The sequence below is a fragment of the Martes martes genome (genome assembly GCF_963455335.1).
Source record: "Martes martes genome assembly, chromosome: 9".
NCBI classification, from domain to species: domain Eukaryota; kingdom Metazoa; phylum Chordata; class Mammalia; order Carnivora; family Mustelidae; genus Martes; species Martes martes.
The window spans coordinates 78,898,971-78,959,918 of record NC_137896.1 but is presented as its reverse complement, the minus strand read 5'-3'; the positions used below and the strand labels follow the sequence as shown (position 1 = coordinate 78,959,918).

Here is a 60,948-nt window from a genome sequence, read left to right as displayed (position 1 = left end):
AAGTAGAGATGTCAAATAAGTAGTTTTACATACACATGTAAGCTCCAAGTATGGAGGTCAGAGGATAGGTCTAAGGTAAGGATAAAATTGATGAACAGAGAGCATGAAATTGGATGAGATCACAGTGAGTGAGGAAACACAAGAAAGAAGAGAGGTCTAAGAAAACCTTTTCACCTTAAAGACATGGTTATAAACCTAAAATCATAAGCAATTTTAAAGGTAGGGATTTAAACCATTCAAAATGGAGAGGACTTCCCCTACCTTGAAAGCTCATTTCAACTCTCTTCTGTCCAAGTTAGAATTTTTTTTAAAGACGTCATTTATTTAAGAGAAAGAGAGTGTGCACGCACAAGAGCGAGGGTGGGCAACGGAGAGGGAGAGGCAGACTCCTCACTGGGCAGGGAGCCTGCTGCAGAGCTGTATCCCAGGGTCCCTGGGATCATGACCCAAGCCAAAGGCAGACGCTTCACCCACTGAGCCACCCAGGTGCCCCCTGCCAAGTTAGATTCTTAAAGATTTAAAAATTCTTGACTTACATATAACTCTAAGAAACTCCAAGAAGCCTCAGAAAACCCCTTAGGGGTCACCTTGGCCTATGGGTCTCAAAAATAATAATGAAATCATTTTTCTAATGACACAGTCATTACAGGTTTTACCTTAAATTTGCTTAAAAGCAAATATCAGTTAATTCATTTAACTAAGAACACATTAACACCATATAAAAGAAGTATAAAAAGGTGTATTTGGAAGAATTGGAGCCTTGCTCTCATTTTCGCCTCAAAGACAGAATTCCCACTGCACACAGTATCAGGTCACATGTTTCAAAAAGAAGAAACAGTTAAGCCCTCTTAAATTTCTATTTCAGAATTTCCCTATATGAAACTTTCCAGCTTTGAATTCAATATACCCAAACAACCATTTAAGTTTTACAAATTACCTTGAAAAAAATCAAATGCAAATGAGTCACTTAATTGCTCATTCTGCATAGTGCCAATACTAGAATACTGACTATGAACAAAACCATGACTGTTTGGATTAGTACCATTTGATGGTCCTGACTCATTTATCATACTGTTATCTGTACAGTTGAAGTCAGATCTCTCAAATGCCTCTGGCTGTGGAACAAAAGCAGCCGTACTGGAACCAGCGCCGGCTGGCATACTGGGAGAGGACATCTGATGGAGCTGTCTCAAGTCTCTTGGGTCTAACACTGAATTACATGAGGGGTTTTCGAGATTCATGCTCACAAGTCTCGGATTATCATTCTCCCTCATGCTGTCACTACTAGGTGTCATCATATTCATAGGGCAATTCGGCAGCAGGTTGCCATCAGAAATACCATATAAATCAGCTGGTGACATGGATGGTGCTTCCATTCTGCCTATGTCATTCGCATTGTTATAAATACAAGCATTAGAGGGATTCAGATCACTCTCAAGAGGCATTTCCAGATATTGTGAGATACCTTGTGGATGAGAGGAAAGTGTCCCTGTTGAAAAACCACTCAGTGGATTCGTACTAACTGTGCGCGTGGTGGGGTGGGCCCCAGCTGACCAGCTTGAAGAAGGTGGAGACACCATTGAAGATATGGGTGGAGTATGCTGTGACAGTGCATTTGAGATGGACACAGGTGAGGAATAGTAGGAATCTCCTTGACTTGAAATGCCGGAAGTCCTGGGCATTTCTGTCAAAACTGCACCATGAGAAAAGTTTGATTCTGTGGGGAGGAAATGTATTTTTACAAACTGAAATGAAAGTATAAAAAACATTATATCTAAATTAAACTTGCATAAACATACTGATAAAGAAAATCTCCAAGCAAACTGATGTAACATTTTAGATAAAAATATTAAATAGCACTAAATTATTGTAAGAGCCCAAAGCTGAATTCTGTAACACTTACTATTTTACAAATACCTATAAAATAATTCTGGTAAGTTATCTTGTCAGAGATAGCTTCATTAAATAATGAAAATTTAGCTTCTGAGGTCCTATAAAGTGAAAAATAAATCAGAATTTCAGGGATGCCTGGCTGGCTCAGTTGGTAGAGCATGCAAATCCTGATCTCGGGGTCGTGAGTCTGAGCTCCAAGCTGGGCATAGAGATTACTTAAAAAAATAAAGCATTTAGAAAAAATCAGAATTTCAGTTAATGGGAATCTAAATAGTCAAAATAATTTCATATTCACTACTTTTAGGAGAAAATAGATGGATGGAGGAAATGCTCATTAGGGATGATTGAAAAATACACATAACTTGCTAAGATATATTAAGATATAACTCTAGGGGCACCTGGGTGCCTCAGTTGGTTAATTGTTTAACTCTTGATTTCAGCTCAGGTCATGAGCTCTGGGTTGTGAGACTGGGCCTGGAGTCAGGTTCCCTGCTGGGCATGGAACCTACTTAAGATTCTTTCTCTCCCTCTGCCCCCTCCCCTTTCTCTGTCACTCTCTCCTCACATCTCTAAAAAGAAAAAATATATATATATGTAATTCTAAGGTACTATAAAATTCCCAGTCAGGAAAAAATTAAAGATTCTGTATTTATTTATATAGTAAATAACTGCTATACATACTAAACCAGGAAAAAGCACAGGTTTAAGAATGTAAAGGGAAGAAAAGACTTCCAGTTAAATAACCCTGGTTCAATTATTTAAACCAGAGGTTCACAACTTTTTTTTTTTTCTGTAAAGGGCTGAATATTTTATGGTCTGTGGGCCATACAGCCTCTGTTGGAACTACACAATTCTACCACTATCATGCAAAAAAGTAGCCATAGGCAAAATTTAATCAAATGAGCATGGCTGTGTTCCAGTGAAGCTTTATTTTTAAAGATAGGCAACTCGCCAGATCCAAACCATTTCTTCCATGACACACTGTAATTAAATAAAATTACCACCATATGAACAAATGTAATTTCTCAAACAATAAATCCCAAAAACATAATCATAGTTTCCAAGAGGACCTTAAGAAGTGGAGGAGATCAATTCATTTAATATTCAAAGCATGAAAAAAGTTGTGGGAATGGAAAATAGCAAAGAAGCAGTTTTTATTCCTAAGAATGGAATTCCACTATATTGGGCAAAGCACTGGTCTTTTGACCATAAGGAATACTCTATAGGATAAAAATACCTTTTTTGATGAATCTTCCTTCTCCAGTTGATCCTAGGGTAACAGGTCTAGGTCTTTCAGGAAAATTAACTGCTGTGATAAAGTTTTTCCATTATTAAGCAATTTAAAAAGAACATCAGTTAAAATTTGGAAAACTGAATAAAGCAAAAAACCCAAAATCTATCTAAATACAAATCAATCCAAAATACTCTTACCACAATCTTGCCACAGTTTCTGGAAAAGTAGAGTTGTTTTTTGTTTCTTTGCTTTATTGCCATAAGTATCTAGTTAAAAAGAAACCAGGAAAGCATGTGAATCATCATAGGTTTATGCTGCTTCTCCTTTAACAAATAAATAGGTATTGTATTCCCATAAGGAATCCATAATATGGATTTAGTAAGTGTTGCAGAATGTGTCCCAAGTCTATAGTAAAGGGTATAATACTCATCTTGTTTTCTTATAACACCTATATGTCAACAATATCAACTAATGCAATAAAGGCAGATAAGGACAAAACCAAAATGGAGACCACTCTGAATGGCAAGCTTTCCATCTATAAAAAGGGCACATTAAGGACAAAAACAGAACTTCAAATATACAGTAAATTTTGATAAACAGTTCAGATACTCTGAAATTATTCTAGATTCCTTTCCAAAGAAAAAGAGGCAAAGAGCAGAAAAATCAATCGATTGAAAAAAAAATCAACTGAAAACTTTCAGGAATAAAATGTAAATTATGAATAAACCTAACTGTATCCAAAGGTATCTTACAAGAGAACTAACTTTAAGAAACATGACCATCTATCTCTCAATAGTTACCCTGAATGTTAATGGGCTAAATGCCCCAATCAAAAGACACAGGGTATCAGAATGGATAAAAAAACAAAACCCATCAATATGCTGCCTACAAGAAACTCATTTTAGACCCGAAGACACCTCCAGATTTAAAGTGAGGGGGTGGAAAACAATGTACCATGCTAATGGACATCAGAAGAAAGCTGGGGTGGCAATCCTTATATCAGATCAATTAGATTTTAAGCCAAAGACTATAATAAGAGATGAGGAAGGACACTATATCCTACTCAAAGGGTCTGTCCAACAAGAAGATCTAACAATCTTAAATATCTATGCCCCTAACATGGGAGCAGCCAACTATATAAACCAATTAATAACAAAATCAAAGAAATACATCGACAGTAATACAATAATAGCAGGGGACTTTAACACTCCCCTCACTGAAATGGACAGATCATCTAAGCAAAAGATCAACAAGGAAATAAAGGCCCTAAATGACACACTGGACCAGATGGACATCACAGATATATTCAGAACATTCCATCCCAAAGCAACAGAATATACATTCTTCTCTAGTGCACATGGAACATTCTCCAGAATAGACCACATCCTGGGTCATAAATCAGGTCTCAATCGGTACCAAAAGATCGAGATCATTCCCTGCATATTTTCAGACCACAATGCTCTGAAGCTCGAACTCAATCACAAGAGGAAATTTGGAAAGAACGCAAATACATGGAGACTAAACAGCATCCTTCTAAAAAATGAATGGGTCAACCAGGAAATTAAAGAAGAATTGAAAAAATTCATGGAAACAAATGATAATGAAAACACAACAGTTCAAAATCTGTGGGATACAACAAAGGCAGTCCTGAGAGGAAAATATATAGCACTGCAAGCCTTTCTCAAGAAACAAGAAAGGTCTCAAATACACAACCTAACCCTACACCTAAAGGAGCTGGAGAGAGAACAACAAAGAAAGCCTAAACCCAGCAGGAGAAGAGAAATCATAAAGATCAGAGCAGAAATCAATGAAATAGAAACTAAAAAAACAATAGAACAAATCAACAAAACTAGGAGCTGGTTCTTTGAAAGAATTAATAAGATTGATAAGCCCCTGGCCAGACTTATCAAAAAGAAAAGAGAAAGGACGCAAATAAATAAAATCATGAATGAAAGAGGAGAGATCACAACCAACACCAAAGAAATACAAACAATTATAAGAACATACTACGAGCAACTCTATGGCAACAAATTTGACAACCTGGAAGAAATGGATACATTTCTAGAGATGTATAAACTACCACAACTGAACCAGGAAGAAATAGATAACCTGAACAGACCCATAACCAGTAAGGAGATTGAAACAGTCATCAAAAATCTTCAAACAAACAAAAGTCCAGGACCAGACGGCTTCCCAGGGGAATTCTACCAAACATTTAAAGAAGAATTAATTCCTATTCTCCTGAAACTGTTCCAAAAAATAGAAATGGAAGGAAAACTTCCAAACTCATTCTATGAGGCCAGCATCACCTTGATCCCAAAACCAGACAAGGATCCCACCAAAAAAGAGAATTACAGACCAATATCCTTGATGAACACAGATGCGAAAATTCTCACCAAAATACTGGCCAATAGGATCCAACAGTACATTAAAAGGATTATTCACCACGACCAAGTGGGATTTATTCCAGGGCTGCAAGGTTGGTTCAACATCCGCAAATCCATCAATGTGATACAATACATTAATAAAAGAAAGAGTAAGAACCATATGATACTCTCAATAGATGCTGAAAAAGCGTTTGACAAAGTGCAGCATCCCTTCCTGATTAAAACTCTTCAAAGTGTAGGGATAGAAGGCACATACCTCAATATTATCAAAGCCATCTATGAAAAACCCACCGCAAATATCATTCTCAATGGAGAAAAACTGAAAGCTTTTCCGCTAAGGTCAGGAACACGGCAGGGATGTCCGTTATCACCACTGCTGTTCAACATAGTACTAGAAGTCCTAGCCTCAGCAATCAGACAACAAAAAGAAATTAAAGGCATCCAAATCGGCAAAGAAGAAGTCAAACTATCACTCTTTGCAGATGATATGATACTATATGTGGAAAACCCAAAAGGCTCCACTCCAAAACTGCTAGAACTTATACAGGAATTCAGTAAAGTGTCAGGATATAAAGTCAATGCACAGAAATCAGTCGCATTTCTTTACACTAACAACAAGACAGAAGAAAGAGAAATTGAGGAGTCAGTCCCATTTACAATCGTACCCAAAACCATAAGATACCTAGGAATAAATCTAACCAAAGAGGCAAAGAATCTATACTCAGAAAACTATAAAGTACTCATGAAAGAAATTGAGGAAGACACAAAGAAATGGAAAAATATTCCATGCTCATGGATTGGAAGAACAAATATTGTGAAAATGTCTATTCTACCTAAAGCAATCTACACATTTAATGCAATCCCTATCAAAATCCCATCCATTTTTTTTAAAGAAATAGAACAAATAATCCTAAAATTTATATGGAACCAGAAAAGACCTCGAATAGCCAAAGGAATATTGAAAAAGAAAGCCAAAGTCGGTGGCATCACAATTCCAGACTTCAAGCTCTATTACAAAGCTGTCATCATCAAGACAGTATGGTACTGGCACAAAAACAGACATATAGATCAATGGAACAGAATAGAGAGCCCAGAAATAGACCCTCAACTCTATGGTCAACTAATCTTCGACAAAGCAGGAAAGAATATCCAATGGAAAAAAGACAGCCTCTTCAACAAATGGTGCTGGGAAAATTGGACAGCCACATGCAGAAAAATGAAATTGGATTATTTCCTTACACCACACACAAAAATAGACTCAAAGTGGATGAAGGACCTCAATGTGCGAAAGGAATCTATCAAAATCCTTGAGGACAATGCAGGCAGCAACCTCTTTGACCTCAACCGCAGCAACTTCTTCCTAGGAACATCGCCAAAGGCAACAGAAGCAAGGGCAAAAATGAACTATTGGGATTTCATCAAGATCAAAAGCTTTTGCACAGCAAAGGAAACAGTAAATAAAACCAAAAGACAACTGACAGAATGGGAGAAGATATTTGCAAACGACATATCAGATAAAGGGCTCGTATCCAAAATCTATAAAGAGCTTATCAAACTCAATACCCAAAGAACAAATAATCCAGTCAAGAAATGGGCAGAGGACATGAACAGACATTTCTGCAAGGAAGACATCCAGATGGCCAACAGACACATGAAAAAATGCTCCACATCACTCGGCATCAGGGAAATACAAATCAAAACCACAATGAGATACCACCTCACACCAGTCAGAATGGCTAAAATTAACAAGTCAAGAAATGACAGATGCTGGCGAGGATGCGGAGAGAGGGGAACCCTCCTACACTGTTGGTGGGAATGCAAGCTGGTGCAACCACTCTGGAAAACAGTGTGGAGGTTCCTCAAAAAACTGAAAATAGAGCTACCCTACGACCCAGCAATTGCACTACTGGGTATATATCCTAAAGATACAAACGTGGTGCTCCGAAGGGGCACGTGCACCCAAATGTTTATAGCAGCAATGTCCACAATAGCCAAACTGTGGAAAGCGCCTAGATGTCCATCAACAGATGAATGGATAAAGAAGATGTGGTATATATACACAATGGAATACTATGCAGCCATCAAAAGACATGAAATCTTGCCATTTGCGACGACGTGGATGGAACTAGAGGGTATCATGCTTAGCGAAATAAGTCAATCGGAGAAATATAACTATCATATGATCTCTTTGATATGAGGAAGGGGAGATGCAAGGTGGGGGGGTTTGGGGGGAGGTAGGAAAAGAAAAAATGAAAAGATGGGATTGGGAGGGAGACAAACCATAAAAGACTCAATCTCAAGAAACAGACTGAGGGTTGCGGGGGGGAAGGGGGACGGGAGAGGGTGGTGGGGAAATGGACATTGGGGAGGGTATGAGCTATGATGAGTGCTGTGAAATGTGTAAACCAGATGATTCACAGACCTGTACCCCTGGGGATAAAAATACATTATATGTTTATTAAAATAAAAAAAAAAATTAAAAAAAAAATAAAAAAAAAATAAAAAAAAATTTAAAAAAAAAAAAAAAAAGAAAAAAAGAAACATGACCATCAAGAAGTCATACCTTTTTCATCTGGCAGATATCTAAAATCCATAGATTCGCTAACTTCCTGGTCAGAAGGTCTCCGCAATTGCATTTTTACTGTCACTGGTTCTGTTATCGCTCTGCAATATGGTGGAGTCTTAAAAACAATGGCTACTTGACGGTGTACATCAGCTTGTGAAAAGATACCTTTTGCTTCCCAGTCGTTCAACACAAACCGAACTTCTATGTCATCTAGTGAATACGAAAGCAAAGGATTAGCAATGGAAAACAAAATCCATCTATTAATCTAAAATATAGACGGTCCCTAACTGGTGATGGTTCAACTTCACAATTTTTTGACTTGATGATGGTGTGACAGTGATATGCATTCAGTAGAAAGTGTATTTCAGATTTTGATAAAGATCAAAATCAAAATCCAGGCTAGTGATAGGCTGTATGACACTCTGAAGATGCTGGGCAGTGGCAGCAAGCCCCATCAGCAACATGACCAGGAGGGTAAACAACAGATACACTCACAACTGTTCTGATTTTCACTTTCAGTACTTTCAGTTTTCAATAAATTATGTAAGTTATTCAACACTTTATTATAAGTAGACTTTGTGTTAGGTCATTTTACTCAATTGCAGGCTAATGTAAGGCTAATATAAGGGCATGCTGAAGGTACACTAAGCTAAACTATGGTGTTTGGTACGTTAGATGTATTAACTGCACTTTCAATTTAAGATTATTTTCAATTTACAGTGAATTTATCATGGTATAACCCAAGAAAGATCTATATATTCTAAATTCAATGAGACAAATAAGTACCTTTCTGAACTTTATCACATAGTAGAAATATTTCATCGCCGCCTCTGACACTTCCACAGTTCTTGTTTACACGACAAATCCTTAATTCTGCAGTATTAGGAGCACCTAAATATAAAGGATTGTTTTAATGGGTTTCTGCATTAGTAATATTTTTTATTCCTTTTTCATGGTGAGAATTCTAGGGAAACAATTTACAAGACAGATAAAAGCTTTAGTGTATACATAAATTAAGGACACTACATTAATCCTTTACACCTGTACTTTTCCTTTCTAACTACACTCCCAACCTGGTTTACAGCCTTGTGACTTCATTTCTCAGCAATAATAGATCCTCCAGTTAAATCTGATTCTTTCAATCCATTCATACACTGTCACCAGATTAATCTCTTAATTCTTAACTATAAGCCTATAGCAATGCAGTTTTGTGCTATTAGGAATATAATTTCAGTAACTCTCCCTGGCAATTCAAAGTTCTCCATGATGAGGATACTCTGATCCACCTTTATAGACCTATGTCCCACTATGCTACTATATGCAAAACAGGCAGTAATATACCATGAATAGATGCATACATAAGAGCAAATACACACACATGTGCACACAAAAACTTTGAAGGCAATTTCATAATCTTTTAAAACTACAAATATCCAGGGCGCCTGGGTGGCTCAGTGGGTTAAGCCTCTGCCTTCAGCTCAGGTCATGATCTCAGGGTCTTGGGATCGAGCCCCACATCGGGCTCTGGGAGCCTGCTTCCCCCTCCTCTCTCTCTGCCTGCTTCTCTGCCTACTTGTGATCTCTGTCTGTCAAATAAATAAATAAAAAAATCTTAAAAAAAAAAAAAAAAAAACTACAAATATCCATATCCTTTGATCTAGCATTTGCCAACATTTCTACCTCTGTAAAATTATGCTAGAGACATATTTGCACAAAATATGCACATATAGGTTATTTACTGAAGCACAATTTGTTAGAGGAAAAAAATTAAGAAGGAAACAAACCAAATGTCTTATAATAGGGTAATGAGTTAATAAAATTGTGATAGAGCCATATAAGTAAATACACAGCTACTGAAGAGAACAAGGCACCTAAAAGGGAAAAGGCTCAAGATACATTGCTAAGAGAAAAAAATTTTTTAAAAAGGATCTATGATGATTTTTTTTATGTCGCCAAAAGTATATTGTATGAATGACAGTGATGATGTATTTTTATATATAAAGAAACTGGTGAAATATGTACCTAGGGATAGTGATTGTCTTTGGAGGAGGAGATCAAAGAAGATGTCTTCTTCTTGCTATTTCAGTAATGCTTTAATTTTTCTTATAATGAACATACTCTTTCTCTAACTGCCAAAATACTTAATAAAATTAAACTAAAAAAACATAAGCTAATGCTACAAATAGAAGAAAATAAAGTACTTACGGTTGTCATAAATTGGGTTAGAGACAACAGGAGGTAGAGCCATTGTCAAATTACCATGTTCATCAGGGAGGAAAACTTGAAAACATAATCTCACCACATTGAGGTCGCAATCTTCAGTATCAAACACCTGCTGTTCGGGGACTAAACAGTACATTTTTTTTAAGGATGTAAAATAGTCACATAGAACTAAAATGCTGCTAGGTCCTCCTCCGTGCCCAACATACTCAATAACCCTAAGTAGCATGCAGTCTATACTAACAAAACAGAACAGTATAAAATCTCAAAAGTGCCTTTTATCATTATAATATGTAGTCACTAACACTATTCACTAAGTTATGTGCATGGTCAGGAAGTAACTATTCTAAATCATCTGAAATTTAGAACAGAACACCTAACTTATGTAATAAACAACCAAATTTTTCCAAATTGCAGGTTATATAAAACAGAAAAGGGAGAATATAAATCTGTATGAGAGAATATAAATGTGTATAAAAATTACCACCATCCCCATTTTATAGATGAGAAACAGATTTTATTTTTTTTTTTAAAGATTTTATTTATTTATTTGACAGACAGAGATCACAAGTAGGCAGAGAGAGAAGGGGAAGCAGGCTCCCTTCTGAGCAGAGAGCCCGATGCGGGGCTTGATCCCAGGATCCTGGGATCATGACCTGAGCAGAAGGCAGAGGCTTCAACCCACTGAGCCACCCAGGTGCCCCGAGAAACAGATTTTAAAGAGATGAAATTACTTCTCCAAAGTTCCACACATAGGAAGAGGCAGAGAAGGAATTCATACTAAGAAGTCAGTGAATCCTGAACCTGTGCTCTTGAAAACTGAACTCTAATTAGAAAACTTTACACATGTTTACACATGTTTTGTATAAAGGTGACATATACAGAAATATCTACTAAATTTCAGAACAGTATCTTAGGGATTAAATATTAAGAAGATAATAGATGATATAAGGTAGCCAGCTAGTTTCCATAAAAAAATTTTATGTCCAAATTAGGTTTGCTTTAAACAAACAAACAAACAAACAAACAAAAAATGCTATAGCAGGAAAAATTTGCAGTTCTGAAAAAAAATAAAAACCTTTATGACAGATATAATGTGATGACAGTTTGTTAAATTGATATCTGAAAAGAAATCTAGTTCTAAAAGAAAACGTTGGGGCGCCTGGGTGGCTCGGTGGGTTAAAGCCTCTGCCTTCGGCTCGGGTCGTGATCCCAGGGTCCTGGGATGGAGCCCTGCATCGGGCTCTCTGCTCAGCAGGGAGCCTGCTTCCTCCTCTCTGTCTGCCTCTCTGCCTACTTGTGATCTCTGTCTCTGTCGAATAAATAAATAAAATCTTTAAAAAAAAAAAAAAGAAAACGTTAACCACATTTTCAAATAATATAAGCCGTAGGAATAAATCATAACAGTCATATTTTTTAAAAGCATAAGATACACAATTATGTGAAAACTTTCATTTTTCAGAAAATATTAAAATTTGAAATACTAAATTTGAAACACTGTTAAAACCCAAATTCTTTAGTCTTACAGGCAGTAACAAAATGACAATACAATTTTGATTTTGACTTTTTATTTAAACTATGCTCACAGTCTCAGCAGCTACCACAACATTTAAAATATTCCCATTAGTATTCTTAAACCAAGCATTTTAAGGCATCTACAAGAAATTACCTGTTCAACTAGAAGGTCAAAATACACACCTGCAATGTAGGTGTTCATATCATATCATAATATGACATAACAGGTGTGGCAGAAAGGGGCTTACTACAAATAACAAAAGACACTCCTTTCAGGTTTTTTGCTGTTATCACTTAGCAAGAGTTTTAGGAGTTCTTTGCCAGGAATGGGGGGGAAGAACAAACATATATTTATTATAAATCCCAATATCACAAAAACCCAGAGACGTAAGTTCGTAAGAGACCTCTTTTTTTCTAGATAAAGCCTGCCAATTTTGTAGGATGTCATTAACAAAATGTAAAGTTGAGATAAACTCTCAATAGCCTATAGAGGAAAAATAAAGGTGTTCAGGTTTTACTGAAGAGGAAAGATCTGGTAAATGCCCAATACTCTGGTTGGGCCCTGAAGGAGTTATACCTTAGGAGTTAAGAATGAACTGAAAGATACCAGATCTCACAGAGATGAAGTCCAGCTTCAAATAATCTAACTCATTCACTGATCTGAGGCAATCTGAGACTGCTACCGACTAGCCACCTACCACAAGAAAACCTTCTGAAAAAAAAATAAGAAAAGAAAATCTTCTGAAGACAAGTAACAATATCCTAGGCCAGAAGCTTTATAAGTTTTCATATACAATGACTGGTATTCTATTTTAAATAGCCAGGCAAATGAAGAGACAAAATAAAGGAGTTTTTGTTTGTTTGTTTTAAAAGAAAAGAAGAACAACAATCTACAGAAATAGACCAGGGGCGTCTGGGTGGCCCGGTTGTTAAGTGACTGACTCTTGATTTTAGCTTAGGTCATGACCTCAGGGTTGTTGAGATCAGGCCCTGCATCATGCTCTGGTGCTGCGTATGAAGCCTGCTTAAGATTCTCTCTCCCTCTCCTTTTGTCCAATCCCTCAAAAAGAAAGAGACCACAAAGGATTCAAATAAGTACAGACAGGTGATTTAAAATATGTATTCAAGGAGTTAAGAGACAAGATGGAGTTTTGTAGAGAACTTGAAACTATTAGGAAAGGAACCAAATTCCACAACTGAAAAATATAGTAAACTGAAATTAAGAATATCATCAAATTTATCAACTGTTTTTATGAAACTTTATTTTATATTTTGTGTTTCTATATGCCAAGGGCTAAAATCTGTTTATCAATATTTCCTACCAAGAGTCTTTGAAAATGTAGATATACATTTAAATCTTTAATTCATTTTCAGCTGATTTTTGTATATAACAAGAGGTAGAAAAATCCAACTTAAGTCTCATATTTTCTTAAGTGTCTTTCTGGGCTCACAATTCTACTCCACTGGGCAATCTATCTATTGTTACCCCAATACTACACTGCCTTAATTAATACTTCTTCATAATAAACCCTAGTATCTGATAAAGTCAGTTTCTCATTGTTGTTTCTCTTCTATAACATATCCTCCTTCTCCTGTTCAGAATAATTTTATCATATTTAATGAAAAATCTCAAGAGTTTGGATTTGCATGTAGTCTGTATATCAATTTGGGGGAAAATGTGATTTTTTATAATATTGATATTAGTAAACATTACATGTATTTCCTTCAGTATAGGTGTCTCTATCATCTCATAATGAAATTTTATAATTTTCCCCAAAGAAATCTTGATCATCATTTCTAAGACTTGTTGACATGGACTTTATATTTTCTGACAATATTTTAATTATTTTCTGCTGATATATAGAAATGCAACTGATGTTTGCATATTAATTTTACATCCATTTACCCATGTAAAGTTATTATTTTAATAATCTATTTGTATGTCCTTTTGAGTTTTCACCATAAATAATAGCTTCCAATAATTACAGTTTTACTTCTGCATTTTCAATCAGGTCTCACTGTACTGGCTACACTCTCCACTACAACGTTGAACAGAAGTAGAAGGAGTACACATCATTTCTTATAATAATTTCAAAGTGAATGCTTTTGATGTTTCCTTCATTTAGGATAATGCTTCCTGTAGGCTTTTCAACATATACAGATCATTCTATAACACAAAATGCAGTATTTTATTCTGCAATATGACAAATGCTACTCAGCTTTTAAAAATATGCAAAATCTAAAGTATGAGAACAAATTGTCTTAAGTTCCTCTTAAACTAGTTTAAAATTTCCCTTAATATTTGATCAAAAGGAAACAAGGTAACAATCATTCTTAATCTATCTTTAGAAAGAAATATTACTCCTTAGTCCTAAGAGCAGTATTATAAGAATTTCATTTTTATCAAAAATATATTACCATGATTTATTTCCCTTAGAAGCAGGGACTCAAATGTTTAAAGTCAATTATAACCTCTATTAGGTCTAGAGGTGTGACATTTCCAAAATTCTAATACAGTTAAATATTACTGAAAACACAAGTAAACAACATGATAAAAATATAGAGTTTATAGACTAATAATTTTATTTTTTTAAAGATTTTATTTATTTGACAGTAAGAGAGACAGAGAGAGGGAGAGCACAAGGAGGAGGAGGGTCAAAGGGAGAAGTAGACTCCCCACTGAGCAGGGAGCCTGACCTACGGCTCAATCCCAGGACCCTAGGATCATGACCTGAGCCGAAGGCAGACACTTAATCACATGAGCCACCCAGACACTCTGATCACTTGTCTTTTTATTTTTAATTTTTAAAAAAATTTTTTTTAAAAGATTTTATTTATTTGACAGACAGAGAGCACAAGTAGGCAGAGAGGCAGGCAGAGAGAGGAGGAAGCAGGCTCCATGCTGAGCAGAGAGCCCAATGTGGGGCTCGATCCCAGAACCCTGGAATCATGACCTGAGCCGAAGGCAGAGGCTTTAACCCACTGAGCCACCCAGGCGCCCCAATCACTTGTTTTTTTTTTTTTTTTTTTTTTTTTTTTTAAAGATTTTATTTTATCTATTTGACAGAGAGAGACACAGCGAGAGAGGGAACACAGCAGAGGGAGTGGGAGATGGAGAAGCTGGCTCCCTGCGGAGCAGGGAGCCGGATGTGGGGCTCGATCCCAGGACCCCGGGATCATGACCTGAGCTGAAGGCAGACGCTTAACGACTGAGCCACCCAGGCGCCCCCCAATCACTTGTCTTTTTAAACTGTGTTCTTAAAAAACTTAGGAAAAAATTAATAAAATAAACTGTTCTTTTACAGACTACCAATATAAAATAATTCCCCCAAACTCAACTGTAAAACAGTTTTTGTAACAACTCAATGTCCTCTGTATGTGGAAAAACAGTAAAATACCTAATAAAACTGAATTGCAAATTCTTTATTATCAAAATCCTATAGATTTTAATTACTGAATCTTAGAATTCCTTATATGTCATTAAATAGAAAATGATAATTTTTTTCAGCTTTCATGGTTAAGAGTCCTCTATGAAGTCCAAGTGTTTTTCTTTTATTCCAGCTAAATGGACACTATTAAAACTTGATAGTGAAGCCTTCATTAAATTCCTTAGATTTTAGCATATCTTAGACAATTGAACAATATTTTTATATGAAGCCTCAAGTTTAATACTAGATTGCTATATATCCCCATTTGCAAAGTTAGTTCCTGTTTTAAAGAACTAATAGCAAGAAAGATAAAGAATGGCCTTACAACATATTAATTGATGTAGTACACAAACCAATTCTATGCAAAGTAAGAATCATTTTGTTTTTGTTTTTTTTTTAAGATTTTATTTATTTGACAGAGATCACAAGTAGGCAGAGAGCCAGGCAGAGAGAGGTGGAAGCAGGCTCCCTGAGAGCCTGATGCAGGGCTCGATCTCAGGACCCCGAAATCATGACCTGAGCTGAAGGCAGAGTGTTAACCCACTGAGCCACCCAGGTGCCCCAAAGTAAGAATCATTTTTAATAGTCTTTGTATTTTCACATGATACTTGATCTCTAGAAAACAGACTGTCACAACGTGATAGCATCAGTCTATGGACCAGAATTTGTAGATCCTATTCTGCTAAGCATTTCCAATTCCATTGGCTTTGTTTTGTTTTTTTTTTTTAAAACCCAGGAGAACTGAGAAACTCCTTTGTTTCTATATATCATAAATATATATCACAAAAACCAAGTCAGCTGGTTTCTCACAGTACAGCAGAAATCTCCTACATGAAGTGATATAGCCATGAAAAAGTATCAATTTAGCTCTGATAAATTTCTATGCAAGTGGTAGAATTTGAACTTGCAGATCCCAAAAATAAAATAAACAATCAAAGAAAGGATAATTCTACCTCTGAGTTCGGGTTATTTAAATCAGTTTTTAGTGTTCTGAGTTTTTTTAGAGGGATTAGATTTTGTTTTGCTTAGTATTAGAGATGTACATTTTAGGTTTTATTTCAACATTCTAGGAAAACAATAACATATAATAATCTATTTCTATTATGGAAACTACATAAGAATAGAGAATGAGGCCTACTCTAACCATCTATTTCTATTTATAACCTGTTGCCCCCAACTATGGATTCCCAAGCTCCTTACATTGCTGATACTCCCCCTTCGCACTTTTCATTATCTAACAAATTATATAATACACTTATCTAGTAAATTTGTTAATTGTTGGTCTTTCTTCACAGAACTATAAGCTCCTCAAAGGCAGGAATTTCTGTCTGTTTTATAAACTAACTTTAACTTATAAACTACCAAAAGCACCTAGAACAAGCTAGGACTATAATGACTGAATGAGATAAAAACCTGTTGAAGGAATGAATGCACATAATTAGTTAAGATGTGTAACCTCCTGCATAGAAGTAGAAGACTTTTATCTCAAGACACTTAGTCGTGAAGATATTTAATATAAATATACTATTTAGGTACCAAAGTGAAATATAACTCAGTTTCATCATAGATCCTGTCCACAATGAGCATGAAATTCATCTCAGAAGACAACCAATGCATTAAATGATGCAACAGATGTCACAAACTTTTCATGACCAATTGCTGAGTGAACGGTGTAATTAGGAGGATATCACCTTGGGCTCAAGAGAGCTGAAAAGGCTTTCAGGGCACTTTAGGTAAGGAAAACAACTTGAATATTTTTGGTAGACAAGTACAAACAAGGCATGTTCACTCATTCATTTGTTTATTTACCCTTTCAACAAATTTTAATTAAGCATCTACCATGTGCCAGATACTAGGCTATGTGTTAAACATACACAGAAGACAGTCCTTCAGAACTCAGGACTCAGTGAAGGAGAAACATGCAAACAAAATTAAAGCAAATCATTTTAGAAATATGTACAACATTTTGGGAAAACAGGATACTCTGCTCTATCTGGAAAGGTCACAGAAAGCTTCAAAGAGATGACCATAAACTTGAAGGCTGAGCAGGAAGAACTCACCAGGTAGATCAGAATATTCCATGTGGGAGAGCTGCATATATATAGGCTGAGTAGTAAGAATGTGGCTCTTCTAACATGGCAAAACGGTTCAGATGGCAAAAACAAAGCACATACATGTGAAACTCAGTATTCGGAGAAGGAGGAACAAGAAATTGAGGCAGAGGATGCAAGCCAGAGATGACAGACACTTGGCGGCCTCCACATCTTGGCTAGTGTAAATAATGCTGCTATAAATAGAGGTGCATGTGGATAAGCATTTTCTTAAAAAGAAAAAGAGAGAGAGAAAGAAATGTAATAGAAAGGGATGGAAGAATGGAATAGCATAGAGAACATATTCCATGTAGTAAGAATTTGGGACCCACTGGTCAGTCAGAAACCTAATTTGGTGAGTTGGATAAGCATTTTCTTTAAATAAGGTAGGGGGAGAAATGGAATGCAAAGGCATAGAGTATATTGCATGTAGTAAAGGATAGTATGGTATGTATTGAGTGGAGAAATAAGATCTGTTTTTTCTGTGAGTCACAGTCAAATAAGTTAAGAAGCATGGAGCTAGAGGTTTCATAAAACACAGTCCCAGGGTTGCCTGGGTGACTCAGTCAGTTAAGCATCTGCTTTTGGCTCAGGTCCCAGTCCTGGGGTGCTGGGACTGAGCCCCGAGTCGGGCTCCCTGCTCAGCAGGGAGCCTGCTTCTCCCTCTCCCTCTCACCTCTGCTCTTGTGTGCAATCTCTCTCTCTCAAATAAATCAATCTTAAAAAAACACACAGACACACAAACAAAAAACCATGCACACAAAATACAGTACCAGATCCTTTGCCAGACTTAATAAATTAGTCAGAATATGACCTGGAATCTACCTTTTTAGCAAGTAAGAAGGGATTCTTAATGCACATTTAAATGGCTAGATGGCTAGTTTCAAATGTGCTGAAAATTATTCAGAGCCACTGAAGGATGGTAAGTAGAGCTCTGAAGTGATTCCTACTGGGTTTAGAAGGATATTTTTGTATGTGTATAAAGTGTTTGGAAGATGATAAAAAAACAGAGGCAGGACCACAGGTTTAGGGGCTAACAATAGTCCAGGTTTCAGGCTACAAATGATGTAAGCTTACATTCCTCTGGAAAATGGAAATGGACTGAGAGATGGTCAGGGTAGGATGAACAATAGAGATTTGCAGGAATAGAGAGGGGTTTATGAAGAGGACCAGTGGAAAAGAAGGTAGGAAAGATATGTTGGAGTTACATGTGTAAGACTTTCAATTTAGGGCCATTTCGTTTTTAAACTTTTAAAGGAGCCATCCCAAATTCTTAATCAGAATAATATGCTAAAAGCACTGTTCTAAGACTACTCTAACAGGGTGGGGGTGGGGTAGATTCCACAACTCAAATTGTGAGATAGTCCTTCAACCAGAGAGACCAAAAGGTTATGGGGAAGAAATGGATGTTACAAAAAACAACACAACAACCAAAACCACAAATACTGTGAAGGCCCAACTGGCAGGACTACTCCCTTCCCCAAATCTAAATCCACCTAGGCAGCTCAGTAGAGAGATCATAAGCCTGGTAGCTAGGTTACCTGTGTTCAAATCCCAGCACCACCACTTACCAGTTCTATGATTGAGAAAATTACTTAACTTTTCTGTGCCTTCACTTCCTTATTTTCAAAATGGAGATAACAATAGACCCTACCTCATAGGTTGCTGTAAGAATTAAATGAAATAAGGGACGCCTGGCTGGCTCAGTTGGAAGAGCATGCGACTCTTGATCTCAGGGTTGTGAGTTTGAGCCCCATACTGGGGGTAGAGATTACTTAAATAAAGAAAGAAATAAACTTAAAAAAATTTTTTAAGTAAAATAAAATATGCAAAGCACCTATTTTGTACTAAGAACTATTCTAAGTGCTATATGATTATTACTAACATCATGCCTGGTTCTGGATTGGTAAAAAACAAAAAACCTAAAAATCTTCTAGAGGGCCCATCTGCTTCTTGACTCCTGCACCTTTCTTTCTGAATGCCTTTTCCACTGGAGTCAGGAGACCGAGACTTGAACTCTAGCTCTGCCACCTGTACTTGCTACATAACTTAGGAAAATTACATAACCAAAGCTTTGGGATTCTCTTCTATAAAGCAGTGTTGCTGTAATGACTAAATATATAGCATACATAAAGCACTTAACATTTACTCCTTGACAAAGAAAAAATACTTAATACATGGTAGCTGTTATTTATGATCTTCTTGTTTTATACTACATGATCCCTTATTTATACTGCATCTGGACTTAGACGGACTCTTTATAAGTTTGGGGTTTTACTTTAGCAATGAAAATGGGCATATTCCTAACACAGAAATTTTCCACTTTTGAATATTTATCCTAGGGGTGCCTGGCTGACTCAGTCTGAAGAGCAAGCAATCCTAGATCTCGGGGCCATGAGTTTGATTCCCATGTAGAGAGGACTTAAATAAAAAACAACAACAACAACAAAAAACACAAAAAAACCCCCAACATTTATCCTAAGGAAATAATCACACAAGAACTCCATGTATATATGTTCAGTGGAGTTTTTTTTTTTAATAAAATGAAAATAACCTAAACATTCATTAACAGATGGCTAGATAAATAAACTGGTCTATCCAAACAGTAGAGCACTCTGTTAAAAAGTAAAAAAGATTTATAAGTACTAACATGGCAAAATATTTAAGATCTATTCCTACGTGAAAAGAAAAAAGCAGCAGCAGTGTAGCATGGTTCTATTTATATAAAAAAAATACATGCATATAGTTGTGTATACAGCTGGATATTTACTGTTTCGTAGATTTTGCTGGATAACAACTGTAAGCACTCTGTATTGTTGGAACAAATGAATGACTACACCAAGCTAAATGCTGGCATCCTATACTACAGTAGTCTCCACTGTAAAAACTATGAGATGCTAAGTTCCTAAACTAGGGAGACAGATATACATGTATAAAGGAAATTCTAGAAAAATACACACCAAAATTAACAGTCATCTGCTCTGATGAGGAAAACTGAAGGGGAAGAAGGGGACTCTGTTTAGAGCATTATACTAAGCAATATAAAAGATAAAGACCTAGGGAGAAGAGATGCAGACATTATGGTTCATAAAAACACAGTACTTGGTTATGAACATATTCCTTAAATTATCTTCATAACCCTTATGTTATTTTTATATATCCAGGAAAAACACAAACCAACGATATGAGGATATCTTAAATTTATTTAAGAGATCTGTTCTTTGAAAATGTTATAGTTGTTCAGTTCCTGCATTATGCCTATTGAAGTAGCTGCAGAAGACTTTACAGTGGACACTACCCTAGTGTGGGTGCCAGCATTTAGCCTGGTGTAATTATTCATCTCCTCAAACAACACAGAGTGCTTACAATTGCCAGGCGCTACACCAGATCACACTATCCTCGACAAAACCCACTAACCAGTAAATAATTTAAATTTCGCTGTTGAGTATGACCTTGATTTAAATAACCGCATGCAGAGAAGGTAATGTATGCTGGAGTGGCAAATGGAAAGCCACATTCAAAAAGAAATCAGAACATTTGTGAGGTTTTCTTATAGAATACAATGGCCCTCTCCATGGATACCAGAAAGCCTTGTTTGTCAGAGAATTTTTTTCCCCAACACTATGAAAGGTTTTAAATTTTCTTCATTCCTCAGATACAGGTATCTGTCAGCAAGCAGAAGAGTGATCACAAAACTTAAGACAGCTTCTAAAGCACAGGTTCAAGATACAAACAGAATTAACTTGCACAAATAGGTCAATGAGTAAATAACAGAAATAATTCTCTCAAATATTACTTACCATTGAAAGGATTGATTCCTGCCCTTATTCTTGAAGTAATAGCTTCTTTTACTTCTTTTTTCTTCACACAACGAATACCCAAATTTTGAAAACTAGAAGGAAAACAGAACTTTCAAACTGCATTATAGTTAAACACAAGGACATATAAATGAAGTTTTACCAAAAAATACTGCAAAAATCAAGGGTACATTCTATGCCTATGTCAAATACACCAAAACAGATGAACATTAACAGGAAAGTAAAATTGACCTCCCAAACAAAAAAGTTGTAAAAGGAGGCCCACAGGTATGTTTTGCTGAGCCCATAAAAGTGTCACCTGTATTTAAAAAAAAAAAACAAAAAACACACACACACTCTACTATCATTTAACAACCCAGTAATTGCATATGAACATCTGGATTTCTGGCTTCTCTTGAACATTCGAAAGGTCTGGCCACAGCAGCCTAGTACAGGAGCCCCTCAATGGAGCCGATCACCTGCGGCCCCGTTTATACAAGGCTCTCCAATTTACTACAGTGCCTGCTAGTCCTCTTACACCCGATCTATTCCATGGACATTTGATTTTTGAGCCCTGAATACACTACCAGTAGCAGTAGAATGTATTTTATGCTATATTACATGAAGTTATAATAATCATTCATAAGAAAGCACTGAAATGTTTTCTTTTAAATTAGAAATATGTTTAATATGAACGATAATATTTAGCAAAAGTTTTAAAATGTCATTTATGGAAAACTTCTCAAAAGCTACAAATATTACTAATTTGCATATCTGTAGCACAGATGATGGTGGGGGGAACTCCCCTACCACCACCAGTCATACTTGTTCCCACATGGAAAAACCATGACATCATTAAAGCTGGGTGGGTGTGAATAAGGAAGCAAAACTTGGTTATAATAACATTACTATTAGTTCAAACTTCACATGGCACTTAGGCAGCAGGAGGCTGCCTGCCTCGTTTGCTCCTCTCCATGCTCACGGGGACTTATGTTTATGCTCTGCACCTTCACCATACTTGTCATTTTGTTAGCACCTAAAGTATCTTTGGCATTTCTTTCCTTTGCCTCCAATAATTAAAAAATAAATCTTGAATTCATAATCCTTTCTTGAAACCGTGAAACCCATAATCCTCTTCCTCAAAAGTATTCCACTTCTTTGAAAGATTCACACCTTGGTTCTCACTTTTTCTTTGATGAAAAATTTTAAAGAATTATTTATTTTAATATATTTATACACTACTTAATTTGTTTCATCTGAAAAATTGTATTTGACTGCTATTCATAGAATATTAGAAATGAGAGATTTTTGAAATTCTGACACGAGGAAACCAAGGATCATGAAGATTATTTGAAACTATTATTCATTCATTTATTCATGATTCAGTCATTCAACAAATTTTGGGATTCCTTCTCTGTACCAAAAACTCTAGAAAATAATGGGCATTACAATCCCTCTCCTCATGGAGCTTAGTCTGGTGCAGAGGTTTGCAAACTGTGGCCCATGGACCATACTCGGCCCACCACCTGTTTTTCTAAATAAAGATTTTTTGGAACACAAACAAGCTGATTTGTTTACACATTGTCTATGTGTGCTTTAACGCTACAACAGAAATGAGCAGATGCAACAGAGACCATATGGCCTGCAAAGCCTAAAATATTTATTATCTGGCTCTTAACAGAGAAAGTTTGCTGACCTCTAGTCTAGTGAAGCAGACAGATCAATATTAAATAATCACATGCAAAAAATGCTAAACTGAAACCATGACAAGTTTTATTAAAGGAGACATACACTATGTCATAGAAGCCTATGACAGGAGAGAGTTGATCAGTTCAGGGAGGACAGAGAAGCTTACTGTACAAAGTGGTACTTAACATAAACAGAGATGAACTAGGGGAAGAGAAGAGTAAAGACTTCAGGCAGAAGGAAAAGAACAAGCAAAGGCCCCTACAGAAGAGTCTTGTGAGCACAGAAAACTAGAGGAAGGCCTCTGGGACTGGAGTATGGACTTCAAGGGGAGCATAGGATGAAGGTTGCAAATACAAGCAGACCCTGTGAACCTTGTGGGCCAATAAGGAATACTGCCCTTATTCCAAGAGCCATATAAAGCCATTAAAATGTTTTAAATGGGAATATGACAATCAGATTTGTATTTGAAAAGATCACTCCAAATAAATTAATTTTTAAGAAAGTCACCTTGGCTAAAGTGGAGGACAGATCTGGGGGGAAGAGGTACAAAGAGAGTTGATGTAAGAAGACCAGTCAGGGGGTTATTGTGGCAGCCTACATTTGGACTATGGGTAGTGTGGTGATGATGGAGATCACTGAGAGCAGTGTACAGATTCAAGAACTATTTAGGAAGTACCTGTTAATGAATTCAATGTGTGTGCCTGTGTGAGGGGTGCAAGGATGATACTCATGTCTGGGGGCTTTTACAGCAACCACTGAGATAAGGCACATTGGAAGACCCACTGAGAAGAAAGAAGTACTATCATGGAAAAGTCAGGGTTTGGGGCATATTCTAGGTGAGGTGCTTTTGATATATTTAAGAGAATATGTCAAAAAGACAATGAGACCAAATACCATTCTCCACTGAAAGGAACCAGGGCTCCTTAGAAAAAACTGATTTCAGAGCTGGGGCAAGAAAAGTACAAGTAAGTCCTGAACACTTTGCTGTGTCAGAAAGTAAAGAAGTGCCCAAAGAAAGATAGAAGCATATCAAAAGGACATAGGAAACAGGCAGAAAGGGCCTGCATTGGTCAAATCTGGGTCAATCTGAACATCAAAATAATAATGCCAGTAATGGACTAGATAGACTACACTGAATAGAGTACATGGGCCTACAGTGGTATTTTTTTTTTTTAATGGGGAAGGGAAAAAAGGGAAAATTTTTCTTTATAATAGAATGCCAATTAATATCACCAATGGAAAACTCTGCTATCCCATGTCTCCTGAAGGGATATTCTGAAAACAACATAGCACCCCCTCTGTAGATTTCTCATCCAAAATGTTTCATGTTAACATGAGAATATTATTCATGTTACTCAGATTAACATGAATATAAACAAGCAACCATTCAGACTAATCCACATTCAACAATCTTCAAAACAAGTAGCCTAGACTCTTAAAAAAAAAAAAAATGGTAATGTTAGAAAAGACCAAAAAAGGCTGAGAAACTATTCTAAATTAAAGGAGACTTTAATAATCAGGACAACGATTATTTAAATAATCATGTTTTCAAAAAACATGACAAGTAAATACAGTGTGTGATCTTTAACAGGATCCTGAACTGGCCAGAGAAGCAGGAGAGCCATAAAGGGCAATATTGGACATAACTAAGAATTTAACTGTCTGTAATTAAGATTGAGAAGGAACAGCCAGAGAAGTAGGAAATAAAACAGGAGAGTCTGTTCTCAGAGAAATCAAGAAATGAGAATGTTCCAAGAAGGGAGTGGTCCACAATGTAAAATAGTGTTGGGAGGTCAAACGATATAAATAGGAAATATTTCTTGCCATATGTGTATTACTAGATATTTTTTGTTTTGTGTTGTTATTTTAAGAGGAATATTTTTAAAGTATATTTTCTAGATAGTTACTGTTAATATATAAGGAGGTTACTAACATTTTCCTCGTTGTAATAAGGTTCATTTTTCCAAAGGTAATGCATGTTTATTATAAAAGATGAATCACAGAATAAACACAAGTTAAAAGAAAAACATAAAACCCCAGTCTTACCCACCAAGAAACAACTACTATTAATACCTTAGTGTATATACTACCAAGTGTATGTACACATATGCTTTTTAAGATTTTTTTTTATCACATATTGTTTTAAAACCTACTTATCTAACATAATGTGAATATCTGTTTATACAAAGAGATATTTGCAATGTTATTTTTAAGGCTACATAGGAGTACACTGCATGGTTGTACCAGATTGTCTAACGGATCCCTCCTTGTTTATTATTTTGATTGCTTCTAACTTTTTGCCATTACAAAATAAGCTGCAATAAACATCACTACAGCTAAATGTCTGAACATGCTTAATTTTTTCCTGAGGATAAATTCCTAGAAGTAGAATTGCTGGTTCAAGAGACATTCATATTTTTCAGGCTTTTCCTATGTAGTTGTTTAAGTGCCTACCAGAAGGATTTTATTAATTTATACTATCACCAACATGATGAATGGACCCGTTTTCTGGCAGCCTCACCAACACCAAGGTGTTACATCATTTTTCTTATCTTAGAACTACCGTCATTTACTTTTATACCTGTCCTTTTCTAAGTAATAACTCCAGGTTTCCAGCTGGTTTTCCCATATCTGATAATTTTTAACTACCAATGAAAGGACAGTAAAAATATATGCAAGAAAATTTTTCAGAGATTGTTCACACTAAGAAAGAAAATCACAACGTAAAATAAGTTTAGGTTTACCTTTAGTAGTAATAATTAAGTATTCTTGCTACCCTGATGGGCTGTGTCTACTAATAAAGAATAAAAGGGAGGTTCTAATATAAGAGTTAAGAAAATTTAAATGTCTACTACAGAAAATAGAAGAATGAGAAATCACTTTATCCTGCTAAGAAATAACAGATGTACATGTCCAGGAAACAGAGAATCCTCTGCTTATCCTATTCCTAAAGATGTCTGTGGCTGTGTACTTACAACAAGGGTCTGCGTTCTTGTCCAAATTCTGCTTCATAGTAGCCATCTCTGCAGTCTTTTCCTACTAAATCATGAGGATGAGGTTTATATGGGTCGTTCTTTGTTACTAATGTAATTCTCACTTTTCCTTTTCCGTAATAGTTCATAATCTGAAAAAAGGGGGAAATTAAATATATGATCCATAAATTGATCCCATTCAGAACTGACCTACTAAAAGAGAGTTCAGTTTATATAATGTAGTTAGCACTAGATAAATAAAGTCCAACTGACTGACAAATACAGTTTGGATGGAACTTTCCAGGGAATACCAGAAGGGAAGAATTTACCTCTCCATTCCTTGGCATATTATTTTCTGCACTGATTTCAACTGGTTATATCATCTGATTCTGTTTGTTTTCTTTTAAAAACAAGTTATACCAAAATATTATCAGGGAGCAAGAGAAAATAATTGGATGTTGGGTCACTGAATGCCATGCTGTTATATTCACAGTCATGTCATAAATATCCCTTGAATATTTAGGCCACAGTGGAAATGAGAGCACACTGTGAAGAAACTGGTCCTTTCATGTGATTGCTATAGATAAAATATGGAGCAATTAAAAGTTAGATACACACAAGAGAAGGGTCTATTACCTGGATAGATGGGTATGTCCGGTTGTTGTCTGTGCTGTGCTCCCCTGGAATGCTGCCTGCTGATCGCCCTTCACATTTGTATCTAAAACGCATGCCCCTCTGCCTGGGCTGTTCAATGATCTCTATACATGGGTTATAGCCACCTGAAAATTTAAAAAAGGAAGAGGGTAAGATTAAAACAATAGTAATAATGGATTTGACCATTTTGTTTTTTTCAAAATAGCAGACTAAAAAATTTTCCCTCCCAATATTAAATAATAGGTTGAAATGTAATTACCCAAGATTGGATGGTAAAGGTGCCTCTTCTCCCATTCATACTGAGCTCCTATACAGTGTTAACACAAGATTACTCAAATCATATTCATTGGTTAGCACTTTATCATTTAATATCAAGAGTTAATGCCAATGTGAAGTTCTGAGATCCCCACTTCAGAGATATTCACTTCACACGTAAGACCGAGTACAAGGATATCCCTCAAGATTCCCCCAGAAGGGTCAAGAAGATAGTCTTCAAAAGTACAATATCATACTCCAAAATGAGTTGAACTGCTTGATTTTACATTAGACCCCTAACAGTGGACTAAAAGACTGCTACTTGAAAATGAAAATGCATTTATTTAAATCCTTACAGAAAGGATATGTAAGTTTTTTTTTTTAAATATCCCCTGGAATCTTAAAGGATTGATACATAGAACATCTAAATAAGTTCCAGAAGTGTTCATTTTAAACTCAACAGAATTTTCAATCAGTTCGATCTAAATCTCTTTACTGAACAGAGGAAAAAAATTACTCACTTTCTATAACAAATGTAATTCAAAATATGAACTTTAGAATGAACTGATCTATACAACATGGATGAATTCTATATGTTATACACCTGAAACTAATGTATGTGTCAACTATACTCCAATTTAAAAAAAGTTGAGCTAACTGAAAGAAGCGAGACCAAAAGAGCACATCCTGTAAGATTCCATTTATATAAAACTCTAGAATATATAAACTAATCTATAATCAAAAAAAGCAGATCACTGACTGCCTAAGAAAAAGGGTGTGGAATGGATGGGGAAACTTGGGGGATGGTGGATATGTTAATTATCTTGATTGTGATGATGATTTTAAGGTTGTATTCATATGTCAAAAGCTATCAAATTGCAAACTTTAAGCATGTGCAATATATCATACATTAACTATATGTCAGTAAAGTTGTCTAAAACATATGCATCTTTACCCTTCTTATTATCCATATTATAGAAATGAAAAGTTCAATGAAGACACTCAAGTATGCTTACAAGTAGGGTACCTGGCAATGTGTCTATTTCAGGGGTACAAAGATGTCTTCCATTAAAAAAAAAACCATTTTCCTTCCATCAGTTAAGTGATTTTTAAATTCCTACAATTAGATAATCCATTTCTCTGATTAAAGACTTACCCTCTGTTAGAATGCAAACAAATCTTTAGAAAGGGTAATACAATGGGTCTTACTGGTACAGTGTGAGGAAGGAGCCTTTTGAGTCCTACTTCGCCACATCTTAATAGCAAGGATCCTGGAAATGTATCTTCTAAGTCTCCTAATCTATAAAATGGGAATAATAGTAATAGCACCTACCTTATAGGGGTTTTGTGAGGATTCAAGGTAGTGTGTTTTCAGTTCTTAACAAGCATCATGCCTATGACAAATACTCAATAAATGTTGTCTACTATTGTTTCAGATCCTTTCTCGAAAACAATGATTTATAGTAGTATCATGATGGTATAACAACCGGTACTTTCAAGAATTTTATAGAACAATGAGGCAAAACCACCAATTATTAGACTACAGAAGAGTCCAACAAAACAAAATTTTGTTTATGCTAACAAGATTGTGCATAAAATGATAGTAAGAGCAAAAGAGTCAGGCATGCCTATGTCAAAAACAAAGGAAAAAGAGTTAATGAAGCAAAAAGGTAGGGAGAGGAGAGAGGAAGGTCTTCTAGTAAAAGGGAACAATGTGTCCAAAGCTGGGGCAGCACAAAAGAAGAGTTTAAAAATGACCAATGAAGCCACAGTGGAAGTGGATTACATTTCTACCTTTAGAACCAAAAGCCAAAGGACATTTGTAATCTGTACAAATGGGTTCAAAGTACAGAGGACATTAGGGATTTGGATTTTAGCTCATGAGTGACAATGAATCAATGAATGGCTTTCTGCAGGGGAATCATATCACTGGGCTGACATTTTATTTTTTTAAAGATTTTATTTATTTATTTGACAGAGAGATAGTGAGAGAGAGAGCACACGAAGGGAGAGTGGCAGAGGGAGAAGCAGGCCCCCAGCTGAGCAGAGAGCTGATGTGGAGCTTGATCCCACTGTCCTGGGATCATGACCTGAGACGAAGGCAGTCGCCCAACCAACTTAGCAACCCGGGAGCCTCTGGACTGACATTTTAGAGTGAGGATTCTGATGGCAGTGGACAGGTTGAAAAGAAAGGAGACAGTATGATGATCGGTTTAGAGGCTGTGACAGTACTGTGGGCAACGGTGAGGGCAGGTCTGACATCTAGCAGTGATAACAGGAGTGAAGGATTATTTCAATAAAATTGACAGTTACTAGCGACTGACTGAACATTAGGGTTAAGAGCAAGTAAAGAATCATTGAGGCTCCACAGTTTCTACTTTGGGTTACTGAGTAAAGATACTATTAGAGCCAGGGAAAACTGACTTTAACCTAATCACATTCCTAACACTTATTTTATTGAAAAATGTAAGGCATGCAGGTGGGTATTTCAATGTCACATACTTATATATCCTCGTATATTATGAATAACTCAAATTCACATTTCGCTTCAAATATTTTACATCCTCATATGTCATTGCAGGAGAATTTGAAAGAAAGTACATTTTCCTCTCAATAGCTCAAAATACTCAACAGAATTTTTTAAGTGATATCTTAAATAATGTATGTGGTTTAACTAAAGGTCAAATAAATCCCTGCCCACTACTTATTTAAAGGTGTCTTGGTGGGAAGTTGATACAGAATTACATCATTAATGGTAAGTGGCTAACTTTTGGGGGAGGAGTGAATAAAAGTGCTAGGCTCATAGTGATTTTTCAAATATTTCATTGGTTACACAATGCTTCTTTAAGCTAGAAAATGTTTGTGAAAAAAGTCTCTAGACAAGAGAAAAGCAGCTGTTGAAAGAGAAAATGAAATGATTTTTATAGGTTTAAAGTTATAATAATGACAAATATTAATGATCATATAAAATCAAGTACTTAAAAAAAAACCTTTGAAATCTAGTCTTCCTATTGTACAAGCTCTTTATTTGTAAAAAGTCTCATGATCAACCAGGTAATATTTTATTGTAATATTTGACATTTCCCCAGCTGGAAATAATCTCCCCCTCCTCTAAATTATCAGAGTATTTTGTTTATGACAATTATTCCAAATAACTATAATTTAGGGAAGACTCACTGTTTTATTTCTTCTTGAAAAAAAGCTACTTGTTCTATTTCTTTTTAAGCTACTTGAAGGCAGGAATTGTGACTTACTCATCAGTGCCTTGCACATAGATATTCAGTAAATATCTGGGGAGTGAATAACTGAAAATCTAAAAATCTTTTTGTTTGTGTAAGTTATACAAACAGCAAAGGATAGTAATCGTGATTAATCATATTTTCCCTATTAGGTTCCACTACTATGGAAAAAAATAGTGCTTTGTAGGTATTAGAACTGCTACACTTTTTACTCTTCATACCTATTCACAGTCTAATTATCTGTATTTATGATTGTAAAATACTTCCCAGCTATTAATTATTTATATCATGCATCAGTATAATGTACCAGTCACTTCCTCCCTCAGCACTGTTTTAAAGTGCCTTTCTTCCTAAAGATAGAATGCTGAACTGTAGTCTTGCACGGAGTGGAAGAAGGTAAAATGTAAATCAGAGAACTGTAGGGAAAATAAGTACTCCTAACTAAGATTATCTCAAATCACTACAGTTCTGAAAAGTACTGAAATTTCTCCAAAGTGGTTCTAAGCAAGCTGATTACTGTACTTTTTTTAAACCAATACTGCAAAGTTGGGATTGACCCCTACCTTTTAAACAATACTGTAAAATGCTAATACTGACCCAAATAATATTTCAAATATAGCCAAAATGTTTGCAAGATATACCTATGTTTTTATTTTCACTTAAGCAAAAAAGAGTGCTATTTCAGTTTTTAAGGTTAAAAAATTATATTGAAATACAAGTTAAAAATGGAGCCTCAATTGTCAGAAATAAACACATTAATTAAAACCTTATGGCTAGCACCGGGAACCAGCATTAATTGTTCAGGAAAAAATTAATTACAGTAATTGTAATACTGTTTTAAAGTACTTTTACATATATTCTCATTTGATCCTCTCAACTTTAATCTTCATAAAAACAGAACAGGAATTATTCTCCCATTTTATAGGTGATAAATTTAAATTATTGTTATAAAAAAAGAAATTATGAATGACATTAGCAAATATGATAGCTAGAATCCCAATGGATCAAATTAGAAAAAAAAAAAAAAAGCATAAAAACAGCCGGGGATAAAGTCACAATAACATTATAGCAAATAACCTAAAATAAATACAACTTAGTTTAAGAAGATAATGCATCTTGCCACAGGCAAGTGAGTATTTAGATCCAATGAAATTCCTGGAAGAGTTCATAGTGGGGTGTATACCAGAATCATTTTGGAAGCTTTTTCAAAAAACACACATGCCCTGATCCCACCTGTGATCTGCTGAATAGAAATAGAAATCTATAAAGCCCCGACATATTTCTGAAAAAGCCTTCCAAGCAATTCTAACACACTCCTGATTAAGAACCATTGCCCTAAAACATAAAGAAGCTTAAAGAATCACAAATCCAGAGAAGCAATCCAAAAATTCATGTGCAAGTATGGGCTGAATGACAGACAAACCAGGCAGAGGAAATCTGACGACTTTTTAAAAAAATTCTGACAGCTTTAACTCTTCTTTCTCTCCCACTCTAAAAAGCTTAGCCAAATATAAGCAAGGGAAAAAAGCATTATGATAGGGATCACCTTTAATCACACTGATCTATTTAAAAGGTAAATTGTTTACAAAATTAATATTGTGATTATCACCAGTAACGTTTCTTACAATACGGCAAGCAAATGATCACACACTAACGTGTCAACACCACAGCTGAGAATAACTGACTGTAGACTGCATCTCGCTCGCAGAAGTACTGGATAATAGAGTACCCGAAAGCCAAAGGAGCAGATGGAGCTAACAATATACACTTTTCTAAGTACCACTTTCACTCACTCTAGAGAAAAAGAAAATGAGATCTATTCATTATTCCTCAAACCTGGGAACCCAACTGAATCATGGTGGTAAGCTTCCTTACCTTAAGACACACTTTTTCCATTTCTTCCTAATTATGATCAAAATTAAAAGTAACCATTTCTCACATATATAGAATGGCATTCAATTAACAAAAGGGCAATGAAAACTTAAGCCTATTCCCACATGCTAGAAAAAGACTAACACAGAAGGTACAAAAGAAGTCAAATGAAAGATAAGTTATAACAATCAATTATCAAGACATTTTTGATTTACTTTCTTTTCAGAATGTTTACTATCATTGAAGTGGACAAAGGAGAAAAGGTACGCTGCCTCCAAACATCACTGTCAAATTCTTCTCCACTAGTTTAAAAATACAGAAAACCATTTCAAACTGTTTAAAAGTAAATGGACATTCTTATATATTCTTATTTTTTCATTCTCATATATTCTTGAAAGACTTTCTATCTAGCATCTGTTCTAGTTTATTATTACAATTTTTCAAGGTTTCACAGAATTCTAGAATGTCAGGATACTCAAATAGTGAGTGCCAATTACTTCTAGTAGCTCCTGTTTCCTAGATGTCTAAGTCTCCAAACAGCTCCACTACATAAGAAAACTAACATTTATGGGCATGAATTGTCTCTGTTGTTCCTCAAAACAAGATGCTGTAGTAGTTATTCTCATTTTTGTATCACAGAGTGGCAAAACTGGAATAAAACCAGGTTCATTATGGGCTAAAGTCCAGATTTATTCCAGTATCTGAGGCTGCCTCTCAAATAAGTCTTAAGCATCCATGTAAGGGAATTTTCACAGGAGTATTTGGCTGATGTACGCACCAGAAGGTAAATAAAAGATGCAAGAGTTGCACAATAGAGATTCCACTGCGGTGGGGAGAGAGAATCTTGAAAAAAAATGTTAACTTCCAGAATGAAAAAGTAGAGAAATATTTAAAATCTGTTCCAGATTACTCAGGTATTTAATCAACTTAAAAGTAAAAGGCAGTACCAACTCATCTGTCTTGATTAAGACTTCCAGATTCAAAAATAAAAATTACAAGATGCCTACTTAAAAATGAATTAAACAAAGAAATTTTTTTAGTGTAAGTATGTCCCATGCAAGTATCCGGGTCACGTGCCTACAAACCCAATCACATGCAGAGAACACAGATGAGAGAACGACGGAACAAAAGGAAATTCTGAGCCTCTTACATTGTATTTGGGAAAGATACTACACACAACCCAGATATTCCTAATATCATTTCATCACAATTCCTCCCTAGCCATTTCACTCATTCATTCCCTTTACCCTGTCACGTATCACCTTAATTCTTTTATATAGCTGTTGTCTCTACATTTCACATGGGGCATTTCAGATACAGCATTCATGTTTATAGTGTGTAGGCTTCTACCTAAAAAAAGTATTTTGCTTTAGTTGTCAATTCCAGCTTCTAGCTCTATCATTAATGATTAAGTTGCATCATACCTACACTGATCTTTTTTCCCCTTACTCAAGAGAAATACTTATAGTTCTCTTGAAACTTACACCAGAGTTGGAAGTAGTGTGGTTTACAAAAAGTTTCTTCATGTACTTCCTATTATATGACAGAACAGAACTATATTAAAGAAAACTGTGAATAAAAATCAATTATCAAATTTTAAAACATATTTTACCATACTTACTAGTAAACAGAGCTACCTACGTGTGCATAAGCATATTTTGCACTTTCTACAGGAACAATGAGAAGCTTTAAATTCAGACAAAATAGCTAATTTTGGTTACATTAAACGAAACAGAATCATATATAGAGAGTAATGACTGCCTGTCATTACAAATACAGGGAACATTTTTCTTAACAATACCTGTTCTAATCAATTGTGTTAAAAGGCAGTAAAAAAAAAAAAAAGCAATAATGACAGCTTAATAGAACCCAATCTGTGAAATCCTAAATAATTTATTTGGTAATTTACCTGAACAAAATTTAGAATCATATAAAATCATTCATATATATATATATATATACACATACACACACACACACACATATACACACACACATACATATATATGATTTTTATATATCTATAAATTAAATTCCCTGTTACTCATGGTACTTAAATCATTTTGCTAATGAGATTATGATCTGTTACTTTTACATTCTATGTTTGTTATTTTACAGGTAACAAATCCGGCTACACATACCTATTTACATATGACATCCGGTGAGAAAAGAAGAAATGGTCTTAAGTGCCTGGTAATCAATAAAAATACTTTTTGAGGTTTTAATACTACCTTACTACAAATAATCTAAACTAGACAGTGATAACTAATTAAGCAAAATTTTTTTCCTATTACTCTTTCGGTTCAATTACTGTTTCAAAACAGAATTAGAATTTATAATTTACTGAATCTTCTTCTCTCCCAGATTCCTTTTTAAAAATTTCTTTGGCAATTTTCAAACAACTAAATTACAATTTAAATAACTTGTCATATTTTAAATAGTCTCATTTTAATGTAACTCCAGAAAAGGCAAAAAAAAAAAAAAGATAATTACCCTACAACTTTTCATTCCTTTAATTTTTTTCCCCCTTCAATTTAGGGAATCAGTCCTCACAACAGCACAAACTATAGTGCCATTAAACAAATTTAAATTGTATCACATTTTTGAATGGTTTAGGTCTTACGTTATCCTCTGTGTGAATGGTTCTTTTCTCTTTTAAAAGAATTAGAAGTATTACACTCATGCCACAAATTAATGAAGTTTGGTTAAATTGGCAGCAGTCTGACCTTTTTTTATAACGCTTACCATTCTTTACTACTTTCATACAAAATCTCTGTCAACCAATAAATTAGCCAATAAATTAGCCAAATATTTCAGATCATCTTTGGACTTTTCTAAATGTGCTTTTAAATTATAAATTTACAAAATTATCTAAAAGCTTGGGGTCACTGAAGTGGGTAAAGAGAAAGTTGAAATATTTTAAACTACACTTGTATTCGCACATAAAAAACCACAGAAAAACTGAAATCAAATGTCATGTGAACCACCCCAATTTCCTTTTCGGCCTACAGCAGTAGCTATGGCATTGTTCTGCTCAACCCCTTAAAAAAAAAAAAATCCTTTAATGCTTTCTACTTCCTCTTCTCAGCTAGACATCAGCCTCTGAGGGTCACTGAACCAGGGTCTTGGGAGGACGCGGGTCAACCAGAAACAAGTCCCCCCAAACCTTCAGCCTCCTAGTACAGCGCTAATTTACCCTACCAGGCCTCCCTGCCTCTGCTCCGTCTGCCGGGAAAGGGCCCCGTGAACCTTGCCAGAATCCTGTAAAGGTCCAACTCAAACACAGTCTACTTGATTTACTTCCCTTTAGGTTACAGGCAGATCTAAACCACGGCTATATATATGAGACTCCCTCCCTTGTCCTCTAACCTGTTCCTTGGTAAACTCGTCGCCATCTCCCCACCCCGCAGCAAGAGATTTACGCATCTATTAACTGAAAATGAATTGTTACATTAGTGATGTAAAGTTTTCATTTCCACTCCTATTTTAAATTAAGCGCGGATATTCTAATACTCCTTCCCCCTTTCTTACAACAAAGAAAAAAAAAAATGACTTCTCCGTAAAGTAGAAAGTACCCGCTTTATAGTAGAAATCATCCACTTTGTTGAAGCAACATTTCCACTTAAGACCTGTTAAGATAGCACAGGTGACTTCTAAAGCCGCACCTCATTTTGTACAACTGTCAACACATCAGCGGTCACCTCCTGGCGTTTGATGAAATTAAACTAAAAAAAGGAGAGCACTCCTGAGGTCTGAAGGTTCTTCATTCCTGTTCTAAAACATAAAACCACCATTTCAATATAAATCAATTTTTAAATATGAGAACTCTCCGTCCTCGTTTAGATTCGTGTTACTTCCTTAATCCTAAAAATCTAGTCGCTGGGAATTTCTAAGGTTCCGGCTATTATAATGGCATCAAATTAGAGAGCATGACTTTGATTTCGCACGCAACCCCCCGAACCAGGTAACTTTTTAAAGGCTGACAATCTGCCAGATGAGACGATTTTAAAGACAGAACACGCACAACCGAAACCGAGACCCCGACACTCTGAGCTGCAAAGACCCCCGGACGAGATCCTACCCGCGGTCGGGTCCCGCGTCTGAGACACTCACCCGAGGCCATGGCTCCGCTCACCGCGCCGCCCCTCCAAGAGTCCTGACCCGAGGCCGCCACAATCAGCTCGCGTCGGTCCGGCGGCGGAGGGACTCTGCCGGCGGGACCCCCAGTCCCCCTGACCACCCCCGGGGCCTCCTCCTCCTTCCCGCCCTCCTCGGGGTTTGCGGCTCACACCTTCCCACCCCCTTAATGCTAGCGTTCCGGATCACCCGGCTTCGCCCGTCGGAGGTGCGGGAGCCAGGGGCAGGGGGCGGAGCGCCGCGAGGACCAAGCGCCTGCGGGGCCTAGAGGCAGGCAGCCTGGCGGGAGGGGGATTTCCCGCGGCTGACGTAGGCCCCGCACCACCGCCTTCCCCCGGGTCTGCGCTCCGCCCAGTCCGTGCCCTGCGCCCCGCCCCCCGCCCTGACCGTCCGGGGCTTTGAGACTGGGTCGCGGCTGCGAGAGGCGGGATCTTCGGGAGCGCAGGGAACGCTGGGAGCCGGGCGGTGACAGTCCCGAGCGTGCGAAAGCCGCCGACTCCGTAGAAATCCCCCTCCTCCAGGTTGTTCTTAGGCGCGTGGTTTAAAGTTCAGGAGCGGGTGGGAGGGCGCGGTGACGTCTAGGGGGCCGGCCGCCTGGGAGCACTTGGGGGCGGGCCGGGCAGCGAAGTGGGGCTCGCTCTCCCGGGCCCCGGGGGGACGGCGGCCCGGGGTTTTCGATGGGTGGTTCCCCCTCTTCCCAATTTCGTATATGCAAATCGTCGCCCCCGCGCCGGCCGGCGGCGCAGCGCGGACGTCCCGGTGCGCCCCGGAGGGGAAGTGCGGAAGCCGCCGGCGCCTGTGTTCGTTTGTAATTCACGTATTTGCATTTGGGGACCCCCGCAAGTCTGATTTTCCCCCGTTCTGTCTGAACTGCGACGGCTCTGTCAGCCTTACGTACTTTACCTCCTAAAACTTTTCAAACTCTTTTAAGATCGGCACTTCAGGTTCTTTACCTCATAACGCTGTGTGGTCAGGATTAGTGAAGGAAACGCTGTAAGGAAACAGCTGAGGATTTGACAGATACCCACGAGGAAAGGGGGGAGTGGATCGAAAGTTTAGTGTGTTGAGGACATCTAGTATAACTTTGCTACTTTCACGGGCTAAGAATCTCCTGTGTGTCAGTTTATTTACCTCATTTATAACATATTATTCTAATTTTATAGATGATGTAATAGGGGTTCAGAGAAGTTAAGTAGTACTTCAGAGGAAAAAATAAAAGGTAATACTTCAGAGAAGTTAAGTTCTGGTAACGAGAAGAGCACAGTTGAAATCCAGGGTTGTCTAAAGGCATGCTCTTTCCACTATATCTTACTGCCTAAAACAAGTGCAGAGAGGGAATGGGGATTATCAACCAGCTGTACAAGTGCGGAAACTGGAGGATCCAGTTCTAGGGAAATAATTAAAAATAAAATCTCATAATAGAAAAACCCTCCACAAAAAGTAGAAAACAATGTAACGATTTTATTACTGAATAAGCATTAAAGCATGCACTGAAAAGATTATAAAGACAAAAAAAAAATCTCATTTCTTTATGTAGCCAGGTAGATAGAATCCATGACAGACCTGTTGTCTTTACCCAAAGGAAAAAATGATACGAAGTTACATCTGGAAGCCAAAAGCTGAGGTTTAAACACCCACAAAGACAGGGAGGTGGAGGTGGAGTACCGTCCTCTCCGATACTTGCATTTCAAAGAGGTAACTTCAAGGCTCCCAAGAAAGACCTTAGCGGGATTCAGAACTGGCAAGAGGCTTACTTAGCTTTTTCAAAGGTGTATATACATCTCAAAGAGAGAAATCGTTTACAATTTTGATTTTTTCTAAAGGAATTGCCGATTGAAAAGAAAGGAGGTGAAGTTTCTTGTCCTTCGGGGGACTAGGGCATTTTTTTAAAAAAGATTTTATTTATTTATTTGAGAGAGACACACACAGTAAGAAAGGGAATACAAGCAGGGGGAGTGGGAGATGCAGGAGCAGGCTTCCCGCTGAGCAGGGGTGATCTGGAGACTTGATCTCAGGACTTTGGGATCATGACCTGAGCCCAGGGCAGACACTTTATGACTGAGCCGCCCAGGAACCAGGGAAACTTTTTCATTTAATGTTTTAGACTTGTATTTACCCTTACAACCCTAATGTCAGAGCTGTATGGGAGAACTGAGCGGAGGTGTTTAAGAATCCATTAGGAAGGTGACTGACAAATAGGAATGGAGAATATTTTGCATGTATTTGTTTATATTCCACCTCCAGAAACTGATTGGTTTTATGTACCTCTTGAACTTAATAGGGGATAATAATGTTTGTTTACTGAAGAGTTCTAGGCGAAACAAGAGTCTATCCCAATTGCAGACTTCAGACCAGTTCTAAAACTACTCCAATCTATAAAATCATAAGTTGCAACTAAAGAGATTTATTAAAACTACAGAATTTTGAACTAATTAAGTTTTATCTTTTATTTTTCAAAGACTCTGACTTATTTAAATCTCACTAATAGGACAGCATGTTTATATTTACTTCCAGGGCTATTTTTATTGTCACATGACTAAGCTATGGGTTTTATTATCTCCCCTTTTTATTTATTTTTTAAGATTGTATTTATTTATTTGAGGGAGAAAAGGAGAGAGCGAGTGAAAGAGCATAAGCAAGGGGAATGGCAGAGGAAAGGAAGAAGCAGGTTCCCCTTTGAGCAGGGATCATGACCTGAGCCAAAGGCAGACACTTAAGCTTAACTGCTTAAGATGCTGAGCCACCCAGTTGCCCCTATCTCACCTCTTTAAAGGTTTTTTTTTTTTTAACCTTTCACTATTTATTTTTTAAATATCTTAAAACTTATTTTTAAGATTTTACTTATTTTTTTTAAGATTTTATGTATTTATTTGACAGACAGAGATCACAAGTAGGCAGAGAAGCAGGCAGAGAGGAAGAGGGGAAAGCAGGCACCCCGCTGAGCAGACAGCCTGAAGAAGGGCTCTATCCTAGGACCCTGGGATCATGACCTGAGCTGAAGGCAGAGGCTTTAACCCACTGAGCCACCCAGGCACCCCAAGATTTTGTTTACTTATTGAGAGAGAATGTGTACCTGCATGCATGAGAGCTGGGCGTAGGGGGGCACACAGAGGAAGAAGGAGAGAGAGAACCCCAAGTACACTCGGTGCTAAGCCTGGAGCCTGACACAGGGCTCGATCCCATATGTATATATTTTATATATATACACACACACAGACACACACACATTTTTTTTTCAAAGATTTATTTATTTTAGAGAGAAAACACAAGTTGGGGTCAGGGCAGAGAAAGAGAAGCAGACTCCTTGCTGAGCACTTGTAGCTCCATCTCACCATCCTGAGATTATGACCTGAGCCAAAACCAAGAGTCAGACACTTAACTGACTGAGTCAACCAGGCACTCCCACTCCCCCACCTTTACACTATTTTCTAAAGTAGCTGAACCCCCTCTTGAAAGATTCAGTCCACATACGAAAAATGAAAATATTTTAGTTGTATAGGAAATGCTTAATTTTTTGGATGGACTAAAACAACAAAGGAAAGTAGTGATTTTTGATTTGGGGGGAACTTATGCTGGGGGAAAAGTTTATTACTGTAAAGATGAGAAGCAGCTACTTGTTAGGGCTTATAGAAAAGATTAGCACATGTCGTTTTTCCCCAAGGGCCCTCAGTTATTGTTAGTGTTCTGTGCCAAGTACTCCTCTCTTGGGAACCCTATACTCAACCTACTCAACATCTTTTCTTCCAAGTTTACTCTTACCCCATATTTCTTGTACCACCAGATACAGATACCCAGATACAGGTCAGGAAGTTGGGGGCCATCTTTGACTTTCAGCATCTCCCATCTACCCCACAGCATCCAGTCACCAAGTCCTGTAGATTTTACCAATAAAATATGAATCCATTTCTTCTCTACTTTATTGCCATTGTCCATGTTCAAATCTTCATCATATCTCACCTAAACTCCTGGAATGGTGTCCTAACTATTATGCCCACCTCTACTTTTGTCCCCCTTGAAAGCCATTAAAACCCATTCAAATCCATTACTGCTTGAATCTTTTGTATGAATGCACATCAGATCCCTTTCTTCAGCCCCATCTTCTGCATTCCATGTCCTGTGCTTTCACACCTTTCATAGCTTCTCATATTCCATAAGCCATGCTGTTTCTTATCCATCTGCCTAGAAGTTCCTCCCCAGAGACAAGCCATGTTCATGATTTGAAAGACTTAATATTGTTTAAAAGTCAAGTCTCCCCAAGTTAATCCGTAGGTTTAATGAATCCCAGCTGAAACCCCAGCATTGCTGGAAATGACAAGGTGATTCTCAAGTGTATGTAGAATTACCAAGGCCCTGGAATAGCCAAGCCAATAGTGAAGAATAAAGCTGAAGAATGTGCAGTACCAGATATCCAAATTTATTACAAAACTACAGGAATTAAGACAGTGTGATATTGGCACAAATTTAGACAAATAGAATAAAGGGCTGGATTAGAAAATCCAGAAACAGACCCATACATATACAGTCTCTTGTTTATTACATTCTGCACCGCAGGTGGTCAGGGGAAATGAGGCCTTTTTATTAACTAGTGCTGGCACAAATCCATCATCTGGAAAATAATAAAAGCTAACCCCAATATACACGTACCCAAAATATTATTTAAAATGGATCATAGACCTAAATGTGAACAGAAAAATAATAAAACTTCTGGGGGAAAACATAGGAGAATACCTTCGTGACCTTGAGGAGGGCAAAGACTTCTTGAACATTATACAAAAAGCAATAACTACCAAAGAAAAGATAGATAAGTTGGACTTAATTAAAATTAACTAACAGGTGCCACTAAGAGAATAAAAAGGCAATCCACATACTGGGAGAAGATATTTGGCAGCACATACTTCTGGTAAAGAATTCTGTGGCATCCATGAAGTTACTTTGCTCAGATCTCCCTCCTAAAGAGGATCTACCTCAGCTTGCAAGCCAAGGTCACGTGATTCCTTGGAAGCACCTAGCCAATTATGAGCCCAGTCATGGGACAAGGGCTCGCTATCTCTAGCCAGGACAGAATTTCTCTATGGGGAGTCATTATGTCAGAGCTCCTTATTGGACTGGCTGAGACTTTCTTGGAGATATATACCAATCTGATTGTATTCCTATCCAGTTCTTCCATATCCCTTTTTACAAGTGTCAGACCTGTATCTGAAAACTCTTCCTGCCTATTCCTTCTTTCTCTCTCCTTTTTCTTTCATAGGTATTGCCCCCAGTGTATCTCTTGTACTGGTCATTTCATATTGGTATCTGCCTCCCATAGGACCCAGCTGGTATACTGATTCACTCTACAAATCAGTAAGAAAAAGATAACTCAATTTTTTAAGTGGGCAAAAGATCCCAAAAGACACTTTACAAAATGTCTATGAGCATGTAAAATAATCATGTAAAAAGGTGCTCAGTCAAAAGGGAAATGTGCACAAAAATCATAAAAAAATATTGCTATACCTTCATCAGAATGGCTCAGATTAAAAGAACAATGCCAAGTGTTTGTGAGAACGTGAAACAAATGGAATTCCCTTAAATTTTTTGTGGGAATATAAATTAGTACAATAACCTTAGAAAATTGGCAGTATCTACCAACCCTAAAATAATAAGTATCATATGACCCAGCAGTACCACTCTTAGCTAAATACCTAACAGAAATAAGTGCTTATATTTATCAAAACATAGGCAAGAATATTGAAGGCATCTTTATTTGTACTACTTAAAATGTGAAAACAACTCAAATGTTCATCAGCAGCAGAATACATAAACTGCAATATATTCATACCGTGGATTTCTCTCCAATTATGAAAAAGAATATTATTGCCACACAACAATATGGATGAGTCTTATATATGAAAAGTCATGTACAAAAGAGTACATACCATATGATTCCACTTATAGGCAAACTTTGGAGATATTATGGATTTGATTCCAGACAACCACAATAAAGCAAATACTGCAGTAAAGTGAGTCAAATGAATTTTTCAGTTTCCCAGGGTACATAAAAGTTATGTTTATACTATACTATAGTCTATTAAATGTGTAATATCATTATATCTAAAAAAACCCCCAATGTATATACCTTAACTTAAAAATACTTTATTGCTAAAAATACAACTATCCTCAGAGCGTTCAGCGAGTTGAAATCTTTTTGCTGGTGGAGGGTCTTCTTGCTTTGATGTTAATAGCTACTAATCAGACTGGTGGTTGCTGAAGGTTGGGGTGGCTGTGTTAATTTCTTAAAATAAGACAATAGTGAAATTTGCCACATTGATGGACTCTTCCTTTCATGGATGATTTCTCTGTACAGTGCTGTTTGATAATGTTTTACCTACGGTAGAACTTCTTTTCAAAAGTAGAGTCAATCTTCTCAAACCCTGACACTGATTTATCAACTGAGTTTATTTAATATTCTTAATCCTTTGTTGTTTTTCAGCCGTCTTCATGCATCTTCATCAGAAGTAGAACCCATCTCAAGAAACTGCTTTCTTGCTCATCCGTAAAAAGCAACTCCTCATCCATTAGAATTTTACCATGAGACTGCAGCAATTAAGTCACGTTTCAGGCTCCAATTCTAGTTCTCTTGCTGTTTTCACCATATCTGTAGTTCCTTCTTCCACTGATGTCTTGAACCCCTCAAAGTCTTCCATGAGGATTGGAATCAACTTTTTCCAACCTCAATTTAATGTTGATATTTTGAGCTCTTTCTTTGTATCATGAATATTATTAATGGTATCTGGAATGCTGAATCCTTTCTAAAAGCTTTTCATTTTACTTTGTCCCGATCCATCAAAAGAATCACTATCTGTGGCAGCTGTAGCCTTACGGAATATATTTTTTCATCTTTTTATTTTTTAAAATTTTTAAATTGAAGTATAATTGACACACATTATTATACTAGTTTCAGGTGTATAACATAGTGATTCAACAATTATATACTTTATAAAGTGCTCACCATGATAAGTGTAATTACTATCTGTCACTGTACCAGGTTATCACAATATTTCTAACTATATTCCCTATGCTGTACTTTTCATCCCCATGGCTTATTTATTTTATAACTGGAAGTTTATAACTCTTAATCCCCTTTACCTATCCCCCCAAACCCCTCCCTCTGGCAACCACCAGTTCGGTCTCTGTATTTACGATCTGTTTCTGCTTTTGTTTGTCATTTATCTTGCTTTTAGATTCCATGTATAAGTGAAATCATATGGTGTTTGTCTATTTTTGACTTATTTTGCTTAGCATAATACCCTCTATGTCTATCCATGTTGCAAATGACAATGTTTTATTCTTTTTTTAATGGCAAGAATACACCATGGTCTATATACCACATCTTCTTTGTCCATTCCTCTATTGTTGGATGCTTAAGTTGCTTCCATATCTTGGCTATTATAAATAATACTACGAAAAATATAAGAGTGCATCTATCTTTTTATTTTTATTTTTTTTTAAGATTTTATTTATTTATTTGACAGACAGAGAGCACAAGTAGGCAGAGAGGCAGGCAGAGAGAGAGGAGGAAGCAGGCTCCCCGCAGAGCAGAGAGCCCGATGTGGGGCTAGATCCCAGGACCCTGGGACCATGACGGAGCCGAAGGCAGAGGCTTTAACCCACTGAGCCACCCAGGCACCCCAGCATCTATCTTTTTAAATTAGTGTTTTTCTTGGGGTGCCTGGGTGGCGCAATGTGTTAAAGCCTCTGCCTTCGTCTCAGGTCATGATCTCAGGGTCCTGGGATCGAGCCCCACATCGGGCTCTCTGCTCAGCAGGGAGCCTGCTTCCTCCCCTCTCTCTCTCTCTGCCTGCCTCTCTACCTACTTGTGATCTGTCTGTCAAATAAATAAATAAAATCTTTAAAAAAAATTAGTGTTTTTCTTATCATTAGATAAATATCCAGAAGAGGAATTACTAGATCATATATTTCTATTCTTAGTTTTTTAAAAAGATTTTATTTATTTATTTGAGACAGAGAGAGCATGAGAGGGGAGAAGGTCAGAGGGAGAAGCAGACTCCTGATGGAGCTGGGAGCCCGATGTGGGACTTGATCCCAGAACTCCAGTATCATGACCTGAGCCAAAGGCCGTCGCTTAACCAACTGAGCCACCCAGACACCCTCTATTCTTAATTTTTTGAGGAACTTTCATACCATTTTCCATAGTGGATGTACCAATTTACACTCCCACCAATAGTGCCCAAGGGTTCCTTTTCCTCTGCATCCTCACCAACACTTCTTATTCCTTGTCTTTTCGAGACTAGCCATTCTGACAGGTATGAGGTAATATTTCATTGTGGTTTTGATTTGCATTTCCTTGATGATTAGCAGTGTTGAGCATCTTTTCTTTTCTTTCTTTCTTTCTTTTTTTTTTTTTTTAACCTTTCTCTCTTTTAAGTAACATATAATGTATTATTTGCTTCGGGGTACAGGTCTGTGAATCATCAGTCTTACACAATTCACAGCACTCACCAAGCACATACCCTCCCCATGGTCCATAACCCAGCCACGCTATCCCTCCTTCCCATCCCACAGCAACCCTCAGTTTGTTTTCTGAGATTAAGAGTCTCTTATGGTTTGTCTTCCTCCTGATCCCATCTTGTTTCATTTTTTCCCTCCCTGCCCCCCACAACCCCCACACTGCCTCTCAAATTCCTCATAGCAGAGAGGTCGTATTATAATTGTCTTTCTCTGATTGACTTATTTCGCTTAGCATAATACCCTCTGGTTCCATCCACATCATTGCGAACGGCAAGATTTCAGGGTTTTTTGATGGCTGCATAGTATTCCATTGTATATATACACCACGTCTTCTTTATCCATTCATCTGTTGATAGACATCTAGGTTCTTTCCATAGTTTGGCTATTGTGGACATTGCTGCCATAACATTCGGGTGCATGTGCTCCTTCAGATCACTACATTTGTATCTTTAGGGTAAATAACCATTAGTGTGATTGCTGGGTTGTAGAGTAGCTCTATTTTCAACTTTTTGAGGAATCTCCATACTATTCTCCAGCGTGGCTGCACCAGCTTGCATTCCCACCAACAGTGTAGGAGGATTCCCCTTTTTCTGCATCCTCACCAGCATCTGTCATTTCCTGACTTGTTAATTTTAGCCATTCTGACTGGTGTGAAGTGGTATTCACTGTGGTTTTGATTTGTATTTCCCTGATGCCGAGTGATGTTGAGCACTTTTTCATGTGTCTGTTAGCCATTTGGATGTCTTCTTTGCAGAAATGTCTGTTCATGTCTTCTGCCCATTTCTTGATTGGATTATTTGTTCTTTGGATGTTGAGTTTGATAAGTTCTTTATAGATTTTGGGTACTAGCCCTTTATCTGATAGGTCATTTGTAAATATCTTCTCCCATTCTGTCAGTTGTCTTTTAGTTTTGTTGACTGTTTCCTTTGCTGCGGAAAAGATTTTGATCTTGATGAAGTCCTTGAGCATCTTTTCTTGTGTCTGTTAGCTATCTAAAATGCCTGATTTGGAAAAATATCTATTCAGATCCTGTGCCCATTTTTTAATCAGGTTTTTTTTTTTTTAGTTGCATGAGTTCTTTTTATATTTTGGTATTAACAGCTTATCAGATATATCATTTGCAAATATCTTCTCCCATTCTGTGGCTTGCCTTTTCATTTTGTTGATGGTTTCCTTTGCTCTGCAAAAGCTTTTTAGTTTGATGTGGTCCCAACTGTTTATTTTTGCTTGTTTCTTTTGCTTGAGGAAACATCGAGAAAAATATTGCTGAGGCCAATGTCCAAGAGATGTTTTCATTTAGAATTATGGTTTTAGGTCTTACATTTAGGTCTTTAATCCATTTCAAGTTTATTTGTGTGTATAGTGTAGGAATGTTGTCAGTTTCTTTTTTTGCAAGTAGCTTCCCAGTTTTACCAACTCCATTTATTGAAGAGACTGTCTTTTTCCCTTTGTATAGTCTTGCCTCCTTTGTCCTAGATTAATTGACCCTATAAATATAGAGCTTTTTTCCCTGGGATCTTTATTTTGTTCCATTGATCTGTCTATTTCTGTGTCAGTACCATCTATTTTGATTACTATGGCTTTGTAGTATAGTCTGAAATCTGGGATTGTGGTATTTCCAGCTTGATTCTTCTTTCTCAATATTGCTTTGGCTATTTGGAGTCTTCTGCAGTTCCACACAAGTTTTTTTTTTTTTTTTAAGGATTTTATTTATTTATTTGAGAGAGATAGAGAGAGAGCACAAGTAGGCAGAGCAGCAGGCAGAGGGAGAGGGAGAAGCAGGCTCTCTGCCGAGCAGGGAACCTTATGCAGGGCTTGTTCCCAGGACCCTGGGATCATGACCCAAGCTGAAGGCAGCTGCTTAACTGATTGAGCCCCCCAGGCACCCCTCCATACAAGTTTTAGAATTATTTGTTCTAGTTCTGTGAAAAATACTACTGATATTTTGATAGGGATTACACTGAATCTGTAGATTGCTTTGAGTAGTTTAGACATTTTAACAATATTCTTCTAATCCATGAGCGTGGTCTATGTTTCTATTTATTTATGTCAACTTTAATTTCTTTTAACAATGTCTTATCATTTTCAGAGTACAGATCTTTTACCTCCTTGGTTAAATTTATTCCTAGGTATTTTATTCTTTTTGATGCAATTGTAAATGGGATTATTAATTTCTTTTTCTGCTAGTTACTAGTACATACAAACACAACAGGGTTCTGTATATTAATTTGTATCTTGCAACTTTACTGAATCAAAATGTATTTATTTTTGTACATTTATAAGATATACTTGTGATTTTTCTGACCAAAGTACAATGATTTTTAAATCTCCTAAAACAAATAACTGAAAAAAGTATTCAAGGAAATAAAACAAATGGGAAATTCAACCATTAGATTTTTTTGTTTCATACCAATCCTATATTTAGTCTAGAAAACAAGCAAACTTTGAATGAAATGTTATTAAAATGCTAGCCAAATCACAAAATGTATTTCTTAAATAATAAGACTTGAAAGTCAAAATGACTCCTTGATCTGTTGGCTGCAGAATGGTAGTTGTGTTTAGCGGGCATTTAACATGAATATCATTGTACATCTCCAGCAGCATGCTTGGGTGACTGGGTGCATTGTCAATGAGCAGTAATGTTTTTTTTTTTTTTTAAGATTTTATTTATTTATTTGACAGACAGATCACAAGTAGGCAGAGAGGCAGGCAGAGAGAGAGGAAGCGGGCTCGCCACTGAGCAGACAGCCCTATGCGGGGCTCGATCCCAGGACGCTGGGATCATGACCTGAGCCAAAGGCAGCAGCTTTAACCCACTGAGCCACCCAGGCGCCCCTGAGCAGTAATGTTTTGAAAGGAACCTTTCTTTTCTGAGCAGTAAATCTTAATAGTGGGCTTAAGATATTCAGTGAACTGTATTTGAAATAGATGTGTTGTCATCTAGGCCTCGTTCTGTTTATAGAGCACAGATAGTAGATTTAGCATAATTCTTAAGAGCCCTAGAATTTTTGGAATGGCAAATGAATGTTGGCTTCAACTTAATGTTGCCATCTGCATTAGCCTGTAACAAGAGAGTCAGCCGGTCCCTTGATGCTTTGAAGCCAGACGTAGGTTCTTTCTAGCTATTCAAGTCCTGTCTTCTTCCAGTAGAAGGTTGTTTTGTCTACGTTGACAGTCTGTTGTTTAGCATAGCCACCGTCATTAATGACCATAGCTAGATCTTCTGGAGAACTTGCTGCAGCTTCTACATTAGCACCTGCTGCTTTGCTTCACACTTTTATGTTGTAGAGATGGCTTCTTTCCTTTAAACTCATGAACAAACATTTGCTAGCTTCATACTTTTCTTCTGCAGCTTCCTCACCTCTCTCAGCCTTCATAAAATTGAAGAGAGTTAGGGCCCAGGATTAGGATTTGGCTGAAGGGAATTAGGTTTTGGCTTAAGGAAATGTTGGGGCTGATTCAGTCTTCTATCCAGACCACTAAAACTTTCTCCATATCAGCAGTAAATAAGGCTGTTTCTCTTTCTTACCATTTGTGTGATCACAGGCATAGTAGCACTTTTCATTTCCTTCGAGAACTTTTCCTTTGCATTTACAGCTTGGCTAACTGTTTGGTGCAAGAGGCTTATCCTGGCTTTTGACATGCCTTCTTCATAAGCTTAATGATTTCTAGCTTTTGATTTGAAGTGAGACATGTGAGCAGCACCTGGCTGGCTCAGTTGATAAAGCATGAGACTCTTGATCTCAGTGTCATGAATTCAAGCCCCACATTGGTCATATAGCTTACTTTAAAAAAAAAAAAAGTGAGAAACATGTGATTTTTCTTCTGCTTGAACACTTAGAAGACATTTCGAGGTTATTAATTGGCCTAATTTCAATATTGCTGTGTCTCGGGGAATAGGGAGGCCTGAGAAGGAGCAGAGAGATGGGGAACCCACTGGTCTGTGCAGCAATCAGAACACACACAACATTTATTGATTAAGTTTGCCATCTTAATGACTGCAGTTTACAAAACAATTACAGTAGTAACAGTAGTAACATCAAGGATCACAGATCACCATAACAATTATAATAATAATGACAAAGTTAGAAATATTGTGAGAATTACCAAAATCTGACTCACAGACATGAAGTGAGCAAATGCTATTGGAAAAATAGTGCCAACAGACTTGCTTGGTGCAGGGTTACCACAAACCTTTGACTTGTTAAAAAAAAAAAAATCTGTGAAGTACAATAAAGTGAAGAACAATAAAAGAAGGTATGTCTGTATCTCAAGTTCAAAAAACATATAAAACTAAATTTTGTGATGGAGGGCAGAATATTGGTTACCCTTGGGGTGGATATTGATGAGAAGTAGCCCAAGGGAGCCTTCTTAGTTGCTAGAAATATTTTATATCTTGATATGAGTGGTGGGTGATAAAGACTCTCTCCTTGGCCAAACTCTAGTCAGGCTCTTCTGAGCCCTGTTTTTGACAAGTCCTCAGTCTTGGCCTATAACAACTTCAGTCACTTAGCACAAATTATTCTTCCCACACCTTACACTAAGAGACTTGAACAAACGCTAGCAGAGGTTCTAACCACTCAGGTCCAGGGTGATGACTTCAGCCCCCCATAGGTTGCTGCTTGGGAAAGCACAAGACCCCCAAAGAATTCACTGTTTGTTTCAGCCACCACCTAAAGACAGGATGCCTGGGAGCACCTGGGTGGCTCAGTCAGTTGAACATCTGCCTTCAGCTCAGGTCATGATTTCAGGGTCCTGGGGTTGAGCCTCATATCAGGCTCCCTGCTTGGTAAGGAGTCTACTTCCCCCTCTCCCTCTGCCCCCACCCTGCCCCACCACTTGTGCTCTCTCTCTCTCTTTCAGATACATAATAAAAATCTTTAAAGACAAGATGCTTGTCTCCTGGTCTCTGTGGGAGAGTAGGAGCCTAACTTCAATAAATGCTGGTTAACAAACACAGATGGTTCCTTCCCATTTCTATAGATTTCCACATCCCTGACTGCTCATTGTCCCTCCTTATTTCCCCCCTTCTCCATTGAAAATGCCCAGTCACCTCTGCACAAATCAAAGTTGAGTTCAGTTACACTGGACTCTCTTCTGTATTTCAATAGCACTTTAGAGTCTGGATAGCCTTTCAAAAAAATTAATAATTGTTTATTCTAAAGAGAGCATCCTCACCCTTTAATGCATGCTGGTTCAGGGGGAAGGAGAAGAACAAGCAGACCCTACTTGGAGCCCAAGTGGGGTCTCAACCCCACAATCCTGAGATCATGTCCTGAGCTGAAACCAGGAGTCTGATACTCAGCCAGATGAGCCACCCAAGAGCCCCTGGCTTTGTATATCATTAACATGGGTTACATATATTTAAAAATTGAGCTATACTGGTGGGTAAAGACTTGCACACTTTATGTATGTTATATATCAATTTTTTAAAGTATCCGAATAGACTTGTGAATAACTTTCCCCACGAGCGCCACACAAACTGCATACCCTATCTTTCAGACCCTGCTTACCATCTATCTCCCTTCTCTCCACCTCCTAAAACACACTTCTTCACTTGTTTCATTCCTTCTATCCTTTCATTCCTTTCAATCCTTCTAAGATTCAGTATACAGATCCCCTTAGCCAGATAGGCTGTTCCTTCTTTGTTTTTGGTTAGCAGCTTCAGTAGCTCCCTGGGTGAAATTCAAAACTGGCCCCTGTACACTGAGGACAAGGAGAGACAAGAAAGGCACACCACTCCACACTGGTGAATTGCATGTTTAATAAGCAAGGAAACTTACAAACAAGGTTTGTCTTGCACAGCTGCAAGACAAGTAGATCTTGCCAGAATTTTAAAAGTTTATTTTGAGGCCACAATGGGGTTCAGTCAAAGTTCAGTCAAACTCTAGTTGGTCTCCACAATACATTACTTTCTTAAGGCTACAACCTTGAAATGGCTCCTAGTGTGGGAATGGTGAGTAGAAGCTATATTCCAAGGACAGGGAAGAGGGTAAAGGACCTCTGATTGCCCTGCCTGAAGGTCAACTGGTGGTCACATCCTCTCGACCTCTTCTAACATCTGTGCAAAGTAAAAACAGCATGTTGCCTATCATCCTGCTTATCATACTGAACTACAGTTTTCTGGTCGTGTGCCTGGTTCCCTTACTTAAAATATAAAATCCTTGAAATGAGGGACTGTCTTATTTCTGATGGCTGGCATATATAACAGATGTTCAATGTTTGCTGAATGAATTAACCCGATTAGAGATCAATACCTTTGTTCCTTGAGCCTGGTTGGGTTATTAAACGTCCCACCATGTCTGGTCTTTAATGTGTGGTATATCATACACCTTGCATTTGGATAGCTCTTCTGAGCCTATGGGGGGCCACAATGGTTAATTTTATTATGAAACTTTGCCATAAACATGTCTATTCAGCTTGATAAGACATCTTTTTTCTTATAAAGCAATTTCATTTTTTGTCTCTTACTCATATTCTGGGATCATAGACCCACAACACATCCATTTACTAATCAGATTTGTTTGTCTCTTGAGAGATGTGACTTCTTGATTGCTGCATCATTAGAAAAAAGATTTTATGTGTTTAAGGCCTGTTCTTTAGCATCAAGGACAGTGATTCTTCACCTTATCAGATCAGTGTCCACTGTTTTATAACGTATTTGTAGCATCCCCTTTACTATCCTGAAATGAAATTCATAGATATAATCTACCTCACAAGTATATTTTCAAGCAAATAAAAACAGTGTTCTAACGGCAATATCAAGGGGAAATAAAAAGCCATTTATTAAAAAAAATACTTTAATATGTAAATGTTTGGTTTGAATAATGGGAAATATGTATATTTAGGTCTCTGCCCCCAGTTCCTGGCACAGAGCTCCTAAATCCCTTGGAATTTCCTGAATAATAGCAAAGTCTTTTGTTCTTTTTTTTTTTTTTTTTAAAGATTTTATTTCTTTATTTGACAGACAGAGATCACAAGTAGGCAGAGAGGCAGGCAGAGAGAGAGGAGGAAGCAGGCTCCCCATTGAGCAGAGAGCCCGATGTGGGACTCGATCCCAGAACGCTGGGATCATGACCTGAGCCGAAAGCAGAGGCTTTAACCCACTGAGCCACCCAGGTTCCTGCAATGTCTTTTGTTCTAATGAGGCAACTCTTTGTAAGCTCCTGGTTGGCTCCTGGATGGTCACCAAAAAGACCAAGCTGCAATTAGAAGCTTGGAATATGCAACCCAGCCCCCATTCTCCAAAGAGGGAAGAGGGGCTGGAAATGGAGTTGATCACTGATCATGCCTATGTGATGAAGCCTCCATAAAAATCCCAATAGTATGGAGTTCAGAGAGCTTCCAGGCTGGTGAACACATGGAGGTTCTGGGAGAATAGCTTGCCTGGAGAGGGCATGGAAGCTCCCTGTCCCTTCTGACATACTTTGCTCTGTGTATCTGTTCATCTGGCTGTTTGTCTGTATAATTTACCATATCCATTATTATATAATAAACTAGTAAATATAAGTAACTACTTCTTTGAGTTCTGTGAGCTGTTCTAGCAAATAATTGAATCCAGTGGGGAGGAGATTGTGGGAACTTATGATATGTAGCCACGTCGGACAGAGGTTATGGGTAAACTAGGGGACCTACTACTTACAGTTGGCATCTGAAGTGGGGGGCATCTTATGGGACTGACGCCCTTAAATCTGTAGAATCTGATGTTTTCTCCAGGTAGATACTGTCAGAATTGAGTTAAATTGTAAGACATCTAGCTGGTGTAACACAGAATCGTTGGGTGTGTTAAAAAATCCCGTACATCTGGTATCAGAAGTTGTGGGTTTGATAGTAGTATGAGAGTAAAGGAAGAAAACTGAGTTTTTCTTTTCTTTTTTTTTTTTAAAGATTTTATTTATTTGAGAGAGCGAGCAGGAGGAGGAGCAGAGGGAGAGGGACAGACTCCGTGCTGAGTGTGGAGCCCTGTGCAGGGTTCGATCCAACAATGAGATCATGACCTGAGCCAAAATCAAGAGCCAGTCAACTGACTGAGCCACCCAAGTGCCCCCAAAATTGAGTCATTCTTTACACACTTGGGTCTGACTACATTGAAAGACTTAATGAGAGGGATGCTTGGTTGGTTCAATTGGTTAAGCATCTGCCTTCAACTCAGGTCATGATCCCAGGGTGCTGGGATAGAGCCCTGCGTGGGACTCCTTACTCAGCAGGGAGCCTGCCTGTCACTCTCCTTGCTTGTGCTCTATCTCTCTCTCTGACAAATAAATAAACTATTGAAAAATAAAAAATAAAAGACATAATGAGGTTTTCAAATGTTTGTACCTACATATTAGCATCACAGCAAATGTGAGTGCTGCACATATAGCCTGATGCTGTTTTGTATTGGTGAGCTGCCAAAGTTGCAATTTTACTACTTTCAGAAAGTTTTCTAATTAAACAATCTTTTGATTTGCACCGTAGTTGCATTCCTGGGGAAATTCAGTGTATATGAAAGCCACATGAAAAATATTTTGTTCTTATACGTAAAATGAAATTGTGTTCCAGGCTTATGATAAAGTTTTCACCTACGTGCTTGTGAATATCAGGTGAGACACTGGGAGATCGTAAGGATGGGGCCAACTCTTGGCTGTGCCAACTTTCCCTAGAAGGCATCTAGCATCTCTAACCACCCCCATAGTAAATGCGCACGGTACCCCCGAATCACTTTGACAATCAACAATTTGGTCCCAGAGTTCCAAAATATCCCAAGTGGTTTGAAATAGTAGTTCTGAAATTTTGGTGGTCATAAGAATCATTTGGAGAGCTTATTTGGAATGCATATTCTTTGGCCCCATTCTCAGAAATTCTGATTCAGTACAAAGGGGAACGGCTCAGGAATCCATGTTTTTTTTTTTTTTTTTTTTAAAGATTTTATTTATTTATTTGACAGAGAGAGATCACAGTAGACAGAGAGGCAGGCAGAGAGAGAGAGAGGGAAGCAGGCTCCCTGCTGAGCAGAGAGCCCGATGTGGGACTCGATCCCAGGACCCCGAGATCATGACCTGAGCCGAAGGCAGCGGCTTAACCCACTGAGCCACCCAGGCGCCCCAGGAATCCATGTTTTTTTATTGACTATCTTAAAAGTTCTGTCCCTCGGGGCGCCTGAGTGGCTCAGTGGGTTAAAGCCTCTGCCTTCGGCTCAGGTCATGATCCCAGGATCCTGGAATTGAGCCCCGCGTCAGGCTCTCTGCTCAGCGGGGAGCCTGCTTCCCTTCCTCTCTCTCTGCCTACTTGTGATCTCTGTCAAATAAATAAACACACTCTTTAAAAAAAAAAAAAAAAGTTCTGTCCCTCAACACTGACAAGCTTTGCTCTTCACTAGAGCCATGATATTCAACTTACTGTGCTCCTACTACAGAAGCCATGACATAGCAGGGGACAAATTTGGCCCATAAGAACCGTGATATTTAGAGATGTTCATTTGGTACATTTATGTTTTAAGGCCATACAAGTTGTAGTAGTATTGCTGGTAATACGTTTTATTGCTATCAGTTTATGACACCAACAGAAGTAAAAATTCCATTAGTAGTTGAAAATGATAATAATGCTGTTGAGTATATTCTTGCTACTATAATAACTATGTAACACAGAAGCAAGTCTTAGAAGTCAAGTGATAATTGGATTTATCAAAAAATTTATCATTTTTTATGTAAAAAAGCAATAGATAGTGGTAGGTGAGGTTAGGGAAAGTATTTGGAGGAGACAGGGGAGCCCCAGGTTCATGGTAGCCTACCAAGGAGTTCAAAGGGACAATGGAGCCAAAGGGAATGGTATCCTACACTTGCAGGTGAACATCACAACTGAGAGGGGCTCAATTTAATGATTAATAGGAAAACCCAATACCCCACCTAGATGACATCTGTTTTCCACAACCAGTTGAGAACCAAGCCCGGCTCTGGAGTTTGATCAGAGGCTTTTCTTGTGAGCAGAGATGTAGTTCATCCATTAGGCCCCCTGGGCACTCTTTCCCCCGGAGCAGGTTGTTTGGGAGGAAATAGGAAGACTGCTTGGTGGATAAGAGGTCAGGCAAAGTGAGTGAGATAATCTTGAATAATATTATTTATGGAGACTATGAGAAAAGCCTGTTGACTTATCCCTGTATCATAACTAAAGGCCTGGCTTTGCAAATAACACAGACCTGGATTTAAATCTTAGCACGGCCACATTTTAAACATGGGATATTGGACAAATCATTTAACCTCTCTGAGCTTGTCTGCTCATCCAGAAGATGGAGGTGATAACAACATAGTGACTGTTTCACAGACTTGTCCCGAGGACAAAATGGCATCTTTTTCTGACAAAGGAAAAGTGTTTTCAAAATGGTAGCAGGCTTTTTTCCTCTTTTATTATAAAAATTTTCAACATGCAGGAAAATTGAAAGAACTTTGCAAGGACCATCTATATGCTCACCGACTAGATTCTACCATTAATATTTCAGTACACTTGCCTTATCACCTGTCTAGCAACTTTTCTATCCCTCTATCAACCACTCATCTATCTTATTTTTTTTAATGTATTTCCAAATCGATTGCCAGCACTGGTACACTTCTCCCTAAATACTTCTGCATATAGAAGCAATTATATTTACACTTGTCTAATAACCACAATGAGGGATGCCTAGATGGCTCAGTTGGTTAAGTGTTTGCCTTTGGTTTGGGTTGTGATCCCAGGGTCCTGGGATCGAGTCCCACAGTGGGCTCCTTACTCAGGGGGGACCTGCTTCCCCCTCTGCCTGCCACTCCTCTGTTTGTGTACTCTCTCTCTCTGACAAATAAATAAATAAATATAATCTTTAAAAAAATAATAATATTAACCACAATGATCTTGTTCATCAGATTCAATGTCTCTCCCTCAAATAGTGCTGGATGAACATTGCCAAATTGCTTCTCTTTGATACCCCTTATATCTGTGTTACCTTCCCTCTGTTGCACAGTTTATGTAGATATTTTACATCAATTTAGGCAACAACGTTATTTTACAAGAAAGTAAGCCTTATCAAGACTACACTCAGGGCTCCTGGCTGGGACAGTTGGTGGAACATGTGACTCTTGGTCTGAGTTGTGAGTTTGAGTTTGAGTCCCACATGGGTGTAGAGATTACTTAAAAATAAAATCTTTTTAAAAAAATAAAATAGAATCTTTTAAAAAGGGATGCCTGGGTGGCTCAGTCAGTTAAGCATCTGCTTTTGGCTCAGGTCATGATACAGGGTCCTGGAATTGAGCCCTGTGTTGGGCTCCCTGCTCAGCAGGGAGTCTGCTTCTCCCTCTCACCCTCCCCCCTGCTGTCAGTCTCACTCTTTCTCTCAAATAAATAAATAAAATCTTTTTAAAAAGGAAGGGGGGAGGACTATACTCTAGTCCCATTTAGAGTACTCTCAAGTCAGGACAGATAATTGTAATAGTTGGACTCAGCCATTAGGAGTGGATTTTACCTGTGCATTTGGCAACCCGACCCTCTTCCTGTTCCCACTCTTCCCCTATTTACTTATTACTTGGTAAGCATTATTTAAGACCTCTGAAGTCCTCTTCCATGAATTGAAGAAGTTGTAATAGATAAAAGTCAGGGGGAAAACACCTCATAAAGGGCAAGGATTAGGATGTACAAATCAGTTTTGAAGAGCCCTAGAACCATTTCCACTTTTTTCAGCTTTCTGAAGCATTCTTTTATATGGTTGCAGTACTCATAGCAGGAGATAATACTTAAACAGGGCAGATGTTATTTGGATAAGCGGAGAGAGGAGAAGGAGAGAAAGAGAAAAACTGAGTGTTGGAGAGACCAGGACTATGAAAGCAGAGGGCATGTGGCACAGAGAGCCAGCTGACTTCTCTTCTTTTTCTGTCTTAACTGTAGCTTGGTGTATGGTTGCTCAGCTGTGCTGTATCTCCCAGCTGCCCTTGCATAGAGATGATATGTGCTTGCCCATTCCTAGGCAGAGATTTTCAGATAGTGAGACTGCTTTTTTGCTTTTTCAAGGGCTAAAAAGATGTCCTCTGATCCGTATTTGGCCCTATTATTGAGGACAACATCTTGGAGGTTATGATTGAGGAACAGGTAGAGCAGCTTGGAACTCAGACACTAAATTAAGAAACGAATTTCTGTGTTTTCTGAGCCATTTGGGTCTCTTTGTTATAGCAGCTAGCATAACACTAATATTAATGTATCTTGAGAAACAGAGAAATAAGGGTAAATTTTGGTAATGGAAGGATTAGAAATGCTGGGAGGAACGGTTTAGTTTTATCTTGTAGATAGTAGAGAAAATTGCAATTGCAAGATTTTTTTTTTTTTTTTTTTAAGGTAAACTCTACACCCAGCATGGGCCTTGAACTCACAACCCCAAGATCGAGAGTCTCATGCTCCACCAACTGAGCCAGCCAGGTGTCCTGAAAATTCCAAGTTCTTAATCCAGATAGTGCTATGATGAAGGAAATGAGACTGGTAGCATGAAAGCCTCCATGAAGAGGCTATTGCTGTGAAACAAACATGAGCCTGAAGCAGACCAGGATGTTGAATGTGGAAATGAAGGAAAAATGAAGAGGAAGAAAAATAATTAAGAGAAATTACAAAGAGAAGGTATAGGCCTTGGTGATCTTGGCTTGGCCTTGGCCATAGGGAATTAAGGAGAACCAGGAGGCAAAGAAAAGTCTCAAATATCTAACCTGGAAAAGTGCTGATACAGCAGGAATTGCTGGCAGAAAAATGGAAATATGTAGATTAACTTAGAAAAAAATCATAAATAGCTTGGAGTGTGGCAGCAGACCCAGATCCTGCCATCACCAATGTTGCCTATAGTCCCTCCTATCCAACACGAGTCCATGTACCACCATTTCTAAAGCAAACTTTAGGGGCAAGGGACAGTCCCTAAAGGAAGGACTGTAGCTCTGAGAAACCTGCCCACTCACCTATTTTCATTTAAGGAACTGAAACATAAGGCTTGTGAACACCCAGAGAAATGAAATCTTAGTACATGAGAACTCTAAAAAGCAATTCTAAAATACTCATTTTTCGAAACACTCATTTTTCAAATGCCTCTCTCTCTGTAATCTCTATGTTTATATTGTTTGAGCCCTACAGTATTACATATGCTGGTTTTGCATGTATCACACTGCCTGTAAGTATGACACAGCATACTAACTTGGTTTCTGTAACAGTAGTAATACCTGATGTTTCACAAACATGAGGTCCAATAATTACTTGCACAGATTTAGAATTAGCATTTTTCAGAACTGGTAATAAAGCCATCATTAAAGTCATATGATGTTTCTGATATGTCTCAACAGAGGATAGTTAAATTTTAAGGTTGGAAGGAACCTTACAGAAATTGAGGCACAGAAAACTTAAGTACTTTGCCCATGTTCACGCAGCTAGTTAGTTGCTGAGTTGAGACTTGAAATTAGGCCCCCAAACTCCTAGTTTGGATCTTTTCTCCCCTGCCACATTGCATTTCCAAATGTGATCTAAAACATAAAGCAATATAAAAATATTCATTAGCTAACAACTAGCAGCCATAATCTCACTAAGAAAAATGCTAACATATAGAGTGCTTAGCAGTCATACACTCTATATCTTTTAAGACTCTTGTTTTTCCCCAAGAGTTCTTAATTCAGCATCTCTGTGGAAAAAGTAAAAATAACTCCTTTAACGTGTTTTATTAAAGGCACTGACTGTGTCTTATTCATCATTTGTTCTCTCTAAGGTTTAGCACAGTGCTCTGAGTATTGTAGATGCTCAGTAAATATCATTTTTTAAAAGATTTTATTTATCGGGGCGCCTGGGTGGCTCAGTGGGTTAAAGCCTCTGCCTTTGGCTCGGGTCATGATCCCAGGGTTCTGGGATCGAGCCCCGCATCGGGCTCTCTGCTCAGCGGGGAGCCTGCTTCCCCCCTTCTCTCTCTCTGCCTGCCTCTCTGCCTACTTGTGGTCTCTGTCTGTCAAATAAATAAATAAAATCTTAAAAAAAAAAAAAGAAGTCTCTGATGGTAACATTTCTGGGTCAAAGTTAGAAATAATGAAATCGAGTAAGTAAGATACTATAAAAAGTTAAGTCCATGATTATCAGAACTGTATCTGAAGACCAGCTCTTCAAATAAATAAATAAATCTTTTAAAAAAATTACAGCATCAAAAATATACATCTAAAACATTCTAAAGACATATTGGGGAAAAGAAAAATGACCTGTAATTCTACCTCACTAATACAGATGTCACCAATGTGCCGGTGTGAGAATGTATGTATGTGTTCCCTTCCAGAGCTTTTTTATATACAAGCTTTGATGTATTTCTTCTGCTACTATTTGATCATAGCAAAAAATTAAAGCACAGGAAATGAGACTAAATTAAAATGACCTCACCCCCAGCTCTGCAAAAACATATCCAAGAGTAATTGTTGGATGTGTATCCTCGCACAACTTTTTTTTTTTTGTTTATTTTATATAGCTACAATCATGAATGGTATACATACATAAAATTTGGTAGCCTTTTAAAAAAATATTATTCATATTTTCCTGTGTTGCTATAGTTTTATGTGTGTGTATTTTGGAGGTTTTTGTTTGTTCATTTGTTCGCTACATAGTTTTTATACTAACCTGTTTAGGAAGGATGTTGGTGGGATGTCTGGGTGGCTCAGTTGGTTAAGCATCTGCCTTTGTCTCAGGTCCTGGTCCCAAGGGTCCTGGGATTGAGCCCAGCATGGAGCCCCTTATCGGGCTCCCTGCTCTGTGGGGAGCCTGCTTCTCCCTCTCCCCTCTGCTTGTGTTCTCACTCTCTTGCTTTCTCTCTATCAAATAAATGAATGAAATATTTTAAAAAATTTTTAAAAAAGGAAGGCAGTTCGCTAGAGAATGGATGTCCTAGAAAACTGGAAATCGTTCCAAAGTTTATAGGCCTTAATGAGGTTAAAAACCAGATTTTGCATGACAAGTTGGAAAAATAGGGAATTATGATCTGAAAATGAGACTTTCTAAGTTGCAGCATAAGAAAGGCTTATATTTGTTAACTAACAACTGAGATTGAAGACAAACATGACTTTCATCCAATAATTTAATTATTCTTAATATTTCATCTAATATTTACAGCAAACTATCAAAAACTCTAATGAGAAAAAAAATCTAATGAGGTTCAAAATGTAATAAACCCAATTTTGGATTTTACAGATGGTACTTTTTCCTTTTTATAGCAAACATATACACATTTACCTATATTTAGTCATTATTAAAAATTGTAGATCAATATCATTAATCATAAAATAATACTTCAATATTATTGGGTATGTTTTGAATACATTTTTTGTCTTAAAGGTGATATGATGTAGGTTGCATCCTTTCTCTAAGTGGTTGTTTTTGGGTTCTGCATATATAAATGAAAATTAATGGGGTGCCTGGGTGGCTCAGTGGGTTAAGGCCTCTGCCTTCAGCTCAGGTCATGATCCCAGGGTCCTGGGATCAAGCCCCTTGTTGGGCTCCCTGCTCAACGGGAAGCCTGCTTCTCCCTCTCCCTCTGCCTGCCTCTCTGCCTACTTGTGATCTCTGTCTGTCAAATAAATAAATAAAATCTTTAAAAAAAATTAAACTTAATAAATGTTGAATTAACCAATGATTAAATACTTACCACATCCCAAACACTATGCTAGGCCCTTGGAATACAGAGAAGAAATTATGCATCGGCACCAAAGACCTTCCAGCTAGTGAGGACACAGACCTGCCATTCAATAAAGGATAATTAGAGCTGAAATAGGGACAGAATATGATAAAGCATGGAGTCTTTTCTCCTGCTTTGCTGAGCCCAGAAGACCTGCCCTTCTGTTCAACACGGTATCACACTTTGTCACATAGGCCTCAAATAGGACTGCTTAGGCACAAAGTCTCACAAAAATCTATCATGAATATGGTTCCTTTATCTTTTGGTTCTAACCTCCCCCTCTGCTGTGACTCTAAATCATCATCAGGCTGATGATAGTGACAGCCATTTCCCATCTCCTCTACTGGCCTTGTTTTCCCATCTGTCTCTTGAACCTCCTTATACCAGGACACTTTCATATTTCTGCAGCCACAAAGCAAATTTCACCATATAAATGAGCTCATGTTGGAGGAAGTAGAGAGTGAAAGTGGCATCTAACTTCATTTTTAACATTTGAGCTCCAATGAGAACACCTTGGTAATCCAGGAGAGAAAGCTCACGGGCTCAACAACATGGAAGATGGACTAAGGAAAGTACAAGACTAGAGGCAGGTGACTGTTAGGGAAAATAGTTGAAATAATGGTGGGGAGAGAAGGTAAGTGTGTGATTTGAGGCTTTGGAAAATAGATATTTGGGGCAGTAGGAAAATAGAATTTCCAGGTTTCTTCTTTGAGCAACTGTATTAATTGTGGTGCCATTCAATGATCTAGGAGGAATGATCCAGGGAAAAGGAGTATCTCCTTTTGTATTACAGTAAATCCTAATATTAAAAGGCCCCCTGTCTAT

The 60,948-nt window shown here is 37.6% G+C and overlaps 1 protein-coding gene across 2 annotated transcripts; it reads right to left on the bottom strand.

Moving 5' to 3' along the window:
• Positions 1 to 781: 781 nt before the first annotated feature.
• On the bottom strand, positions 782 to 36,326 carry REL (REL proto-oncogene, NF-kB subunit). 2 transcript variants are annotated; one of them, XM_080813116.1, is made up of 10 exons: positions 35,925 to 36,326; positions 26,428 to 26,570; positions 25,795 to 25,943; positions 21,134 to 21,225; positions 10,286 to 10,426; positions 8,867 to 8,971; positions 8,078 to 8,290; positions 3,325 to 3,393; positions 3,131 to 3,202; positions 782 to 1,717 (listed from the first exon to the last, which is right to left on the bottom strand). In XM_080813116.1, the coding sequence occupies exons 1-10, from the start codon at positions 35,932 to 35,934 to the stop codon at positions 927 to 929; spliced, it is 1,785 nt and encodes a 594-aa protein (XP_080669242.1). In that variant the 5' UTR covers positions 35,935 to 36,326; the 3' UTR covers positions 782 to 926. The 2 variants fall into 2 exon arrangements, with proteins under 2 accessions (XP_080669242.1, XP_080669243.1); XM_080813117.1 differs by having other exon boundaries at positions 3,131 to 3,199.
• Between the last annotated feature and the right edge of the window lie 24,622 nt (positions 36,327 to 60,948).

Excerpts from the sequence above, each read along its gene's own strand:
- REL (XM_080813116.1), bottom strand. Across the intron at positions 25,944-26,427 it reads GGACATACCCATCTATCCAG|ATTATGAACTATTACGGAAA; the intron begins GTAATAGACCCT and ends CCCTTTTTTCAG. Across the intron at positions 1,718-3,130 it reads AGGAAGATTCATCAAAAAAG|AATCAAACTTTTCTCATGGT; the intron begins GTATTTTTATCC and ends TCCTCCCCACAG.